This window comes from Struthio camelus, chromosome 3 (assembly GCF_040807025.1).
Source record: "Struthio camelus isolate bStrCam1 chromosome 3, bStrCam1.hap1, whole genome shotgun sequence".
NCBI lineage: Eukaryota > Metazoa > Chordata > Aves > Struthioniformes > Struthionidae > Struthio > Struthio camelus.
In genome coordinates this window covers 22,887,447-22,959,535 of record NC_090944.1, presented here as the reverse complement: position 1 = coordinate 22,959,535, position 72,089 = coordinate 22,887,447, and the positions used below count along the sequence as shown (strand labels likewise).

Genomic DNA, 72,089 nt, shown 5'->3' with positions numbered 1-72,089 from the left:
TCCTCTTGACTAACAAAGTTAGTCAACCTCAGCAACAGACAGTGAACTAACTTTGAATGCCAGAGTACTGTAATTTTGCCCATAATATTGAGTTATAATAGATAATTACAGGTATCAAGATAGGCAGATGTTTCTTCGATTTCTTTTTTCCATTCATTTTTTTCATTTAGTAAGACATCAAAAATGTTAGAAATTAATAGTCATTCATTATATAAAGCAGCAGATGAATGGTAGGTGGAGGAATTAGTTGTTTGGTCCTACTCCCAAGCAAGCATACATACAGTTTCACTTTTCAAATTCTTTCTCATTTTATTTTGATTGCAAAAAAGTGATATCTAATGACATGGAATTTTTTGCTGGTAAATCTTCTTTACAGTTTTTCCTGTTTAATCTCTGAAAGCTGATGTAGCTCATTCCAATTGCCCTCAGCATCAGCTTTACTCTCTTGAAAGAACTTCCTCTCTTTTTAGTTTTTCCTTCATGTTTTGAGTCCTTACCAGAAGTGGTAATCTTCTTAAGGTGTTAGCAGGAGCCACAAAATTTACCAAAAATCAGACTAGTGTCTAACTAAGTACACTCTGCAAAGGACCACCCAAGAGACCTAGATTTGTTACAGATACGGTATGTTCCTTAATATGATTTTTTAGAATTAGCAAGGAAACAGACTTTGGGTTGTTGATTAGCCAGGTGAGGAAAGGGTTAAGCAGCTCACTTCATCTAATGTAAATAATACAGTCTTTTAGCTGTTTTGGAGCAAAGACATTCAGATCAACCTGTTTATTGCAGCTGGTCTGTTTATCACTGTTATTTCACTTCATGAAGCCATCCTTGCATTGGATCCAATGCTTTGCGTTGGAGAATTTGCCTTGGTTAAGTTATGCCCAGCTTTTGCCGGGCATAACTTTTGCCCTCTCTTAGAGGGAAGCCGTGCAAGAGCCACGAGGTGCCACTGCGCTTTTCTGCTATAAACTTCCTCCCTGTCGCGCAGCTTGGTGAACTGGAGCCGAGATTACCACAACATGCCGTCTATGCTGAGTCGCGGAGGTATGTGAGTAGTTACCCCATGATGATGCTGAGGCGGGCAGACTATTCTCCAGGAAAATGTCCCAGCTTTCACTTGCCCTGCAGTGAAAGTCCTAAAATCAGGTGTGCCTGGAGAGGAAGTGTGAGCTTCAGTTTCACTGTTTATTTCTCTTTTTGGGGGGAAGTGAAACCCCAGAATGAGGATGAGCCTGGAAACTCTGAAGCATTTCAGTTGTTTCAGCGCAGGTTGGGAGTTGCCGCTGTAGCGTCTATTGAAAAAACAGTGATTTGCATCACATGAACAGGATGAGACACAGTGACACTTGAGCTAAGTCACCACTGCTTCCCAGCGCAGTTCAAGGTGATGACTAGTCGCAGAGTAGCTGGCATCCCGCTACAGGAAAGATTGCTTTCTTCACTGTCTCGTACAGTAGCGATTAATCTGCCAGATCAATCTTTCCTTTCCTGGAGTTGAAATCTGTGACTGACAGAAGATCATATTTGGAGGCTCCACAGTTCTGAAATTGGCTTATTCTGGAAATCTGCCAGTGTCACAGCTTGGCCAAGTATAGGGATCGGAATTGCACTTGGCTATTCAGTCAGTCTTACCAACTGTTGCATCACTGCTGCGTGATGTTACAAGCTTTTGAGTTGGAGGGACTCCTCTTTAGTTTCGTTTTAGGATTGTTTCCATTAATTTCCACATACCTAAAAATTGAAAAATATATATATTTTGAAAGTTCATTTCACTTTGAAAACAAATTGACACAACTTCTCTGTTTCTTTGTCCCTCTTTGCAGAGGAAACTAGGGAAATAAGTAATGTGAACGCATGCAAGTAGCAGAGTAGGATCAACATGGGAAGATTAGATGACGGCAGTTATTCATTCATGTCTTCTGAGGCAGAAATAAAACCATTTCATGTTCATTTCCTCCCCAAATGTCCACCCTTTCCTAAGATTAACAGAAAAGATTCCTGCAGTACATGAGTTTATTTTAAGATCTTGAACAACTTAGAGATCTAACAACATCTTTTTCCATGTGTATAAATAAACCCACCTGTTGCAGTGTCATGTATATGTGATCATTAAAATAGATGCAAGTAAAAAATAGTTGTATACTACATTTCAATCTAAAAATGATTCTATGAACAAAGGACAGATAAGAGACACAGACTTGTCTGTTTTTCAAAAAGATAAAAGGGATTCTCCAGTCTGAGGTGGATTTTCCGGTGTCAAAAATCTATTACCCTCTTCATCATTTTAAAAGTCGTTGAAAGTTGGAAAAAATAGAAACTTTCCCTGGCCAGGTTATTGAAGATCACAGACAATGTTGTGTCACTGAGCATAGTAAGGGTTGCCAAAGTGCTGCCAGGGATGGGTCAACTGTGACTCAGCTTCACGAATTCATGTGTACCCTTTTACTGTTGCATCTGAAACTATCACATTTCTGCAGAAGTTAATGGAATGCTCTTTCCCCATTTTGCAATAGGAATCTGAGACACAAGCTGAAAAAGCACAAAGAAATTACATGAAAAAGTAGGGAAGACACCATGTCTGTCACAAACTGTTTGCAGTCTGATCCTAAGTAGGCATTGACCTAGACCATTGTACTGTGGAGCAGCTGTATTCCAGATAAGAAAGAGATCTGAGACCAAACTTCCTGCAAATTGTTCCCAATGAACTGAAAAAACATATTGCAAAGGTGGTTATTTTTAAAGTGGTATTTTTTCTTCTTTGTTTGGTGGTCATATTGCATTTTCAGCACCTAGAAATCCTCCCCTTATGACAGTGTCTCAATGAAACGTTGCTACTGACGTAGCAATTATCTCCTCACCCTGTAGCTTTCAAGTTATGACTTAATGTTGAGAAAACTGTGGGCTAAATGAGTGAAATAACTTCAGTACCTCCAAAGGATGTGGTTAGAATAGTCTGTAGGGGCGGGAAGAGAGTTTTCCCTTGCAGTCAGTAGAGAGGCAATAATGGAGTGGCTTTTCAATTGCTTCTGCGTTTGCAGCTCAGGGCTTTTAGCCTCTGTTTGCTGCACCTACACACGATCTGGTACATTCTTTGAAAAAGGATATAGCGACCTTTCAGTTCAAGGAGTCCTTTCAAAGAAAGTTTCAGTCACCCAGGGGCCCAACAATCTGTAGAGGCTGGTTTATCTATCCCAGAGATATGGTATTGCATTGCATGTGGCTCTGCTGCACTGGGACCACCCTATGACCATGCTGGAGAAATAGGATTTGCTTTTCATTAATTCTGTTGCTATAAAAAATTCCTGTAGGATATTCTGTAGCTAGAGCACTGAATCATTTCTGAAACTTCCTATTCAAATATTTATTTTATATGGCAATGGTATTAGTAATGTGCAAGTTTTATGCACTGCTATTTCCTCCCACACCCTCTGAAAACTAACAAGAGCCAGCCTGTCAAAATAAGCATGTGAATTATAGATCAGCTATAACATGCTTCAAATAGCCAGTGTTCCTGCCTAGGTGATACCATATAACTCTACTTTCCCTGTGCTTGTAAAATTGCACAGCCTGCAATTCACTAAAAGAGCCTACAAACCAAAGTCTGGATTTATCCCACCTCATTGTAGACACCTAAATCAGGTGACTAAGAATGGAGAATTTTCTCCTATGGTAGACAGAAAGAGACAAAAAAATTCATGTTAGCCCACCTTGGATTTGACTTGTCCTTAAAGAAGTACTTTTCCTCTCTGTTGACTACTAATGGAGCCCAAGGTGACTGATTTCAACTTAGGTGCCTCAGTTACATGCTTAAAGTTCAGAGAGAGAGGAGAAGGAAACAAGGTTGTCTATGAAGGTCCGAAAAGCTTGCAAAAAGGCTGTGTTCTCTCTTCCAGCCTGGTCCCTTCTCATGGATTGCAGCCCTATGATGCTGGAAAGGTTGGCTCTGGCATTACCCTGGGGTGCCAGCTGCTCCCAGTACTGAACACCTAGTGTGTATATACTCCTGTAGCCCACTTTCATAATGATCAGGAAATGGGAGAAATGGCTTTGCAGGGTTTGCTCATATGGGATAATAAAAATGAATACTGACTTGGAGGAGCTGCAGAGAGACCGTATGCTGCTGAATAACTGGGTAATAAAATGGCAGAGGAAATCCAATGCTGACAAACGCAAAGCGGTTCACTTGGGGGAAAAAGATAACCTTAACTGCATAACCCAGCAAAGGGCTCTACTCTGCTCACAATCACTCAGGGGACAGACCTTGGAGTTATGACAGACAGCCATAGTCACAAACTAACAAATAGCTGAGCAATTATTAGTGGCCAGAAAAGCAAATCAATATTAACAACTATCAAAAAGAAATAGAGAACATACCGGACACCATGGATGCCACTGTGCACATCCATGATGCTGCTGTATCTGGAGGATGGCCTGGCATTCTGGCTTCCCATCCCAAAGGTTATAAGAGAAGTAGAAAAAGAACAGCAAAATGAGATATTCTGTAAAAGGAATTGCTAAATAGAATGAGATTCTTCAGCTGGGAAAACAGATGGGATATAATACAGGGTCTATAAAATTATGAATGACATAGAGAAACTAAGTACAGAATTACTGCTTGCTGTCTTCTCTAATACAGTATCAAGGGGATATCAAATGAAATTAGGAGGCTTGAATGACATAGGTTCAAACAAAGAGTTACTTTTTCATATATGCAATTGAGTTATGGAAAGCTTGGCCACAGGATGCTGTGGTTGCTAAAAGTGTATGAAAGCTCAAAAAAAATCAGAAGATTTCGCAGAAGAAAAATCCATTGATGGACATCAAATACAATGGCACCACCACTGGTTCAGATCATCAGGAGAGGGGCCTGAGAGACTGCTACAAGGGAGAACCATTACATGCTTGTACAGTTCTGAAACCCTTCTATGGGGTATTTGCTATTGTCCAGTGTCAGAGGCAAGATCCCGGGCTTTATGGTGGACCTTTGGTCTGTCTTTATATGGTCATTCTTACATCTTAACATGCCTAAAAAACATCTCTCCTTAAAGACGATAAAAGGTCATTCTAAGATTCTATGCCTTTCTATCTGATCGCTGTCATCACTCAGGCAAGGGGAGAGTAAAAAAATGCTCTTGGAAATCCAAAGAGGAAACATTTTTACAAACAGAGAGACACATATCAGTGCCTGCAGAGCTACTCTTTATGCTCCACGTGACCTGAATGAGATCTCTGCTACCTACAACCAGAGCGCAGATGTAGAACAATGAAACATGAAGAACAATGAAATGACCTGATTTTTTCTTTTTTATTTCCCAAAGTTATGGCAGATCTGGTGCTTATCGTTTGAAAGCTAGGACACACCTGGGCAGTTGCAATGCATAGCACTGAGCCAGAAACATGACAAACCTTAGTTTTGTAAAGTTCTCTTAGTTTTACCTTTTGATGAAATCCAGGCCAGCACTCATGGAAAATTCTCTGTTTTAGTGCTTTCATGGACTTCAGTCTTCAGTGTCAGCAGCTTGGTAAGCACTGATAATATAGCATGAAGCAAGACTTTGTTCCAGACAACCCAGAATAGGTTCATTTAGCCAGCCCTACCTCTGGGTGTAGTGTGACCTTCCAGATTAGCCTTTTAAAAGCCTTTCACTATATATGGCACTTTCAGTCTTGGCAAGATAAATTTGAAGGGAGAGCAAAGGGATGTCTCATGATGCAAGTACTAAAGCATTCTTGGATTTTCAAGAAAAAATACACAAAACAACTTCCTGACTCAAAAAGAGCTGTATCTGGCATGGGAAACTTCTGCATTAGACCTCATCCTGACAGCGAATATTAATCATAAAATTTAAAGCTTGCTTAGGTAGAAGTGATAATGACTTGGTTTTATGTTTTATGTGCTTTTTAAATGCATCTTACATGTTCTACGTGTAAGCAGGATAAAGCCCCAACCAGTAAAATTTATACTTAATGCTGTTAAAGATCCAGTTCCACAAAGCTGAAAACAATTAAGAGATGTATCAGCCAGCGTGGAAAATAAAATTTAAACCAATAAAAATGTGGATGATAATTTGGAGCAACTCAGAAAAACATCACTAGATCTTCAAAAAGCCACAATTAAGAAAGAAACTCACACTGGTTGTTAAAAACAACTAACCTTTCTGAGGAAGGACTGGAAGAAAGCTAATATTTTGCCACTACTTCAACAGACAAAGTGGGACAACCATGTAATTATAGGCTTGTCAGCTTGACGTATATTCCAGGCAAAGTGATGGAGTTGCTGATAGGAAAGTCAATTAATAAAGTATTAAAATAGTGTTATTTAATTAATGACAATCAGCACAGATTAATAGAAGAAAGATCTTATCAAATTAATATGCTATTTTTATGGGACTACAAATTCAATTGACAAAAGCACTTGTATACTTTGACTTCAGAGGCATTTGACGTATAGTATTGCAAGAGTTTCAGACAGAAATCAGAACTAAGCACATACATGCATGGCCAACCCAATTGTTTTAAAGATGGCTAACACGGGGGGATTATCAAAGACTGGGTTCTGCAGGGACTGATTATCAGCCCTGTGCTTTTTCATAAAGTTATCAGCAATGCAAGAGAAAGCTGTGCCGTTGCTATTAATATTTCCCAACGATTCAAATAGCGGAAATGGGCAGTTTTTGATCAAGGCCTTTCAGGCATTGCTTGAGGAGAAGGTGCCAAAGAAGCAACAGCCATTTCATGTGCAACCCAATGAACAGTGTTATCTGTTTAGGTACAAAAATCTCAGGCCTTACCTGCAGGAGAAGGGTTCTCTTGGGGAAGTTGAGGTTGAAAAACGAGCCGGGGGTCCTTGCAGAGAACTAGCTGACCCTGAGCTCCCTCTGAAATAGGGTTGCCAAAAAGGCTAATGCAATCCTTTTCTATGTACTGAGGACAGTATTAAGGGGGAGTAAAGAGGCTGTATTACTTCTGTGTTTGGCATTCGTAAAGCTACTGGAATAATGTCAGTTCTGATGTCAGCAACTCAATAAGGACGCTGGCAAATTGGAGGTAGTTCAGAAAAGAGCCACAAGAGTATGAATGAAAAAAGATGTAAAGTGGAGTGACTCCACAGGGTAAGCCTATTTAGATTAAATGTAGCAAAGTAAAGGCTGAGGAATAACTTGATTATGGTTTGTAAGTCCATTCATGTGGAACAGACATTGTCTAACAGGGGACTTCTCACTCTAGTAGACAAATATGCAAGGAAATCAGTGGCAGGCTGAAGGCAAATAATTTTTCTTACTTTAAGGACAAGTAACTACTGGATCCATTTACCAAGCACTGCAAGAGAGAGAGATGGAACTTGGATGTCTTTTCTAAGAGTCCTGCTCTGGTTCAAACAGGAATTAATTCAAGGTAACCTAACGTCTGTGCTGAAAAGTCAAAAACAGTCACAGGATGTCTTGTGGCCTTAATCTGTGAAGGCAGCAGTGCAAACTATATCAGCTTATATTTTTAAGCAAATAAAATAAAGATGTTTCTGAGTAAAGTAAGAGAGACAGATTTAGCTAATGGTAGTTTCCTGCGTACATTCGAGTGCTTTGTGACTGATGTGGGTGCAAGGGGGTTCATTCTAGCTTTTGGAAACCTGCACATTTTTGAGTGCTAGGGAAGAAGCTGGCAATGAAAGGCTGCAATGAGGTTTTGGAGAATATCTCCTAGATGCCTATCCAGTTGTCAGGATTCAATTTCACATTCACCTCCGCCAGCTTCATGTTGGTGGGTGGAACTGAGGTAGCAAAACCTGGCTTAAGAGATGTCTGGCTCAGGCTGTACAATTGTCCGGAAAATAACATCCCAAGGGGACTTATTCCTACGATGCAAAATGGCCAGTCACAGCTCACTAAAAGAAAAGTTGCCTTACTGGCAGCTAGGAGCTCTTTTGAGTCTGTCTGATCCAAAAAGGTTAGGAATAACTACTGATAAAATTTCATAGCATATTTGCATATAAAGAAGGTTTCCCTCGAATGTGCTAGCATAGCATTTCTCTTTCTCATCTTACATGCATGGGTGTGCTGCACTCGCTTGGCCAATTACAAAAGAAATAACCCTCATCTTTTTTCTTCTCCTACCAATAACAGTATGACTTAAAGGAAGCAAATATAAAAAGCATGCCACTGTTACATCTGACCAGAGAGGGAGCTCTTCAGGTAATTTCACACAGCTAAAAGAGGGAGTTGGAAGCCCTCCAGAAAACAGAGGCCATTCAGAAGAGAATTCCATCACATACGATTGGTTTCAGCTAGTAAGGGATAACATTGATATGCATATATCTAACACAATTGCTTTTTTGCTTGTAGAAATAGTGCCATCTGCTAATAATCAGAGCTAGTGGTAAGAGAGGAATGTAAGATCTGACCGGCATAGCCAAAAGCCTGCAGCCTAGCCTGATTTGGAGGGCAGGGCTGTGATCTGGAAGGCTGATTTCCTTGTGCTAAGGCTATCTGGGACCCATGAGCAATGAATCCAGCGCAGAGGTGGAGATGTCTAAACTGCTAGGAATGGGGACTTACTGTGGTCAGAGCCACAACTAAAACTTGGGCATATAATGATATTATTTTGGAAAGTCTAATACTTTATGGGGATCAGGAACCAGAGACAAAGATCATCAATTCTCGAACCAAAGAATGGTCTGCCTCCTAGGCAGAACACTTTCCCCTCCACACTGAGATTTATCCTACAGACAACTAAGATACTTCTTACCTTCCAGATGGATAAACACATGAAGACAAACCTCGTGACACTTCAGCAAACAGCTTCTCTTCTTTAAATTTCTGTACAACATAAAAAGAAGGCAGCTTGCAGAGATGTTGGAGCTGCTTCTCTTTACTTCATTTAACTGACTTCAGAACATAAACTACTTCGGGGAGTCTTTTTTTTTTTTATTGCACTGTAGTCAGTTGTAAATCTTGCACTGATTTATACAATAACACCTTTTTTGTTGTTCAACTGAAGAATGGAACTAAGGTATGATTCTGACTACAGCTACAACACACAGGTATTTATCCTTACACTGTCATACCCTTATTGTACATGCATGTAAACTGCCCCCCCACAGTCCATGCAGATGGGTACATTTTTGTCAAGTTAGCTCTTGACATTAGCTCATTTAATCAAAAATGGACTCACATATCAAAAGATAAAACTGCATCTCTTTTTAAAGAACAGATGCTTGTACTCCGTGTCTTTGAATTTTCTTTTTCTGGTGTGTGGAGGAAAGATTAGTCCCTTTACTGTCCCATGATTTATCATTTTGCATATACTTCCTTTCTAACATTCTAGAGTTCTAGTGTAACTGATTACAAAAAACGATTACAAAAAATAGAAAAGCATTTCCAAGTTGGCATGGGGAGCCAGCCTTGACAACTTGTGGGGAGGTACTTGCAAGCACATTCTGAGTTAGCTACTTTGATTAATTTTGCTGGAATGAGACTGTCTTCTCAATATGACAGTTCTCAACACTTAGTAGTTGTTTAATGTTCCCAATAGGCTCAGCAGTGCACTTTGTAAATCAGCAAAAAGTAAAATGAAGGTCTTTATTTTACCACTTCAAAAATTATTATCCTTTTTGTTCTGGCTTGTGTTTGTATGCTGATAATATATGCTCTGTAAAGGGACAAGGAGCAGACTGACCTGGAAAAGGAAGTCTTTTTTATGTAGCACTGTCTTTGATCACTCACAAGACTTGTGCTCTGATCTCAGCTCATTGACATCAATGGAAGAAAGACTGCTATTGGCTTAGGAGGAGTGGGGTTGGCTCATGTTCGCATAGAGTCCATATACGCAAAAGCAGATGCTAAAAGATAAAACATATTAAAAGTCAGAGTTGCAGAAAAGATACTTCCCTTGCTTTTCCACAAGCTTAGCTTTATAATGCAATCAGATGTTTCTTTGCTATTTTTTTCCTTGTCCCTGACACAGGAAATTCCAATTTCTACATCTATTGTGCTGTTTACCTAAAGATAAACCTGGCATACAGAAAAAAAAAAGGAGAGCTTGGTGAATATTTTCTCTAATGTGAAAATGGAAGGACTCCTGCATAGATGCTCCTGGGATGCTGAAGACAGGAAAAGGGAAAATAAGACTGTAGGGAACCCCCTCCCAGCTGGATTTCCCGTAGGAAGAGCCATTCCAGAGAGGGAAGCTCAGCACTTTCATAATCGTCACAGTCATCAAACAAGTGAATAATAGCAGAGTCCATTTAAAAGATAAAGAAATTTCTAATGGACTCTCTCTGGGTGACAGTTTCCAGACAAAGTAGATCAGCACAACGAAATCCAGACACGTGAAGTCAGTATATGGCCCTAAAAGGACTCCTCCTCAGCTCACTTGAGGGAAAGAAGGACAATCTTCATTCTGACTTATTGAAAGCACATCATCTTCAGAAGTATTAGTAGATCATGATAGTTTCATCATAGGCCATTCAATTGGTTAGTTCTTTGGCACTGTTGTTTCAGAAGCCATGTTTGATATTCAACATTCAGAATGCTTTTGTCACTGAACTGAATGAGAATATGTAACGAAACAATACTTGACGCTACCAAGAGAGTTCCTTTAAGACAAGAGTCTTCAAGTGCTGTGAGGCTAACATTTAGGCGTAGACCAGCCCACTGCACCTTTTAAACCTAGAGGTTCTGGCCAGTGCATTCGTCCTCTAACTAGCCAAGCACCTCTTCTCAGCTGGTTATGCCTCCTACATAAACATCACAGCTATGCAATGCAGGCAGCAGTTAGAGAAAGCTTTACTGCTGAGTTGGTCTTCAGAGTTTGATCTGATTCCTCTTCGTATCTCACAGGTTATATGCTGACCTTACTCTAAAATTTCAGCTGACTGACACAGACTTGCACCAGCAAAAATAGACACAGGATTACGTACACCTAATGTCTCGATGAGGCATATAAAGATTTATTCATTCAAGCTTATTCCTTTAACATTGGACTGAAATGGTATCGTTTTTTTCATTGACATGTGTGAGAGCAGAAGCAATGTTTATGAAGGGTTAGGTTTGGGGAAAGATGCCACAGAAACAGAAGGTACAATTATTAAAATATACTGGAAGAGCCAAATTCATCCCATAGATAGATACATGTGTCACTCCTAGTTACATTAGTTGGATCCCTCCATACCTCCTAGGTAGAATTATGTCCAAAAACTTAAATTATCTTTGTGATTTTTCTTTCCAAAACTGAATATTTATCCTCCTGCCAACATGTAGATGTGAACTGAGAGTAAATCCCATTCCACCCTGAATATCTTCTTCAGATTCTATTAAAAATGAGGAATTGCCAGCTAAAGGCTTAGATTGAAGTAGATTTGTCACCCCTTTCTCTTTTTGTGTTGGACTTGGAGGCCCTTTATAGCCTTTTCAGAGTTTCTAGGTACTGTGGCTCCAGCTAATCCTGGGTGACTCAGAAAGTTAAACAGAACATACTGGTCCAGAGAGCAGAGGCTGGTGCAAGAGCCTGGGTCTCTCATGCTTTGTCATAGTCAGAAGGAGTATGCAGGAGGAGAGGGAGGGAGAAATTGTGTAAAAAGCCATCTACTAAGAAAAGAATGTTTGATTTGGATCACAGGATGTGAGACTGGAGAATGTATTGCATAACTTTATGGCTTGTCCTTATTTGCAATGATTCAGTATCCGGCACTGCTCATCCCATTTCTAAAAATGGTATTGAAGCATTAGAGGGTATTCAGAGGTGATGGGAATAGCTGAGGAATGGGAGGAAAGCACCTTTCCATTTTACGGCTGACAGCAAAGACTGGGTCTGCAGGTCACCGTACAGGTTGCTGCCGATCTTTGGTTCATCCTTCCCTATTACCTAATGGATATTCACTGAGCCCAAATCCCAGTAGTCTCTGTTGCCAGAGGCTCATCTGCTCCATGCTGAGCTTAACCAAAGGTCAAGACAATCCTTCCTTAGTGATATTTTTCTTAGAATTGTATTCTGCGCATGTACGCTCCTAGCACGGAGGAGGAGCAAAGAAGTGGGTGCAGTGTTGCTGGGGGACGGTAATAGCCCTTGCCACACCAGTTCTGAGGATGCCCCTGCTGAGATCAACCCTTGATGGAGGAATCCCTGCAGCATCTTTGGGACCCCGTTCAGAGGCATTCTCTCTACCTCAAAGAGGGTGCCTCCAGGACAGTCTTCTTTATCAGGTTCATTTCATTAGCAGGTTAAGGACTCCTTTCTCCTCATCCCTGAAAAATAAGCCTCATCCAAACCTACAGTCCTGAACTTCAAAAATTTGTTGCACCCCCCAAAATAACCCACCTCCCCTTCCTGCTCCTCCCCTGTACTGAGCTGGGAAAAGGGGAGCCAGGACATGGCCAGGCCTTTGGCATTGCCCTGCCCTGCAGAAGGCTTCCCCGCTTGGGCAGGCTGCAGCTGCATGGGACAGAGCCCTGCTCTCCTCACCTCCTTATTCTCTCGGCATTTTTTTGTTTTGCTTTGCTTTGCTCTAAAGGGCTCCAAAACTGACGCCCAGTCAAGGGAGCAAAGGCCAAGACAAGGAAATTGCTCATTAAACTATCCATCCCAATTCCTGCTACTAAAAGAAGAGAGGGTGTGTGAAGAAAACTAAACAGACCCCATTGATGCTGGGCAGGGACAGGCAGATTCATGGTTTTCTCTGTGCAGGGCAAAAGGGTTTATCCTTTCCTTCTTCCCACAGCACCATTTAAAGTTTGAGATAGATTAAGGGTGGCCTGGAGTTGGGAGAACCCCCCCCCCACACACACACACCTGATTGCACCGGAAAGCAACTGCTGCTGCTCCCGTAAATACGCAGAGACCCACGTTGCCCGGAAAAACGGATTTCTTCACTGAGGTGAAAAAAAAAAAAAGAAAAGAAAAAAAAAAGAAAAGGCACATCCTCCCTGAACTCTCATGCCAGCACATGTAACGCACCCAGCATCCGTGCCTGGGGCGGGGGTGGGGGGTGGACTCTTGTTTTGGGATTTTTATTTTATTTTGTACGGAGATCTATTAAAAAGAAGCCACAAATCACCCACCCCTAACCGCTAGCTCCCCCCCCACCCCCCCCCCCCTCGCTCCAAGCGGCCAACCCCTCGAGAAGCAGGAGCTGCCGGCGCTCAGGTGAGGTGCGGGGTGGGGAGCGCCCCGCTGGTGCCCGGGTGCCCGCGCACCCGCCGGGGGCGGCCGAGAGCCGCCTCACCTTGTTTACCCCGAGCGCGGCGGCGGCGGCGGCGGCGGCGGCGGCCGGGGCGGGGCCGGGCGGGGCGGGGCGGCGGGGCCGGGCCGGGCCGGGCCGGGCCGGGCCGGGCCGGGCCGGGAGGCGGCGGCGGCGCCGGGGCAGTCAGCCTGCGCGCTGGGCACCGTGCGGGCGTGCGGCGGCCGGCACTGGGCAGGGAGGCACGGGAGGCAGCCAGCGTCCCCGCCACGTAAGTAGCTATTAATACACGCTGGGGGAGACGATGCCTTGCTGAAGGGGAGCGCCGCGGCCATCCCTTTACTTCCTCCCTGTCCTACCCCCGGGAGGGGGGGAAAAAAAATCTGCTCCCTGCAATTTTTTTTTTTTTTAAGTGATTGCAGTTTATTTCCCTTCCGCTGCCTTTCGCTTCTTGCACCGCGAGACCCTGCCTAAGAAACCATCTCCCCCCTTGTCGCAGTATTTGTTTTTTTTTTTTTTTTTTTTCTCTTTGTGTGTGAACTGTATTAAAACGCCGGGAAGGAAACAAAAAGACCCCAAACAAAAATCCCGCCGTGCAATGGCAGTGCGAAGCACTGATCTTTCCTTGTCCTTGGCTGCACTTTTTGTTTGACTGAAGCAGCCGCGGCAACAGCAACAATTTCTTTTCGCCTGCGCGGGTTGGTGTCCACGCTGATTGGCATTTTAACATTATTTTTGTGCCTGCGTGTGTGTGTGCGTGCGTGCCTGTGGTTGTTGCCGCTTTGCCCCTTGGGGCGAAGGCCGCGCGGGGCGAGCCGCGGCTTTTCCGCAAGCGCTTCGCGGCCGCGCCGTGTGCTCTTTTGTCGGCTCTGCCGCTGAGCGCTCCGAGTTAAATGCTCCCTCGTTATTTCGTGGGGCATTTTCGGGTAGCCGTCGCTCCCAGCGGCAAGGCTCACACGCCATCTACAGCCCGGCCGCGGCAGCGCCGCTTTGCCTTGCCGTAGGAGAGGGAGAAAGGACGATCCCCCTCCTGTGCGCAGCGCGTTACCTAACCTTTTGTTTTTGCTCGCGTTGCGCGCCCCGCGGGAGCGGCGGGCGCCGAGGCCCGGCCGCGCCGCTCCGCTCCGCTCCGCGCCCCGCCGCGCGCCGCTCCCCGCCGCCGCTGCGCGCCCGGCCGCCGCTCCGGCCCTGGAGGAGACAAAAGGAGCCGGGGCTGAAAGCTCTCTCCCTGTGCCCAGGACGCGGCGCTGAGGCTGGTCCGGCGGCCGCCGCCGCTCGCCGTTCCGCTGCTGCGCTCCCGCCCGCGCCGCCCCCGAGCAGCCACACAAAGGCAGCCGCAGCTGGACGGCCGGGGACTGCTCTGACCCCAGGGGTTAGGCGCGGCGTTTCGGTTGGTCTTCTCCATACTCATGAACATACAAAGGTCAACCCCTATCACGATAGCACGATATGGGAGACCTCGGAATAAAACCCAGGATTTTGAAGAGCTCTCGTCCATACGGTCCATCGAGCCAAGCCAGAGTTTTAGCCCGAATCTAGGCTCTCCGAGCCCGCCGGAGACTCCGAACTTGTCGCATTGCGTTTCTTGCATCGGGAAATACTTATTGTTGGAGCCTCTCGAGGGAGACCACGTTTTCCGAGCCGTACATCTGCACAGTGCCGAGGAGCTGGTTTGCAAGGTAAAACGTCTCCTCGTTGTTATTATCTCGTATTAGCGTGCTGTAGCCTATTGATTTCCCGTGTCTTACAGGAGGGCTGAGTACGACCGTGTAGTTCAATTATTAAACAGTTTTAAAACAAAAGGCAGCGAGAAGGAAATTAAAGGCGCATCCTGTAACTTTTCCCTCTCTCCAGACAATGGCCACGTTATAAGGGTGGCCTGGAGCCAGTTCTGCCTCTCACCCAAGGGATATTGTTCTGGAAAGAACCGTCCTTTAACTGGGTCTTTAACGTGAGTTTAGATCATGAGGGAACCTCATCTTCCCCACTCTCACTTTTCAAAATGGAGTAGGGAATCCCCTGCTAATTTTAAGGTGTTGGGACCCGCTGGCTTCCTTTATTTTCCTGCCCCTTGTTCTTTGTGAGTTGGGGGAGCTGATGGAGAAGGGGGAGGCTGCAGTCAGCTTTGTCTTAAAAGTGATTTAAAAAATCCACAAAGAATTAATCAGCCTGAGCGCTCTCACCGTGGAGGTTGTTTGCAAACAGCATCCTCCCCCATTGCACAATTGAGCAAGACTAAAACCTGCACACCTACGTTTTTTAGAAGAGCAGACAAAATAGCTATCCCACTCTCTGTAGCCTGCCTGCTTTTCAGGGCCTCCTCGTTTGCTCCTACTATTCAAAGGTGAGCTGTGGGAAGAAGAAACCCACATGTGTGCCCCCCCTGTCGAGGAATATTTTTCTCCTTTTGGGCTGGGGGAGTATTCTCCTTTGTTCCTAATTCGCAGTTCTCATTGTCTGTAGTGGGCTAGACTTACGCCCAGCAAACTGAAGCAGTGCCCAGTAGTAGTTTTTATAACGACGTAGCAGATCGCAACCTTGCAACACACGCTTCAGTGTTTGTATTGTTCTCAAAATATGGCATTGTGCCATTTAGCTATCTTGGATAAATTTCTGGTGTTGAACTTACTGTCTGCAAACTGAAAAGCAGACATGTTATAATATTCACATTCCAGGGGTTAATGATAGTACTGCTGACTATTTCATATTTCTGTACTTAATTCATAAGAAGTTATGGACTAGCATGTAGCTGGGGAAGTGAAAATAATTCTTCCCATTTGCTATTTATAAAGATCTGAGTTCAGAGGGCGATTTAAATATACTCTCTGATTGAGTTATAAAAGCTGATGTTAAGGCAGCCTAGGACTTTGTGTGATTATTTAGGGGGAAAAAAAAAAGAGCTCCTGACTTTGCAAAGGACTGATATTGCATGCTGAAGTGAATGCTTTGTTACTAAACTGAAACAGAACATGAGAATTTCTAGAATGAAAGCCCCGCTCAATTGCGGTAGTACAGTGCTGCACTCTAGGACATTGGCATCTTTTCATGAAACAAACAGATCCCACAAAGCTACTGCTCTGCATGAAATTGTAGGTAAACTTGCATAGCAAGTAGAAACTTGGGGGCTATGCTCTTTGTTTCCCCTTTGATTTGCAGGTTTAGGGTACTGTTTTGATAACAGTATGAGCAGCATAAGTGCAGCGCACAAAGAGTGGACTTCTATTTTTTTTTTCCTTCCCTTTAAGCTGTATGTTTTTAAACTGATCCTGATGTTTGAATTATATCAGTTTTTCCATATGCATGAGGCACTGCTTCTAGCTGGGCTTCAAAAATACAATCTTAGCTTGAATTGCTGGTTTCTGAACATGCAGTTGTCAGTCCTAAACTCATCTTAATTTAATGCATGCTTTAAAAAGCCTGCAGTATCATGACTACTATTTGTCAAGTAGCCTTCCGGCTAAGAGACCTGCTATCTGGTATCTTATTGAAGATGCTCTTAGAGATTGCTTGCACAAACATTGGTTTGGATAACAGACACATGCTGATGATTCTCAAGATTCATTTGGCTGCACCCACTGCCTGTACAGATGCTGTTATTTGCTTCAAGGCTCTGTGGCATCCAAACAATGGTAACATCTCACTTCCAATTCCTAGCAAGAACTAAATCAAACTGCAGCTTATTGGACATTTGCTGAATTGAGGCCAGGGACCTTAAACGCTGGGGCACAAAGAAAGCCTTTATAAATGGTGTTTGAAACTGTAGCAATATGATAGTACTTCCCATCTCCCCCCTTTTAAACCTAGTTCCTGATACATATCAGACCTACTTGCTTAACAGTCTGAAAAGCACAGAATGTAACTAATTTATATCAGCATAATCTAGTTAAAATTCTGGAAAGGCTTTTTTCGGATAAGGGTTTGAGCTACGGGAATGTTCCTTCTGAAGATTTATTTTATAGCAGCCACTCTGTCGAAGAGCCATTCACTTACAATGTAGTAGTTATGAGTTTTGAGATCCAAATGTCAATGAATTTTCCTCTGGAATGAATTACACGCTAGGGATTGCAGCAACACCCCCTCCCCACCCCAGCTCTGCTTCTGTGGTTCACCATGTCACCAGAAGGCCTCAGTGCTAATCTACCCCTTGCAAAATGTGTTGGATCTATTTGGCAGTGTGCCTCTAAGGTTGTTTTTGCCTGTGCTGGAGTACAGCAGCACAGGTAGGGGGTAGGGAGGAAAGAGGGGTGAAAGGGACGGGGCAGGGGGAGGGGGGGGAAATGGATGCCACAATCTGTTGGATTTTGGATCCTTTTCTGGGAAAGGAGTTTGTTAGGATTGTGTTCTGAAGCACAAAATGACTCAGGTTTTGGAGCGTCAGGTAAATTTTCATTGAACTGTATCATGCACTTTCAGTTTTGAAAGCTTTTTAAAGCTTCAGAAAAAGCAAGGGAGGTTGCTTCTTGGAGATGATACAAATATCCAGTACTAGAGTGCAAGTACTAGTATACAAAAGATTAAAAGAAAATGCAGTTTAAGCCATCTGATTTAAGATCTATACCAGTTCTTCATTTTTATGTTAATTGTTTACTAGAATGAGGCATGGCTACCTTAAATTCCTTTTACTAAAGCAGCAATACACCCAAGAGTATGTTACATATTAATAGAATTTTGATGCTAGTGGAAATGCTAATCTCTTGCTTTGTAGTATGTCTGGAGCAGGTATAATTAAAGTAAAAATCACTCCTATCAATACTTTGCTTATATTCTCTTTCAGCACACTGACTTCTGTTATTCTCAATGAAGTCTTTCTTCCTCGAATGTGGGCATTTCTCAATTGACTCAAATACTGATTCATTCGTCATCAGAAGATTATAGTAACTTTTTATATTTGGGTTTCCCAGCAGTCTTTTTAATTCTTACAGCTCATTCATAAGATCAGTGATAACATACTTACTATTAAAGGGACACTTGGCTTTTAATGGAGCACTTGATTGAAACGCAGAGAGTTCGGAGTGGTTTTGTTTTTGCCTTTTGAAGGATGTTAGCCAGTGCTCCAGCAGGCAGGGATATTTCCCCAGTTGTCCTTCTGATCTCATAAATAGCCATTGTAAACCGAGACTTTGAAAGTGAAACCAACTTTACTGTTTGTCAAAGATGAGAGAAATGCAGGAAGTAAATATGAATGGTGACAAAGTACATTTTAAACCTGAAAGTACTTAAAGTTTTAATGAGTTAATAACAGAGAGAGAGAGATTTGTGGGTCAGAGCACATTTAATTTGACAGATTCTCTCAACAGAAAGCTACTGGCCGTATTCTCTGTGAGTTTATTTGGATTTCCTTAAAATAGATGAGAAACAAGTTTCCTTCTGAGGGCCAGCATCCGCTTCTGTGCGTCACTGGCCTTTTGATCTTAATTCGGGTTACATTCTACATTTGATCAGCTATTAGCTACTGAAAATACAAGTTAGTAAAGTATTAGCTACAAGTCTTGAAGACTAGCCTTCCCTGCTTCAGTTATGCGTATCTTGCGTGGGGTTGTAGAGTCTGTTTTGTCTTGTCTTTAGTGCCTGAACTTTTGACATCCTGTTTGCTTCAGCACAGCTTCAGAAACAGCATAAAGCATGCTTAGAAATGGTTAAGTTAACAAAATTAGGTGTATCACATCTTGGATGTCCCTCATGTTGCTAACCTTGGCTTTACTGTCACTCTTCCTGCAGGTGTTTGATATTGGCTGCTACCAGGAGTTATTAGCACCATGTTTTTGTCTGCCTGCGCATAAAAATATCAACCAAATTACTGAAATAATTCTTGGGGAGACAAAAGCATATGTGTTCTTTGAAAGGAGCTATGGGGACATGCATTCGTTTGTTCGTACCTGCAAGAAGCTCAAAGAGGAGGAGGCAGCCAAACTCTTCTATCAAATAGCTTCTGCTGTTGCACACTGCCATGATGGTGGACTGGTACTGCGAGATCTCAAGCTGCGAAAGTTTATTTTCAAGGATGAAGAAAGGTAAGAGTCTCCCTTACTTTACAGGTGGGGATGTCAGATTCAGGTTTACAGCCTGCTGTGTTCCTCCCTGTCACCATACTGCTCCCTGCGAGTTTGTGGTACACAGGGCGTTTCACTTTCCTTGTCCTCCTCTGCACCTGGATCATGGGGTGGATGTGCTGTTTTATCTTCTGGCTTAGGCTTTGGAGTAACGTAAGTATAGAGCACAGTTTGTATCTGTGCCTGGGCTCTGCATCTTCGTGCAAAGGAGCCTAATGAGGGTTCCTGATGAGGCGGTGTCTCCTGGAGGAGAGACCGCCTCTGCATAGGTTTCTGGTGCAAGAGGTCTGTTAACATAAATACAGCTGATGTTTAAAGGCAGGAGCTGGAAGGGTCTGAGGTCTGAAGGTTGCTTCTGGGTTCAGTGGCCAGTAATCACAGTAAGGCTAGAAACTGCACTGCTAGGTGGGTAGCCTGTTTTTAGTATCAGCGAGCTGTTGTGCTTGGGGAAATACCCTTATTTTTTTCCCCTTTCCTCCCCAGACATGCACCTCTTTCAGTCATTGGCAGCAAACGATTTGGGGGGGACAGGGAAAGGAGTAAGTCTGGATGCTCTTTGTGAACTGTTGAGGTGCTGTTCCTGATGCTGAGCCATAACTAAACTGCTGAAGCAATGGAAACTTTGCATCTCTTTCCTTGTGGTTACCGGTTGTCATTTATTATATTACACCATACATTCACTTGCAACTTCCATGTACAGCACCAGAGTAATGAACACTGCCAGAGTGATGTCAGGCTTCCACAGAGGGATTAAATGGGAAGATGACCTTCAGAAAAACAACTGAAACGGGGCACAGCCTGCCTTTTTGCTTCTTCGTGGCTTGGTAGAGGATGGGGAGCTATTTTTTTCCCCTTTTAGTTCAAGCCTATAAATTGTCTGAAAGGTCGTTTAAACTGCTGCAGGGTGAAATTGATGTTCTGGAGAGCTTCCTTTAAAAATAAGCAATGCGTTTTAATTCATTTTTGAGGCTGCTTGGGGAAGCTATAAGCAACAGCAGAGACGCATCAGTTGTCTAGAGGCTCAGTAGGTCCATGAGAGTACAAGAATTGTATTCGTATCCCTGAGCATGCGAAAAACCAGTACACAATTTGGTCATTAAAGGGACATTTCTGACCTTAAAATAAAAATGACAACCATCTGTCTAGTTTGAAATGTTGTCTATTTAAATTTTGTTCAAAGTTCAGTTTTGCAAAATGAACCTTCTCCTTTCAATCTCCTTTCAAACTGTAAAATAAAAGACGATCTTTTCACTTCTTACTTCAGTTCAGACAATTCTCTGCAAGGCGAATAGCTATTTCCTATTTTTCTACCACAGTCCCAAATATATGACTGTCCTTTCCTCTTCTTCAAATGAAAAAGCCCAAACTGAAACTAACTGAATGTCCATTCAGAGAGAAATGAAAAACAGAAATACGTAAGCTGAACTTTCACAACTTTTACTCTGAGTTTAATAACCAAACACCATTATAGCACCTTTGGTGTGGATGACGAGGAAACTTGTACAAAATAGTTGAGGGAAAGATTGCTTTCTATTGTAGCTGATAAATGTCCTAATTGCTACACGTCAAAACCCATTTCTCATGGAATAGATGTAAACTTTGGTGGTCTTATTTGAAGGGCACGACTTGAAAAAACACTAGGGATCTTTCTGCTCTAAGTCGGTGGGAGTTAAGAGCACTGTCATGAGAAGAGATGTAGGCCCGCACTGGATACTTTTGAACTCCCACCCAGTTGCATACTAAGAGCTGAGTGCATCACGAGGCCAAAAGCGTTTAGCCACCCAAGAAGAGTAGTAGGTACCATAATAGCACTGTTTACTTTTATGAATGTTTTTAATATTAACTGTAGTCTGCAAAATCACACAGTTACTCACTTTTGAACAGTGCTTCTAATTATAAAGTGCTGCACCTTAAAGGTCAGATATGATTTGCTGGTTATTTTTAAGATAGTCATAATGCGGTTTTCTTCTGGAACTAATGTTGATCTGTAAGGAGGAAGGTATTGTAATTTCTCTGATAAGTAAATGGCAATGCACTTGAGGTGAACCAGCACAAGATGGAAGTGGAAGAACCAAGCAGCGACTGTCTCTCTTTGCATGCTCTGCTCATCAGACTGTAATCAGTCATCACTTTCAATCTGCTGCTGCGTTTATGCTGCAAACCCTCTCTGGTTCCTCTGGGTTCATGGAGGTGTTTGTATGTTGCTCTGAGCTCCCGCCGCTCACCGGGCTGCTAGTGCTGAGCAAGCTGCGCTTCCGAAACCGGCAGTCTGTGGGAGCACCTGTGATCTGGATCTTGCAAGCTGTATTGCTCTTTGATACCTGTAATGAGCCAAGGAGGAAGAAAAGAGGTGAAAATGGTGTTTTGAGAAATGTATGTGAACTCCACTGCTGTTTGCCTCCTGTTCTTCAGTGGAGCTCTTTTCCAGGAGTTCTTTTCATAACTTCCTTCAATTCTGGGGTATTTTTGCAGTTCACCTTTACTACACATTGCTTTGAAACTTTCTCTTTTTGATGACTACCCGAGTTTTATCTTGCTAGCAGAAAAGACTGGAAATCTATCATGTGGGTAACACACAATGGAAAACTTTTTTTTTTTCTTTTTATTTGTCAGTTCTTAGTTGAGAGCTGCAAGACGGACTGCAGGAGCCAGAGAGCATGTAAAAGAGATATGAAAGCAGCATTTTTTTTTTTTTTTTTAAATCAAAGTATATCTTAGTTCATATTCCTTCCTTTGACCCTAGTGATATCTTGGTAGGCTGTTATTGAGTCATGGCTCCTGGAATTTTAGACGTGTACATACACTATGGAAGCTCTTTTTTACCTTGTTATTGTTACTAAACTACAGCTGGAATTTATAAAGATTCAAGATCTTGATCTAACAGTTTCGTGAGTGCTCTTTGCTTCTACTAATGTCACTGCTAAGAATGCATGTGATTTTGAATGTTGCAAATGGCAGTGCCTTCATTCCAGTGCCTTCATCTGTAATGAACCAGGAAGTAAGAAGATGATTTAAAAAAAAAAAAAAATTGGAGGCTGGTGGTGCTGAGCGCTTCATAGGGGTCTTCATTTTACTAATGTCATTCTCTTAATCTGCTAAATCAAAGCTATACTGTGGTGGTGTGTTACGTCTTACTATTGCACATATGCAAACATATCAGTGCTTAAAATGAAATCAGCTCCTAATCCAAAATTCCTCAGTGTGGAAACAAAACAAAATAATCCATCTGTGCTTTAAGGTACTTTAGCTTCTTTTAATCCAGAACTGCAGAAATTTTGGAGATAATGTAAATTGCATTCCATGAAATGTGTGCAGTTGCCAAACACCTTAGGTTTCTAATAATTTTCCTTTCCTTTTGTTTTACCTAGTGTTGGATAGTTATATTTTCGAGGGGTTTTGTTGGTGGTTTTTTTCCATTCTTAAACCACAGGTGAAATAGCTAGTGCTTTAGTAGTGAAATTTCAAAGTTAAGCTTCTTAAACCTGCACCTGATCCTGATGCAGCACAACTTCTAAGATGTTAAAGCATAGCAGGAAACGTCTTGTGAGACTGGGTTGGCAAGCAGCACCGCCAGTAAATGAGAGCAGTGACTCTCAGACTACTAAGAATATGGAAAACAACACTTAATTGCCATGTTGGGGCTCACTAGACTTTTTAAGGGACCTATAAGATTCTTGCATACTTAAAAGATGGATCCTTGAACTTCTAAATAAAATGGAATCCAAAACACTGGAGATAGCTAGGATAAAACACGAGCTTTTGCATGTTTTCTGTATCATTGCACATCACTTTTTTTTTTTTTGGCCTAGATATTAAGCCAGGTCAATATTGCTGTTCATGTTTGTGGGGCTCTTGGTTTTGATTATTTTTACTGTGTTCATGTCATATGGTATTTACAGTTTTCCTTGTACAATATGTCCTCATAACAGGCCCTTGGGCAGAGCAACTGTGCCCTTCGCCTAGCTGGTGTCCCATAACGATGTTGCAGAATGGGCAGGGCTTTTGGGGTTGTGCTAAAAATAGCACTACACAGTGTTACTAATAAAGCAATTCATCAGTCTGATATACAGCAGATGCTTTGAGAAAGAGCCACCTCCAAGATCTCAGAACTAAATCAAGCATTTCTGTGTTGCTTATTCCAATGGCTTTTCTTAATACAAGAACATTTCTGCTGTCAGGGAATTATTAATTTATTTAGTGCATTTTTAAGCCTTTAATTATATTAAAATATTGGCTGTCGTAGTATTTGAAGCTTAAAGACCTTGTACATTCTTCATACTTGTTGAGGGGAAAATTAAAATAATTTTGATACCTTAGATATTGTAATTCCCCCTTATTCTTTGAGTAAATATGAGAAATAGTAGGCAAGTGGGAGTCAATAACAATAATTTGACACTTTTTGCTCTGCACCAGGGGAATGCAGCTAGTGCAATGCACTAATTTAGAAAGCCTGTGTTAGCATGACATATTTATTTGATGCTCTTCAAATTTTTTCCTTTCTTTTTTTTCCTCTAGAATTTCTCATCTTTGAGTGGATGATGCTTTAAAGTGACCTAGTTCTGTTGTTTGCAATCCTGATAATACAAACCTGATCCCACAAAAAACACAGCACGTATATACCAACCTCATTCCGAGTAGACATTTTCTCTTCTAGTTAGTAGCAGGTTTTCTCCCCTATGTATTTGTCAAATTGTATAACAGTCAGCTGACTTTTCCCATGGTGTTAGAGCTTGCTATTTTACTTAAAATTCAATAGAGAACAGATAAGTTAATGCTTTCCCTGTTGCCCAAATCCTAGAAAGAGTCCTAAAAGTGAAAGGAAGTTAAATAAGACAGGACCGCTCTTAAAATACCAAAAGATGAACAAACAAAGCCAGTCATCTGATCTGTCATTCCCTGTGACCCTGAATGGAAAGGAAAGATGCCACAGCATCTAATAGCATAACTTTAATAGTGGACAGTCTAAGCATAGATTAGATTTCAACCCAGACATTATTACTATTATTTTGTATCTTACTAGAATATAGGAAGGAAGGGGAGTTTCTTTCCAGGCAGCAAACCTCTTATGTCAAACTTCAGATAGAAAATGAAACAGTTACGCAACTGTTTTCCGCAGAAAGGTTCATGCTCCCTTTTGCCTTCATGTGGTTTTGGCCGCTAAGCCTGCTTTTTGATTACAGCGTTCCAGGGAGTAATGCATTTTGGTTATTACGGATGCAGTCCCCTTCCCAGTGGAGCGCAGGAGGCTATCTGCAGATGCGGAGCATCAGGCCATCCCTGTGAAGCGCTTAAATCCCCTCCTGAGGGCGTATGCAGTCATGGAGGTTAAATGCTGTGCCTAAGGTCATAAAAGAAAGGAAAAGCTGGGGGAAGAGGTTTGCTGTTGGTGAGCTGGCCTCGGGAGCTCCAAACAGACGTGGAGTCAGGTCTGGGCCCTTCAGGAAGACCATGAGTGGGAAGAGCCTTTGCCTTAGCGCCGTTTGAGGGTATCTGAAGTTTCCAGTAGGTTCTGCCCGTGGACCCTGCTGCCTTTTGGCATTTGGCGCATAGTTCGAGGCTTTACAGTGAGCTGCTGTTGCTGCAGGTTGTCTCCTGCCAGCTTCCCTGGGCCAGGCATTCACCCACTGACCTCCCTTGCAGCATGCAGACGTGGTTTATGTGGGCAAATGCCCGAACGAACGCTGCACTTCTGACGACTGCTCAGCACTTTGTTTGAATTGGAGCTGGTCATGTTCTTGCAGTCGCTGGCTTTCTGGCAGGCTCTTTTTGTGGTGGTTGTCACGTTTTTCTCTCCCTGTGGACTGCACGCTCGCTCTCTGGACTCTTGTATGACTTTTGGAAAGGTGCCTCTGAATGCTGTGTGTTACGTGTTGGCTGTATTGCCAGGTGTGACTGGCATATTTGGATACCTGTCATGAGATGCCTATCACGGTTTTGGTCCCTAAGAAGATGAGTACTCTGCAGTGCCTGGAAGTAGATGTCTCAAAAGACATCTTACGTGCCAGGAGTTCAACAGCTGGTCGTTTTGAAGACTTGAAAACTTCCTTCTCTAGAGTCAGTGCAAAAATATTCCGTATTTATTTTTGAGCTGAGACTGAGGAAGCCTCCTTAATTCTGAGCTGGGACCAGGAGCAGGGGAAAGCAAACCCAGCTAGCAGGAGTAGCACTTGCAATGGACTGTCATGGTGAACTTCTCTTTCTATTACCTTTTCTTTTAATTGTCCTCATTATCACACTGTGAGATTACTTCAGGCTTGGGAGGGGAAGGAAAGGAGGAGAGTCTGTAAACAAGAGCCAACCTGGAGCATGCTTAGTCTTAAGCACCTACTTTTTAGTTGATGTTTGTTGCTTGCAGACAGGTTATAGGCGTCTAAGCCAAAGGTTTCCAAATTGAGTTGAGAAATAAGGGGACTCCTTTATCTTAGAGGTGCTGAGCAGTCACCACAGGCTGCTTGCTTAGCAGTCATACCTAGCACCAGACTTGGAAAATGTAGGGCTTTGAGGGTTTTTTTTTTTTTTCCCCCCCTGTTGTATGCAAGTATGTTAACCAAATGAGATGTTAGCCTCCTTTCGCTGCGGAGCTTTACTATGCATCACGGGGGGGGGGGGGGGGGGGGGGGGAAGACCTGGAGGGCGTGGTGAACATTGCCTATAGTTGACAGCAGAGCCTTTTAAAACTGTGACTTTTAATGTGAATGTAGAAAGACAAAAGTGAGATGAAGTAGCAGTTGTGAGCCTGGAGCTTATCAAGTAATGGACTTCTCACAGTGTTGTAACTGAGGCCTCAGTGAAAGGGTCTTCAGTGGATTTGATAGTCCTTGCCCTCCCCCCACACCACATGCACACCCATTATTTTGGAGCATGTAATGTCCTTAAGCAATAAGGGCATGGAGGAAATTAAGTACGTGGCATACAGGATGGGCTGTTCCCAGCAATCCTGTTCAAATGTTGTGAGGCTGAGGTCTTTGGGGTCCCAGCCCTACCTGGAGGTGTATGAAGTGTATTTTTTTTCTTGGTGTGTTTTTTAGTGGTAATCTGTAGAAAAGTGCCAACTCAAGCCAAGTTAAAGGCCCTAAGCTTCTGGATCATGCCGGGGGAGGGGGCAGGGAAGGCATGAGGGCACTGGCAGGATCCCTTCTGAGGAAGGGTGGGGATATATAATTTTTACAGGCTTCCTCATTCCACGGAAGTAACAGTGAGGGAATCTTCCCTTAGGAGCAAGGTTCATCCTGTGAACCTTTGCTGCCTGCAAGTCCCAGTTGCCTTTTGAAACATATCCTTGAGCCTGTTTTATTATGCAAGAGGCTGTTTGTCTGACAGCCTTTGTGCAGGTTTTTTCGCTGAAGTTGCGTAGGCTGTGGTGCGGTGAACTCCCAGGCTATGTGCTGTTACGCACTGGAAGGGATCTTACAGTGAAAGGAGCAGGATTTAAATTGATGGCACAACATTTCCCCTCTGATCTTCTGTGCCTCCCTGCCCCCGAAGGAGATAGGGGAGTTCTTAGTTCAGGATGATCCTTTGCACCAAGCTACAAATCATCTGTGCGGTATTTCCTTAGCAGACTTACCCATTTCACGGGCTCTGTGAAGGCAGCATACTTCTGCATTATTTAGGAGAGGTTCCCATAGTTAAAATAATCAATTAGCAAAAGAGGATCGTTTCCAGTGCTGAGCTTCCCTTTTGTGTTTTTTCCTTCCTCATGAGTCTGATGGCGTAATTGCGTTTGTGCTTGTCTCGCCTTTATGAGGGGTGCTAGTGACTGACCTTGATTAAATGACCTGTAAGTTATTAGCCACACAGGAGCAATCCCTGATCTCTTGGGTAGTAACAGTTCCTGCTGATGGCTTGAGTGCTTCCACCTAGGGAATGACTATCGTGTCCTCCGTCAGCATGATGCTGAAATATGAGATAACACTGCTTGGGTGCCTTCATATTTATGTGTGGCCTAACTTAGAGGGGAATACTGTGAGGCGCTCTTCCCTCCAGAAGTTGCCATTTTATATTTGCCTGCAGTCATGTCAATAAAATGGCAATTTGGATGACAATGAAAGTTATTTTCTGGTCTCTGGAGATACGGGGCTGCAATATAAAATCTGTACATCTGGATCATCCTGTTTTGACACTGCCCAGGTGAGCAGCGTACCTGTCGTGCCTGATACAGGATGGTGCCTTTCATCTTGTGGGGCAGCTCCTATGGCCCCCGTCGGAGGGAGGATGCTGGACTGGGATTGCTGGTCCAGTTCGCAGTTAAAGCAGTCCTAAAACGGTAACAGTTGCTCAGCTGTAGTTCAGGTGTTGTTTTTTGTACAGATGGCTTTGGGGACAGACACAAAGCAACTGCTCTAATTCAAGCCTGGACTCCTTTACTGCTGACTGTTTATTCAGTGCAGTGGAGATATTTTCCTCAGAAACACTTGGAGCTTCAGTTAGTATTTCTGCTTTAAATGTTCCTTCTTCTTCTTTTTTTTTTTTTTTTTTTTTTTTTTCCCTTTTCCTGCCTCATGGTAGGAATGAGCTTAGTGCGCTCTGAGTAATTCCACTGATTCAGGCATGGAAATTGTGTTTGCTTTTGGAGAATAAGAGTGGAGCTGGAGTGTGGATGCAGGGTTCCTGGGGCCCTGCCTTCTGTGGTAAAAGGCAGTGTAGTAATTTGCTGGTAACCTCTAAGCTCGGCAGGGAGGAATAATGTGAATCACTCTGGAAAAAAATGTAGGGTGTGCAAGAAAGCTGTCCGTCAGAAACGGGTGCTGCTAACTCAGGAGGTTACATTGAAGAATCTTCTAGAAGACATTTAATTGATTAGGTTTTGTTACATTGCTGAAGAGCAAAGTCTGAATGCAGTCAAGTAATGAATGGCATATTGATAAGAAATTCAGAGTCGTATTGTTTTTCATGGGTTTCCCTGACGGTTTCTATGGGGACAAAGACGCATTTCCCGTCTGAGTGCTGCTGCTGCCCTCTGATTGCACTTCTGTGGTTTCATTCACCAGTAATGGGAAAGCATTCACAGGCAGAATAGCTTCCCCTTTTTAAATAGCCATGATTCAGGGTTGTAGGGTTTTTTTTAATGCATTAGACTAATGCAGTGTTTTATCAATGATCTGATAGATGCATAATGCTCTTTTTCCAAGTGCTTATTCAGTGTCTGCATTAAAACTTGAAATTATGTACTGTAATTACGTAAGCCTTGACAAAAGTCTTTGTTGTGCTGCAGTATGTGTACAAAGTGATTCTCATCCGGCTTTGGCAGTAGCTTACGTTTGAACTTTAGGGATTAATTTTGTTGCAACCATTTGAATGGTAGAACTGAAATGCTGATGCTTTTGGAAAAGTTTTTTCTCTTGTGGGGGTCCTTCAGTTGACCAGTGTGAGTACATTTATGTAGAGAATCAGAGGTTTTTTTCGAAATGTGACTTTAAAAAAAAAAAAAGATTTCTTGTTTGTCCTTTTTCTGCTCTGTGATGGGAAGCATTTCAAAGCTGATCGTGATTTCACGTTTCAGTGTTTGGTTTTGAGTCTGTCCCTTGCCTGCCAAGTGTCGACTTTAGGGTTGTCTGTTTACTCTGCAATCGGGTGCACTTCCCACCCTTTGCTGCAGAGGTTCTGTATTTTCAGAAATTACTTGCAATTTTGAAGGTCTGTTTGTTGATGGTGGTTTTGGGAAGCTTTTTTTATTTTTAATTTTTTTCCCTTGGCAATTAAACTTCCGAGCTTCCTCCAAGGGAAGGGGGGGGGGGGTAGAGATTGCTTTTCTTCCAGGGTGTCTGCGTGTGTTTAGGCCTCCTTCTTTCCTGTCCTCTCTCCCTCTCACCACCACCAAAAACAAACAAACAAACAACAAAGAAAACAAAGTCCTCCCCAGAGCTACTGAAAACAGAGCTCTTTTAAGCAATGCTTGAAATGTGGAGGAAAAGGCGGCCAGCCGGAGCTGGAAGCCAGGGATAGCTGTTTCTTGCAGATGGGGAGCTGTGCACAGGGAAACAGCAGCTCCTGAGCCAGGCTGCTCCTTTCGACCTGCCTGAAAAACAGTGCAAAAGAAAAATAAATAAAATAATGGCAGAGATGTACAGTTTACACTGGCATATTACACTGAAGACAGTGTTCAAGGGGAGGATTGTAATCTCTATATGAAAGTGAGGTATTTAAAGACATCTGTCACTTAGGAGAAGGTAGACTGGAATGAGCTTCCCCCATCCCAGGTGCTGGATCTGCCGAAGACAACAGGGCAGACTGAATGAGGGCCTTTGTTCGCCAGAGCTGCTGGGCACTTCTGCCTGTCGGCTCTGCCGAAAGAGGGTGAGCGGCTGTGCGATAGGACCGGTTTCCTCGCTCCTTCTCATCACTGAAAACCTGCGCTGTCACCTTCTGCAAACCAGCGCAATGTCCAAAAAGAAAATCGGAGCGTCTGAGATGCTTGTGGTGGTACAAAGACGAAAGGAAGGTCGTAACGTGGGGGCTGCGTAGCTGGCAGGCGCCTGCTTAGGAGAGGGGGAATGCGTCCGCTTTGAGTGGCGTGCCCAGCAACCACCCCTGCGCTGGAGCCAGGGCCCTGCAGCAAAGGGGCCGTGTCTTTGCTTTTATCTTATACAGAAAGGTGTTGAGGTTTTGAGGGCTGGAGACAAGGGAGAAGGAAGGCTGAAGGTTGCGTTTTTTGTTTCATTTGGGACCTTTTGTTTCTGCAAACCCTGTCAGCTCAGCAGGATGAAAAACCTGGTTGAGTGGTTGCTTCATTTTGCCGCAGCTTATGAAGGAGCAGGCAGCGAATGGCCAGCTGTTGTTCCATTTACTCGCTTAAACAAAACCCGCTGTAGCATGTGCAGGGCTGCAGTCTGCAGCACCCTGCGTGGAGGTCAGGGTTGGAGTGAGGTGTTGGTATGCTGCTTCTGTTTTATTATATATTGAAAAAGATGAGTACTGAGCATTTTTATTTCTGACAAGAGCAGGCTTTGCAGTCTGCTCTTTTCAGTTTTGTGCCACGTGGGTTATAGAAAATAAGAGATTTGGGCATTTAAAATTTTTTCTTCAATATAAAAGCTTCTCGGTGAACTGTTTCTCCCTTTAAATTCTGTGGCAGCTCTTGGAAATGTAAAAAAAAAAAAAAAAAACAAAAAAGGATAGGAGCGTAAACAGCACTTCCCTGGGCTGTTGACACGCCGATGGTAAGAGAGCATGTGGGGGTGAATTCCCTCCTGTAAGTTGTTTATAAATAGCATACTCTTCCCCATTCCTGGTGTGCGTGTTCCACTTCTGTTAGCTAGCACGAGGGAGTCGATGCCTTCCTGTCTGGCAGTTTAGTGACTTAATGCATGTTTGAGTAGCTGGCCTCACCGGTTTATTGCTACGCATACTTCTCTATGGAAAAACTGAGGTGGGCGATGCAAATGGAACCGCAGCTCATGTCTCTGCCTTCCCTTTCCTTTCCTCCTCGCTGTTCTCGGCCCTGCGCAGTGATTTCTCGGTGAGCACTTCTTGCTGCTCTCTCTGTACCGTGCAGGCACGGGGAGGAGGCTGCCCTGAGCATCCTGGAAGGGCTCTCCCCGCTCTGTCTCTCTATTCGGGCTGTGAGCTGCGGACAGAAGGAAATTGCTGTGATCTTTGTAGCTGTAGCTAGTTTCTCCTTGCAGCCAGCTTCCTGTGTGAGGTATTGCTGCTGTAAAGTATTGCTTGAGTGCTAACGAGTGGTTGCCCATCGCCAGGAGAAGTGCCGTGCCGTTAGGCTGGCAATGGGTAATTAATCAGGAAGCAGGTGTGTTGCACAAACCGCATCAGCATCTGCATGGGAGGAGAAAACACTGCCCTATTTAATGAGAGAATGAGCTGCCTTGACACAGGGCAGTTGGGAGCCAGGTATTCTGAATTCTGTATTTATGACTTCCTGATTTGAGGCATGTTGCCAAAGAGGCTTTCACCTCTGCTAGTAAACGTCTCTAGCTGTTGAAAAGGTCCAAGTGTCATTATGAGAGTTTATGGCACAGTTGCCTCTGGAGTACTCCACGGAGTAAAATGCTCTTCTGTTGGTTCAAAGAAGATAGCACTGCGCTGCACTGGAACCAAGTCTGAAGCCAAAGCCGGTCCAGCTGTCTCTTGCAACTCAAGCCCAAGCAATGTTGCCTTCAGTAAACATTTAAGAAACAGGGCTCTCCTTGTCTGTTCTGATGCCTGTTAAATGATGTGATTTAGTTGAGAGCCATGAGTTTTGCTTTCTGGGGTGAAATTCATTCCCTCTCTATGAAAGTACCAGTATCAGAATATGGCCCTGACATGGGGCTAAGAGTGATCGTGCAGTCCAATGAGGTGGTGAGACCAGGACAATAATGCTCAAAGTTGAGTTATGGTCCCTGAGCTGTTTGCCTGGAAAGTGCACTGCTGCTAGGTCACTCTTCCATCCAGATGCACTGCACAAATTCTGTTGCACTGTACTGATTCTGCTCTTAAAGCCAGCCATTCCTGGCAAATAGCCTAAGGGATAATTGGTAATCCTTTCGGATGCCTTTAGAAGGGACAGATTTTAAAATATTAGTTACAGGTGCTTGCAGTCAGAATTAAAAGGAAAGAAAGGTTGTGTTAATACAGTGCTATGACAAGCAACTTTGGCGTCTTCATTTTTTTCTCTCACTCCTGTGTGCTGTATGTAAGTGAAGAAATTCTGTTGCAAAGATAATTACTGCAGTGCAATGAGAAGTTCACAGTGCTTTTTAGGCAAAAAGAGTTTGCAATCTAGAATAAAACATTCCTGTCAGTACACTGCAAGCCCCAGGAGGACTTGTGCAGACTCCCAAAAAATGGTTATTTGCCCTCTGCAGGTTAAAATACTGACATAACCCACATAATATGAAATTCTGGTACTGAAAGAAGAAGGATCAGTGCCACAATTATCCTGAAGTCTAAAGTTCCTAAGTTGTAGGGTGGATACTGAAGAAGGTGTTAAACAGTACCTAGCCAAAAAAACAACAACAAAAAACCAAATATGTTTGAAATATTGTCCAAATTAGAATGCTAGAATTGCCTGGAAATTGAAAGAGAAATGTACTGAAATTTGCAGGTTTTTTTTTTTTTTTTCCATTTGCAACACCAAGGAATATGGCAATTACTCTTACTTTCTTTTAAGATCTTACTAGTGAGCTTACTGGACATAACTGTAATTGAAATCTGGCAGCTTTATGTATGGCAATACGCGTGCTTATTCTCTACATGTCCATCTTAATGTCTCTAACTGGCAATCTCAGTTGTTTATAGCTTAAGTACCGTGAGTGTGAATTTAAACTGAGGTAGTTCTGCAGCTGTTGAATTTCATAGAGTATTATTATTATAATCATGTAACTGTAGTGGCTTGGAATTTGTGTTTTAATGTTCACTTACCCTGTTTGTTTGTATTTTCTTTTGCCCACAGGACTAGAGTGAAATTGGAAAGCCTAGAAGATGCTTATATTTTAAGAGGAAATGATGACTCTCTTTCTGATAAGCATGGATGCCCAGCCTACGTGAGTCCAGAGATCTTGAACACAAATGGCAGCTACTCTGGCAAAGCAGCGGACGTATGGAGTCTAGGTGTCATGCTTTATACCATGCTAGTTGGACGCTATCCTTTCCATGACATTGAGCCTAGTTCCCTCTTCAGCAAGATCCGTCGTGGGCAATTTAACATTCCAGAAACTCTATCCCCCAAGGCAAAATGCCTCATACGTAGCATACTGCGTCGGGAGCCATCGGAAAGGCTGACTTCACAGGAAATTCTGGACCATCCATGGTTTTCTACAGATTTTAATGTATCGAATTCAGGATATGGTGCTAAGGAAGTATCAGATCAGCTGGTGCCTGATGTCAACATGGAAGAAGACTTGGACCCATTCTTTAACTGAGCACAAAGACTGGTGTTCAGAAGGTACACGACCTGGAGATGGACACATGAAGGAGCCCTTCCTGACCGTGTTAAATCACATCCTGCATCAGCCTAGCTTGGTAGCAAAAGACACTTGGAGATCCTTGGATTGAGAAGGAATCTCCACAAGGAGCTAATATAACAAATGTAGCATGGGGACAGATTGGGGTGGGGGGTGGGGGGGGAGCTTGCTATCAGGTTAGATTGATTTGGAGGGAAAAAGGCAGCATGGAGCAATTGTAGCTTCTCACCTTTTCGGAGCCAAGGAGACTGCACATGCCAATTCTGGTGCAGCTGTATCACTCCTGTTTCTGTTCCATTAAAAATAGTTGTAACTCACAACAAATAGAAACTTTTTTGCCTCAACTCACATCTTGGCATCGCACTGTTAGATATTTAACTTCAGCCATTATTCAGGGAAAGTACAATTGGCTAACATTTTTTTTTTAATCGGATGTCTAATAATTAATGGGATTAATTTAAGAAAAAATTAGGTGCACAAAGACGGACATGAAAAGTGGGTGCTAAAAACAAACAAAATTTCAGTTCATGTCTCTTGATAGCTATTTTCAACTCATTTCTTCTAAATAAACTACTTAATATTCTTGTCAGGAAATGACATTTTAATGCTTTGTTCCCTTAAGGGGAAGTAACTGTCATTTAACAAGCTGTTCTGTTTTGTGTCAAATGGTTTGTTGCAGGAAGCTATTATAACTCGAACTTCCAGATGCATTACTGCTATAATAGAAAAAAGAAGAAAATTATATAATTTTTTTTAAAGATATGAGATACTGGCTTCCATATCTGCCATGCTGCACGTATATAACTAGAGAGGGCAGAAAGCCCTGGTCTTTATCTGAGAACCGATCTCTTCTTTAACTGACTTGCCCACATGTAAATAGAGGGCTCTTTATTATTGAAGAAGAGTATTGTGTTTTGGAGGTTTTTTTGTTTTTTTTTTTTTCCTTTGAATTCCTCTCAACTTGGGAAAAGAATTGTTTGGGTTTGATTTTTGTTTATGTCCAGAATGAGAAGTAAGAGGGTATTAATAAGCTGAACATTTATATTAGATATTCCTCTTGAAACATACACAGTAATATGCACCTTTTGTATTGTCAAGACTTATTCTATTTATTGAAGAAAATGTCACAGTAGTGATGTATTAAGCCAGTACTTCAATTACGGGTTGACTTGGGATGACATGTTACATGCTGTAGTTAACACACTTCTTTTCTGTTCAGGTATTTCTGTCCCTAAATAACTTTTTATTTAGCTTTTTTTTCTAGATAGCTTTTATTTGATTTAGACTGGCAAATGTTTTTATTACTGCTTTTATATTGCTGTATGATATTGAAATCTCTTGGCATAAATATTTGTGTTTCCAGTACCTCAGTTGTTCTGATATTACTGCCTGTATACGTTTTGTGAAGTGGTCATGTTTTTTGGGTAGGTACATGTGGACTCTGTAGTATGTAAATGTTACTTGAATTTGTGCTTAATTATAGTATGTGGCATGTGCGTACAGCTACTTGGCATTTGACGTATGGATGCTATTTGCCTGCCCTGCAGGAAAGTTATGGTCCCACTCTCAAGAGGATGTTTCACAGTTCTTTATCAAGAGACAAAGCTAGCTGCAGCTGACCTGCCTTGGTTCTATTTTGGTAACTAAGAATATAAAGGAGTAAAGTTTTTACACTCTGAAGATGGTGCTGTGTCAAGAAGGACTTTTTTTTTTTTTTTTTTTTTTTAATAAGTACCTTATAGGAGGAAAGATTGGTGATGTGCATGGTGGGGTTTTACTGCCTCTGGTGCTTTGTCATGTATTTGGTTTAATGTTTTTGTCCTAATCTCTTCAATAAATAAAATTGTGCATATTTAACTAAGTTTCAATTGTGAACAATATTCTTTTGAAGGTCTGAGGTGCCGTTTAAGAACACTCAGCTGGTATCTTCTGTACGATTGAGAAGCTAGACCTGTGAGCTAAGAAGGCTTAGGAGGTATATTTACAAGGTCATGCTGTAAGCCTGTTCATCTAAAATTTTACAATCTTCTGCGAATGAAACTGACTTTTATTTTCTTTTGACCTGTTGGTGCCACTTGTCAAGCATATTTTCCTTTTTAATGGAGTGTGTTCAAATGCAGTGGGAACTCTGCCTTTCAACTCTTGATGATGGGAGGCTCTTCTGTTGATGGAAAGTTATAGAAAAACGAAGTAAGCTAGTATGTTCATTATTCAAAGTCCCAGAGAGATGTGAATCTTGCATTTATCCCTCGATTCCAGAAAAGATGGATCTGAAATAGCAGCTCCTAATTTATTGTCTTTTATTTAAGGCCAGAGTCCGCTACTGTCATTCGTCTTGAATAACAATTAATAGATCCACCTAGAGAGATCACCCAGAAGGGAGTGTGGAATAATAAGGTGCTCTGTCAGCGTGACAGTGAAGTGAAGATGGATGGACCCTGATCCAGTTAAAAAAAAAAAAAAAAAAAAAAAGACCATTTGAGTGGGGCTTTAATTTGAACCAGGATGTAATCTATTTTTGTCAGTTCTGTGGCATGAAAAAGCTACCGGTAGCCAATGATCACACCTAAACAAACAATCCCCCTCACCCCATCACTTCAAAATAACAAAATATTGCACCAAAGATGCTACCACTGGGTTTTTACTACCAGGCTGGCTAATGCTGTACTACGTGGTTTCATGCTAGGTTAATACTTGGCATGCATTCAGTATTTTTGTTGGTAGGTTGAGAATTAAAATTCTTACTTATAAGATGAACTGGAATTGTCATTAATATGTAAAAACACTTCAAGATTCATTTTTAAATGATCTGTGAGCCTGCAGCCAAAGTTTAAATTACTTGAAACTCTTTCAAATCAAACTCCCACAATAAATGTGCTTTATAGAGGAAAGCAGATTGTAATCAGTCATAGAGAGAAGGGGAGGGAGGAGCGCCGAGAGGATTTCCCTCTCCCCCACTGAAACTTATGTGAACGGCTTCTGTTCTGTTTGGGTGGAAGTAGTTAGACCTTATTTTACAGCAACCTGCATGCTTGCTTTTTCACTGCCAGTAATTATATGAAAAATGTGGCTGACTAATGATTGCTCGTTTGCAGTGAATTTTATATTCAAGGCAAAAGCTTCCTTGGTGTGACTGTGGAGGAATCCTTTGGCAACTGAAGTGAGCTGCTTTATAAAGTACTGAAAGGGTTTTCCGAGCTTCCTAGTTGCTCAAGTGAAGCCTGAAAAGGGTGGGGGATCTGTGATTCAGGCAGCTCTTTTCTGGCTCTTTCTAATTACTGCTTTATGAGCGCTGTTAGCGGAGTACTTGTAGGGAAACCCATGCTGTGGAAACTCCTCAGCAGCTTGGTTGATGCTGCTCAGCCCTCACTTTGGGTAGCAACTGCAGTCAGATTTAGGATCCTGCTGGGCGGAGATGATCAGCTGGGTTCGGTTGGCTCACGGTTTTGCTGAATGGGCTGACGTTCTCCTAATGAATTTAGGATGGAAAGCTGCATCCATTAATGAAACCACTTAGTACAACGTGACCTATGACAGGCTTTTGGAGGGGAAAACTGCTCCTCCCAATCCTCCCTCTCTCCTCTACCCTCTCGCCCCAAATGAAAAAACAGCATTTCATTATTTCATTATTTATGGTGATATTTATTTTTTTTCAGAGCAGTACTACTTGTGATTTCAAGCTGCAGGCTCTTCTTCAGGAGAGCACAAACAAGTTACAATTATTCCTTTGGTACCATGATGTCATATAACCTGATCCCTTGCTGAGGTGCGAATGTTTTATGGAAATAAACAAGTCAATTAAAAATATATCCTCTTAGACAAGAAAAAACCTTAGTACAACCTGTGTTTCCAAAAAAGAAACAAAAAAACCAACCCAACCCCCCAAAACACCAAACCACACTTTCCTGGCAAGCAGAAAGGAAGGGTATGAAATGCGATGCCAAGGAAAAATTATTGGGAAGCGGAAAAAAGTAATACTCCTCATCCTGAAATGATTATGCTGAAATTTGGAAATGTATGAGTGAGCTCTATGACTAATAACATAATGAATACCAAAAGAATTAGTAATGATCAGTTCTTTATTCTTTTAGTTTTCTCTAAGGTTTCTATGAAAAACTTGCTAATTTAATAACTGACAGTATAGCTAACAACTTAACTAACTTGTAACTTTCCTGCTCTTTCGCTAGAAGCAAATGTTGACAATTGGTAACATAATGAGACAAATTGAAATCAAAGTGTAGGTAGAGCAGGGAACAAATGACCTGTAATACGGTGTAATTCCACTGGAACATGACAAACGACTGAGGAGAGTTTATTTCAAAAAAAATAAAAAAAATAATGGGTTAATTCTGACTTTGACTTTTGCCTTTCCCAAAGCCCTTGTTAGTTACATTCTCAGTACCAATTTCCATATCTCTGTTTCTGCTTTTTTTCTGACTTCTAAATTAAGCCAATGTAGCCTGTTTGCTTGAAATTTTGACCCACCTGAAATGAGATATTTTTTTTTCCCCAGGGAATTCTATAAACTTGTGAAACTAGGGCCATATTTGGCTTGCAAAAGTTTTAAGTATATTGGCTAGTGTATGTGAAAATGAGGAAAACTGTATTTAGAGTGATAGTGGTGTAAATCCTTAGAAATTCATTTGATATTATTTGTGTGGATGTAAATTGAGTCTGGAAATCATTTCTTAAGGGTCTAAATAAGCCTGACCTGTGTGCTGAGAGGTGTCATTTGTTCTAGTTATTGTTCGATTTAAATTCATTTAAACTCCTCGGTAAAAGTGGCTCAGCCCAGCCTTAGTACAGGAGCGAATCACGTTGTTCTGACTCTCCTGCCTTCTTAGCACAACATCCATAGCCTGCAGGGAAAAAATAAAATAATCTTGGTGTGGCAGCTTGTGGAAAGTAATAGGTTAGTTGCTGCATTTATTTCTGCTCAAGAGATTAAAGTGTAGTTGCAAAGCTGGTGCTGACATCATTCCAAGCACACAAATACAGCTGACGTCAGTTATACAGTATATTGCAAGGTGTTTATCTTCATCTGATTAGGTTAGCAAAATGCATACTGCAAAGCCAGCACACAAAGAAGGAAACAGTTTATTTGCCTTGTGCTTCTCATTTGTCCTCTGACAGGGCAGTTGGTCCTAGAAAGACTAAAACACTTTGTGCTTAATAAGGGTCTTGTAAGAATCTGTGGAGCTCCCACTGGGCTTGACTTTTTCCCATGTTAATCTCCAAACATCAGTATTAAGGTATAAACTTGGTTTGACTTAGATGCTGGGTAGCCCCTCCTTGCAGGGAAGTCCACATCTGACCTTCTTTCTGGTCTCCACAAATCCGACTGAAGTGACAAGCCGGAAAGGTACCTCATGACATAACAGTTCAAAATGGTGTTTTAGGAACTGTTTATTTAAGTGTTTATTGAGTTTGTTGATTAACTTGTTTATTTAAGTGTGCATGATAGGACAGCAAGGAACCCAGGTGGGAGGCAGCCAGCTGGCTGGTAGCAGTGAGGGGTGCTACAGCCTCAGTGCCTTGTCAGGAGTAAGTGAGCAGTACCAGGTGCTGCTAAAAGGGTTGGAGTTGTGGTTACGTTGTTTTCCCCCGTGCATGCGTTTACCTGAGACGTGGAAGACAGCAACGGAAGAGTCAGGTGTCTAGTTTCTTCTTTCCTGTCAAGAAACCGTTGTGCCTTAACGTACCCTTAAAAAGTCACTTCTGCCTGTAACAACAAATATCTGCAATAAGAAGGCACCTACAAATAGCGGGCTTTGTGGATCATTCCTATTATAGTGTCAAGCTACAATTTTTCAAAGTATGGGGTAGAGGTGGACAAGTGTATGATTTCTGCTCATACTGACTCTAGGAACCCAAGTCAATAACCCACGTGTTGTGCTGTAGGATAGTGGAATTAAACATATGCTTATGTTCTATACTTAAAATTAACAGGAAAATTACAGGGCTTCCTTTGAGTATGTGACTTGGACACTTATGTATGCTTCTAGAGGAAGAATATCATTGCTGCATATGGACCACTAGTCCCAACTATTGACTAGCTGAATGATGCCATTCAATGTTTATTTCAATCTTTTTTTTTTTCCTCCGAGTTGGTTATGTCCGTTGTTTCTCTCGTACCAGTTTACAGTTAAATTTTGATCTAATTCAGTGGACTGGATATCAAGACAAAATTTTGGCATACATTTAAGTCAGAATTAGAATATCATGGGCCTAAATGTTTAAGTTCCGCTTTATGCAGTTACCATTTAATTTTGAAAGTTAAATATCAACCTGCTAGAAAGAAGGGAATTCATGCATACCAGCCACCACAGGACTAATCGAATTGTTGTTACTTCCTATTTTGTTGTATTCTACTCCTTCCTATGTGTAATCACCATAACCACAGATTATCTGTGCTTTCTAAGTGTTTGTAATTGCTAATTAAGAGAGTTAGCTTTCACATTAGAAAGAAATGTGCCTGAACCCTGTGAATAGCTTTTAGAGTAGTTATGAGATGGAATGTGTTTATAGGTAAAAATTGCAGCTCTTCTGGGTATGGAGTTACTTATGGGGCTCCAGCTGCATTAGAGTAAAATGATTTTACCACATACAAACTTTTTATTAGACTATTCTTTCTTTTAAAAATTACATAACATATCTGCTCTCTTTGGTAACTCAAATCAAGGCCAATCAAATCAACATGCTCAAGATGAGCAAGTACATACATATTTTACTATTTGCTACTTTTTACAAACTCTATAATTCAGTCAAATGCACATTTCTCGGAAGAGTGATAGCATGATTGCAACAGAGACTTTATGAGCTGAGAAATAAAAATCATCTTTTTTTTTTTTTTCTTTTCAAAGTGATGAGCAATGTTGACAAATCCATTTTCTTGGTACTGTGTAGAATACCAAATCCTTGCTCTGAGAAGCCGCTAACATGAATAACCAGTGATCTCATGTAACCTCAGGACAGAAGTGAGATTTGTCAGAAAGTTAGCAATGTGCTGTCTTTAATTTAAAAAAGGAACATCAGACAGCATGAAATGCATGATTCAGAGAAATCCACGGACATTCTGCTGTTGACTGAAGTTGGTGAAACTGGAGTAGTCAGAATCTTCTAGTTTCATCCCTGCTGATTGATCCGGCCATGAATATAACCAGAATTTTACTGCAGGATGAAATTTAGCTGGAAGATATTTAGCTGTGTATAGGGAGCCAGCACAATGTCAAGGTTACGTTTATGTCCCTCAGAGTATAGGAAATGAAGAGTGATGGTGCCTTTTCTCTCTCTCTCTCTCTCTCCTTCCCTCCCTCCCTCTCCCCCCCCCCCTTTTTTTCTTTCAAAGTAGTCTGTAAGCATAAGTAAACGTAAAGATAATAGCCCTTACCCCTTATACAGAAGAAATGCTGCAGGACATTCCAGAATGACTCTGCATACTGCCTTGGGCTGCAAAGAGCTAAATTGTATTTTGAGCTCTTCTACTTATTTGCTAGTTGAGCAGAGGGAAGTCTGAGCCTCATTTTTTCCAGGAGTTAAGCTGGGATTGTACAACTGATTTTGCAAAGTGCTTTGAAATCTGTTGATAAAATATTGTGTTATTTAATAAGAATATTGTTCTGTTCCCTCTTTTGCAGCTCTCTTTCAACATCATCATCAATCTTCTGTAGCTGGAATATTTAGACCTATAAATTTTTGGGTTTGGGACAATAGTTCCTGGGTAAGCCATTAAAGACAGTAGAAGCAGCAATCAGATATATGCTATTTTATGCAACCAGTCATAGGCTTTTGATAATCTGTTTTCCTAAACTGCAGAACAAAGAAAGAAATCCCTTGATCATTTTGTTGAAACAGTTTCATTTCCTGACTTTCTCTACCCTGCCAATACATTTTGCTTTTGTTTAAGACAACAGTAATTTTAAGCGACACTTGTTACCTTGGGGTTCGTACTGCCAGGTCACTCAGAGTGCATTCAGAGGCCACCGTGGTGAGCACACCATAAAAAGGAGGGGAAAGATGCATACATTATATACAAAAGCAATCTCAGAAGCATCAGACTTTTCAAAAGGGTAGAAGGCTTCTCATTTCCTTTCTAATGGCATGTGAAATTCAGAGACTCTGAACATTACTATTCCCATCCATAACTAGTATTTCTAACATTGTAGCTGTTGGATGCCAGTTGTCCAAAGTGGAAAAAAGTGCCTAGACCATATATTTCAATATTTCTTCACAGCTTCTTGACACCATCAATTTACCGTGCGCTCCAGTCAGCTGAATCAATAAGAGATATAATCTCTAGAGACCCAGGAAATAACTTCTCTAATGAGGTTAGTAGATAGGCTATAGGCTTCATTGTCTGAGGTGAAATCATCATGTTTTTGCTGCAGTACAAGACTGAAGACTGTGAAATTTAGGGCAATTTCAAAGCTTGTTCCAAGACTGTTTTCACAATAAAGGTTACCCTGTCAGAGCACGGCAGGGGAGGCTGACTGCAGATCTGGAGTCAGTATAGACAAGTGTGAGCTTTGTTCTACCTCTCGTCACTTAAATCAAGTTCCATGCAGAGTGGCAGAGCAATCCAGCGACAACTATATTTACAGAGGGAGGAAGAGTACAAGTTTCATAACGTCTAAGTCTATTCAAGCTGGGAGTTATGGCTTACCCAAGTGGAATTCAGGGGTGGGATTTATCTGGCTAAATGTTGACGCTTATGTTTCTCTCCACTTACAGTAAAAGGAGTTCAGTACGACTGGCTCAGATACAGATGTCTAAAGTTAGAAGAGATTAATTCTCCCCGAATTTCAGGGCCCCAATTCATTTGAACACATGTTAATGAGATTCCTTTTGAGATGTCCTAGGTGCCCAAGACATCTGCACAAGGCTTTCAGATATTACACAGGCCCTTTGGAAGAAGGACCCCTTGTGAAGAGGCAGCTGAAGATCTGGTGAGGTGCCGTCGGGCATCTCAGGTGGCACTAGGTGATGTGGGCACCTGTGTACCCTGTATTCAACAGGTGACCTTAACTCCTGAAGATCTAAATACCACAAAGCTATTCTCTCATTAGCTTAAGAGTTTCCTCACCCCTGTAAATATGTAAAAAACATATATTGTTTGGGTAGGAGAATGCTCTCCTTCCCCGTCAGAAACGGCCACTGTGAAACAAGATTGCAAATGTTCTTGGCCCCAAACAGTTTTAGGCCAAAGGAAGCCTGATCCTTGTGTAATATACGAGTAAGCACTCAGATAGGCATGGGGGTGCATGGGCTGTTTTAAAATTTTTATGTGAAGCAGTCACTGGACAAAAAATAGAAATAAACTCAAAAGTGGAGAGAGCATAAATCGTCATAATAAAAAGCACGAATGATGAATGCTAAGGCATCAAAAGATATTGGGAAATTAAATAAAAGATGAAGAGCAAAATGCATTTATTTACTTTTTATAGCTTGCCATTATTTTATTTTCCTCTTGTTACACCTCAGTGTAGCGTGTACACCTAGTGAAATCAAAAATTACTACCTGCTAAGTAGAGAAATTAAATGCTTTAGAAAAAGTGTTTCCTATTTCTTTCCTCTAGTGTCCGCCAGAGGATGTGTTCTCTGGCTGCAGAAGTTACTGGTGTAACTCATATAGCTCACAAGGACCCAGTGATCCTTTCTGTTGCATACATGGCACTTCAGCCTGTTTGCTCGCAGACTTTCCCCCCATAACTGCCTACAACAACAAAACATTTTTTATTTGATAGAGAAATTTGCATGTTATTAGAGCAGAGGATTCAAATTCAGCACAGCACAATAAACATGCCACTTGCAAATCGCTTTGGTTTTAGACAGCAGGAAAAAGAGCTCTTAGCGTTTGCTAATACTTCTTCAGACAAGTGTGTTAAACAATGTTAATGTTTTTCTTTTCTTAAAAGCCAAGCTATGGTACGAGGCAGCCTGGTGTTCAGCAGTTGCTCACTGAGTAAAAATCCTATGGCAACCAATAAATGGAAGCCAAAAAATGTTGCAATATTATTTTAGAGGACTCATCTGCTTATTTTTACAGTTAGCCTTGCATAACCTTCTGTATTTTTGGACTCTGCCTTATGTAGAATATTTCTTAAAGTTTCCATTTATTTCAATTGTGCGCTGCACATTAGGAACACTCACTTATAAATGACTCACAAATACTTTCTCTTTATGATGTTATTCTGCCCTTCTATAACCCATGTATATATTGTCTTTACATAGTATTTACTTAGTGTTACAGTTTTGCTGTAGATCTAACACCAATTTTTCAGGCTGCAAAGCAAACATGAAAATAGTATTATTACGGTGGCTTGAAATGCATCTGCTCTCTGGAATTTAAACATGTGGACACAAAAAATGAGGAGTGGAGCTCCCAGCTGACAATCAGAGCTAGGTTTGCAGCGTAAGCCATCCCATATTTATCACAAGAGGGTGTGGGGTCTGGGCTGGGGCTTTTTTCTTGTTTTTTTCTTTCAGTGTTGTTGGGGGAAATGCATGTTCACGAACAGTGAAGAAAAGTCTAATGGTAGATTTAAAATGGCATATAAAAATTCCATTTCATATCAGTACAGCTCAGGCGTTTGATATACACCCACCCCTGTATTACACAGGCACTATTAACTATTGTCATCATCAGAGTATCAAAGGTTACATCTGCGGATTCGGCCTTGATACTGACACGATGTCTGAGCAATGACATATTTCATTCTCTCCCCTCACAAAAATAACAACAAAATCTGACAGTCTGTTCATCTTTAGCCAGCACTGTTGCAGTACATAAACTGCTTCAAGCCAGCTCTCCATAGATTGGCTGGTTCATGTCTGATGTTGCAATCCCATCACCCATGACGAGTTACACGTTTAAGTGTTGCAAAATTGTATTCTGAATAAATAAAAGGCTTGGAAGTTTGTTTTTTGTTTTGTTTCTTTTTCTTTCTTTCTTCAACAAAGAGAATTTCACGTAAAACTGGAGACGGATGAGTTTGCACGCCTGCATGTGTGCGCTGGGCTGTGCATGCACGTGCATGAATGAACAATCTGGAGTTAGAGAGGGGGTGGGGAATGCACAGCTTTACTTATCACATATCTCTGCACCAAGCTGTATAAGAGGCCGGAGATGGAAATAGTGACCTTTTCCCCAGTTGCTTCAGAGTATCACAGCTTATTTCTTCAGAAAGAAGTGCCATTAAGAGCTGGGGAAAGGTTTGGCCCTTCTGTGGCCATCATTGTTTGTCAAAGGAGCGGACGGGATGTGCCAAGGTGCTTTCCTTTCCCACTTCCAGTATACCCTTGCCTAAGCAAATGCACAAGTTTTCTAATTAAAAATTGGTGTTACTTTGTGCATATGTAACCCTGAACAGGGACCTGATTAGTTCAGCCCTTTGATTCCATAAATACCTTGGGTGGGATTCAGTGTCCTCAGCTTTAGTTTTCTGCAAGAACCATGTCTTGGTTCCTGTTACCGTTGGTGGTTGCTTGTCAGCACAGCCTGTGGAGTCTACAGAGTGAAAAATCTCATCCTAAAGTAGATATAGATATTTGAGTACCCTAGATCCACTGACTGGGAACTCACTTTTTATTTTTAACAAGAGCCTAGACGTTCAGCGCAAATATAGTTGCAGTGTAGACACCTGGAATTAGGAGTGCTGTATCCACTTCTAGCCTGACACAGAGTCTAGGAAAATCAACATAATTAATAATTTCCATTCCTACTGGTTTATGTGGGCCTTGAACAAGGACCTTAAGCACTGGAAATACAGGAAGTATATAGAGACATTATTATACACACACACACACACACACACACACACACACACACATTCTCATACAGTAATACAAGTTATAACTATTCATTTGCTAATCCTATTAAAATGAGTACATAGATTGAAAGTTATTTGGGACGAGGATATGGTTTTTTGCTCTATTTTTGTTTACACCAGCATAATGAAATCTGGATGCACTTAGGACGAGGGATTCTTCTGACTATTGGAGTAAAACTGATATATGAGAATGGTTGAATAGTTTTAGCATCAAGCATAATACGTCCTGTCTAATGAGACCAGTAGTCCCCTATTCTTCAGAAACGCATCTGCTCTGTTCTAATTTTGTTTTGTGCACAGGGAATAAATTTTATTGTGAACTTTAGCTGTAACTGACTTAATATCGCAAAACCCATTTCTCACAGAACGTAAGCAGGTTTTAACCCAGCTTTTGAAAGGAAAACAAAATATAATAATCTACTTCAGCAACTGTACTCAGAAGATAATCTATTAAGGGTAAATGAAAACAATGGAATAATTTTCTTTTTATGGCCTTTCTCTGAAGAAAGGTCACATAAAAATCTCATAAGCTGAGGTCTTGTTTGTCATTTTAGATGTTCCCAGTATGCCTTAAAAATATCAGTGCAAGAGGTAGGAACCAATATATTTTCTGAAGGTCTTTTAAAGCAATAGCATTTCAGTCATACACAATGCTGTACTACAGTACATATTGTATTACTATACTTATGAGCAAACAATCATCTTCAGAGTTATGAGAAAAAAGAGAAATAAAAAGAGATTTTTGAGAAGTTCAGATTTACCAGCTTGATAAATACAGTTCATTGGTTTATACAACTGAGCAAGGTATGATAGTGACAACAGCGATCCTTTCTGACACAACCTGATACTTTGTGAAGTTCTGTTGGGTTTATTGCTGTACTTTACTTTGTTAATGTAGTCATTTATCCTCACTTCTGACTGGTGGTGGAAATACTGTCAGGAATAAAGCTTTTGTCATTATATTCATGGTCACAAATGGATTCCTGAGCTTTCCTCAGCATGGCTGCAACGTAACTTGCTTGTGCTGTCTTAAGGTTCTGCCCAAACAGATTCATGTCTGAGGTGTGGATCCAGTTTCACATATGTGTCTCCTGCTGGTTACAGTCAACGTGCAAAGCCCCTGCAGGTGGTCTCAAAGAGTCTTTTCAGCTGCAGCCAGCTCTGGGAGAGCCAGGTGGACCTCAGCCTGGAGCTGGTCTCCACGGCTGCACCACGACTGTGGCAAGCCAGCGTGTGCAGGGATGCTCAGTTTAGGAGGGCCCCGAGAGGCAGTGCTGCAGTGCGGCTTAATTTTGTTATGTGCTCAGCTCAAGCTTTAAATAGGTCCATGTGAAAATTTTCATAAGGAGAATGCATGTCACCCTCTCGCTTATAAACCATATGGTGTTTCTTGCAAAAGGAAATGATATTGTAAAGGGATTTTGTTGCATATTGCTTGCATTTAGCACTTTCTGGTGGCTAATGCAATACAGATTTACTGATCTACTAATTATGGTAGGTTGATTATAATAGACAGAGGAGTTGCTTAGGCTTCTAAGATTTCTTTCTCTTCATATTTCTACTATGAATGAACACCCTTCATGAAAGGGTTGATAAGAATTAAGGTGGGAAGAGCAGAAGTAACTTTACTAACAATATATATTTTTTATTGTAAATTAAAATGTGAAATTAGATGAAAAGGCATGCGAAGCACGCTTTCTCCTCCTCTCTCACAGCTGGATATGTGCCACTGTTCCAGTTTTTTGTTGTTACTGTGTCACTTTTCCCACCTCCCACAGCAATGCACAACTCCTAGGCAGCAGTGAACACTTACAAGAGTTTCACAGATACATGCATGACATCTTTCCAGCTTGTATTGCAGTGCTCTCTCCTCTTATCTTTCATCAAAAGTTTAATAGTTTTATTTATTTTTTCTTAAGACTTTAGTTTCTGTATTTTTTTTTTGTCTTGGGTTTAAAATTTACATTTCTATGTCTTATGATTCTACAGAAAAGCTAAAATGACAGAAAAAGCACAAAATATCCTCGTGTGTATAATTTTTTAAAGGTTCACAATTTTCAAACAGCCTGTATCTGTTTGGAGTCCTTTCCACTCCTCATCTGTGCCCTGAAGAGGAAGTACCACCACCTCCTGTTTCCTCTCCCCCAACATGTTTGAGGACTCGCACACAAACTGAGCATAGAAGGTAATTTTTAATTTTTTGTAATGGCCTCAGTTTAGTCAAGCCTTTGTGCTATACTACACTCAGTATGTACAGTTTCTATGACAATCAATCAAACTTGAATGTGCTCAAGCAGAATTTCCTTTAGATTTTGTAAGATTTTGCCTTTTGAAATCAGCATAAATAATAGTGTTCCGGTCAACAGTTTGTCCAGCAGACAGCAAGTCACTTGACTTTGCTTTAGTGTGTCTCAATCTGTGAAACAATAAGGCTTTTCTTTTCTCAAGTAGTACTGGCGTGCATGCAGTAAGAATAAACTCACTCTAGCAGTTTTGCTTTGTTTTTGTTTGTTTGTTTTGTTTTTGGTTTTGTTTTGTTCTCTATAGCAAGTAATAGTTTGTAAATAAAAGGTATTAAAGCATGCTTAGTAGCAACTTGTGAACTAGGCAGGTAAGAGAGTTGACCTAAACAACTCAGCCTCAATCTAATAAGATCAAAATTTATCAGGGAATTTTTGTTTGTTTTTGAAGTTTACTGTTTCACAGCTGTTTATTTCTAAGAACAGCCGAAAAACAGGAAAAATGTTGTATGAAAGGGAATTCTTATGACATTTTATGACCTGTGCATAAGCCAGAAAGCTTGCAAGAAAGACTATTTTTGTCTTTCCTGGCCAATATGTAAATTGAAAACTGGTTAAATACAAACTTTTTAATGTGATCATCTGAATATTGCTGAACTACAAATCACCATCAGGAAAGGAGTTAAATATGAAGATGTAAAAGTCCAAGATATGTTTCAGCTGACATTATCTTCTTATATCTTGATTTTCTCAGTCTTATTTCTTCTTCAGGATACTCTGGATTAGATGCTATACTGGAACACAGCTTAAAACAGAAACTATCTTTGACACAAAGCTTCCTTCTTAAACCAAGATTAGGGTATCTATCTCAAGTATTCCAGATTTAAATCACGCCAAATGCTCTACTTTTAGGAGCATTCTCTGTGACTTACTCTTTTGTATGTCTTATATATAGTAATATAGCACTTTAAAAAATCAGCTTGCTAATATAAGCCATATGCAGATGTTCTTCCTCTTCTCCCTAGTTGATTCTAACTGGTTAGATATTTTCTGAGAACTAAAGACTATTTTGTTTCAACATCATAAGTGAATATTCCCACGTATTGACTAATATTGCAAAAAAATAAAGCTGAATCTGTCTTCTAGGCTTTACCAGGACTTCTGAAATGTTCTGTGGTTGAAATCTTGAAACTTCTGATATGAATGAGAGCCTGCTTGTTGTCCTCATCGGGGCCAGAATTTCATTTTAGATGCTCTAAAAGACCTTTATTTCTGATTGCTAAATAAAGTAAAAGGAAAATAAAAACATGAAAACTATTTGTTGTCCATCAAAAGGAATGACCATCTGCTCTCTCAGAACTTGGGTCCCTGTTGATCAAAGTAATTGGACTGAATATTTTGAGCTTTTCAGGGAAAATAAAAACCAAGATAGTGGTAATAACTGGCTTATTTTCTTTTTTTTTACGTGGGTTGCCATATCTTGTTCCTTTTGAATATACTAGTATGCATACGGGTAGGTATGTGTTTTAGTCCTCAGGATCCCATTCTTTTTAGTGTCAGTGAATCCTGAGATGAGATACTTCATATTCGGTATAAGATTTGCTTTCATTTACTTCTGTTCCACACTCTTAATAACACCCATTTGGCAGAAACGGAATGTTTGCAAACTAGGACCTCTGGTCTGGAGGTTCTATATCTGTGCAGAGGGTTTTTCTTTTTTTTTTTTTTTTTTTTCCCGGTAGAAGAATGGATGGAAGAATGGTCCTATTTTCTTATCTGTCATTTCTGAAGGGAGATTAAATAATAGCCATGGCTCTATATTATGTCCTTCCTTTCTATCTTGTTTTTTTAGTCATCTTTTTCTGGTTCCTGTTATACTTAGTTCCTGAACTCTCAGCACAATAAATGGTGTTGTTCATTGGGAGAATGAGTTGTATAGATGCCAAGTCATCAACAATCAATCGGGCAACTGCCTGAAGCCTTTTCTGTTTTCTTCATGGGACGTGAATAAGTCTTACATGTATAAGTAGACCCGTGAACAGCACTGCTGAACTGAGTGAAAAAAGGGTTACATGACAATGTCTTGTCAACCTAGAACTGAAGTTCTAGCTGTCACTAGCTGACAGTATGAATTCACTTGCTTCTGGCAACATGTACACCCCCATATGCCATTTTTACTTTTTAAAAAGGGGGACAGAAGAAATCAAAATGAGAAGTCAAAAATTGTTATTCAAGTAATTTCAAAGCAAAGAATGATGTTACGGCAGTACCAGGTAGAAGCACTTAAAACATTTTAAAATTGTTATTCAAAAAGTGAAGTTGGATCTGTCTAGTGCTATTAATGTCTCATTGAATGTTGACTTCTTCTGGAAGCATATATCAGTGCAGAGAAATCTTTCTCAGATCCTGATACAGCAAACCCAAGACTATGAAAGACAGACAGGAGAAAATTGACAATTTTCACATTGTGTAAAGATGAGGAAGAAAGCGAAAAAGTAAGACCTAGTAATTAAAGAACAGTCTAATAAAAGGCAATATTATGCTTTATACCATAGCAGGAGCAAGCATTATTATTCATTAGTCCAATAATAATACCTAGAAAAACTAGCAATAAATTTTGTTTACAGTATTTTTTAAGCAAAAAACTCAAAATCAAGCTAAAGAACAGGTAAAAACACTTTGGAACTGCTTGAAGTTGAAGTTTTAGACAAAGATTATATCCTCTGTAATGCAACAAGATCACAGCAGGGAAATTATCAGCATCAAGTAGCTGGCATCTGGGAATTTTCATGCACTGACTGCAGAATTTACTTTTGTGAAGGTTCATCTGCCTCTAGACACACTGCCTTACATAGCTGTCATTACACAGGCTGCCTCCCCATGTTCTTTGACATGATGTGTTCCCTTTTTCCTGCATCATATGGGACGGGTGCCTCTTGGCTTCAGTTTCCCTTTCTGGAGCCATTCAGCAACAACTACATTTATCACCCAGGGTGGGATTCAGTTGCCTAAACATAGGTGTCTGGCACTATATGGAACAACATGGGCTAGCCTGCCCAGGCTCCGGCTGCTGGTTGAGAAAGTGCAGGTCTTCTGTAAGGTCTGTGCCATGTCCGTTACATCTGTATGTCCTGCGCATCTCAAATATCACAAGATATCTATGTTTGGAGGACTGAATTGGGTATCTACAGTCTAGGTGTCTACATGTGAGCTAGGAATCTAGACTACTATTGCATTTAACAGAGTCTGAAGAGCTGTTCCTCTCATCCTGGATACCTCCGTGAGGTCGGATGAACTGCAGCATATACACCATCAACTTCTTCATCTTTCTTGACTACAGTGGGAGCTTAGACACTTAGTTCCTCTGTAGGTGCTTATATTGTAGATACCAAAAGTAGGTGAATTGAATCCTGGAATGCTTCTCCATCCCTCCGTGCTTTCTCTCTGCCTTTCTGATGTAAAGTCAGAACTCCTCATCTCCTTTTTGTGACCCATTTACATTAGGGACATTGTAAGAGGTCTGCGGGGTAACTGAAACTATGTGAACTTAGAACAGAGAGGTTTCTTCCCAGAAGTTGACTCAACATTTCCTCATCTTGTCATCTTGTTATTTAGCTTGGTATGTTCTCAAGAATATATTTCCTCTTCTAGCAGCTGGAACTGGTAGCTACTTCTCATAGATGGGATTCTTTTTCCCATTGCATCCTCTTTCAAGGTGACTTTTAATAACATATAATATGATATGAACAACTATTTTCACTTATTTTAGTACATTGTAAAATATTTCTGCCTTTTTAAATTAAAAAGAGGAATATTATCAGGAAAACCTTACTCTTTTTTTCCATGGTGGAAGCTGTGAATTATTTATACCAGTAGCTTGATTATATTAAAAAGCACAGTCCCAAGCCTGCAGTACAGTACTGGCTCCATTCCTTGCCTAAGAACAGGCGTGTTTATATTTTTCCTCAGTAAATATGTGATAATTAAATGCAAATAGACCATATTTTTCAAACGAATTCCCAACCCTGGAAACTTGGATGATGATAATCTTGCCTAATAAATGCACAACGGCAAGTGAAATCAAAGTTTACTGAAGCAGAACATTCTTAGCAGTCAGTAGCAGTCTGTACTTAGTACAAAAAAAATATAATATTGGATTCATATAGACACCTCACTGAAAAATGGATAGCCCTAAGCTAATTTATAATCATATTATATACCTAAGTACTAATTGAAAACACTATGCACTCTTTATGGAATGTTCTCAGCTAATCCATTCCTGTAAATTATTAGTATATATTGAAGACGTGCCTAAGGCTGTCATCAGTTTTCCTGCATGTTCCCCACCGTGTATGTTATTCCTGTTTCCAGGTCAGCTCTTCAGCCTTTTCCCTTCCTCTTGTGAGCGCAAGCAGTTTCCTTCCCATATATTTCCTTTCTGAAAAAAAGATGTTCCTCCTCTCATATACCTTGGTTGGCAGCACCTGGGGTTCTCCTGCTGCCCTATGACCTCAGGTCTTAAGTTGTTTGTCCATTCAGGGTAATGGATGGGCTTCACCTCACCTTACTAGTTGTATCCCAGGGACTAGCTCTGCTTTCTGATGGAAGGAGTGTCGTCTTCTCCCTCCCAATCTGCTGGAGTAGAAGAAGTAGGAATAAAGAGTCCCAGAAAGAGAGCATTAAAGATGGAACCGTTTCCATTCCAGCCTGCTGTGAGAAACTGAAACCTCCTCTCCAACCCTCCCCACTCCCTCCTCCATTCTCCCAGCGTGCTTCGCTGCTAGCTGTTTTCTACCTCTGGAAATAAATTAACTTACAACATATGCTTGAGAAGAGCCTTAAAATATGGGGTTTGTTTTTGTCATAGTGTTAGGATGCTGGCAAGAAGCCAAGTATCTTCTTTGTATTACCTGGCTGGCCGCTATCCCTAGATCCAATAACTCAGCTTTCCTTACTTTATTCATGTAGCTACACCCTCAAGACCATATTCCTGAGACATTTGGAGAGAGGCCTAAAAATATCTTTCCTTCTTTCTCCATGACTTCCTGTAATTTTTTTTTTTTTTTTTTTTGTTCTCCTTTCACGTTACTGGTTAGAGGAAGAGGCTGCACTTCTGCATTTCGTTCACTCTTAAAGACCTTATGAATGGAGAAGAATATTGTAAGGTCAATAGAAGCACATATTTAAGATCTGATGGCTATTCCTTGCGTAGCTCTAGCCTTTTCATATTAATGTTTTCTTGCCTGAACCTGGAGAAAGAGAGCAGTTGTGGGGGAGGAAAAGGCAGTTTCCTGGAAGAAGGAGTAGCTGACAGGATGTTGCTTTTGTTGGACAAGATCTGTCCTGTTGACAACAGGGAGGACCAAATAAGACCGAGAGTTAGCTACCAACCAAGCAGCAGGCTGCCAATCAGAGCTAGGAGGCCAAACTTTCATTTTTCCTGCCAAGAAAAGGCATTAAATAGGGACTGAAGTATGATTCCAATTTCATTCCAATTTAATGCAGACAGCAGAAAAACACAGTGACTCACAATACATTTTTGCCCCTACAGTAAGTGAAATTTCCTCTCGGAAATCTGCATCTTGCTTCGGTACAGAGGTAGAGTCATGGTGATTTGGTCCTAAGAGGTACACAACACACCAATTGGGTTTTCATTCTGTGAAAGGCCCAAAAAAGAACGTGTTGGAAGCCTAAGAGAAAGGCTGCAAATTAGACGAATATTCTTTTTTCCTTAAAAGGCACAGGAATAAGTGCTTCTTATCAAAATATTAAAGGGCAATAGCTAATCCTGTTCCCACAGCTATAAATCTTATAGCAAACAGCCTCTGCCCCAAATCGGCCACCTCCCTACCTCTGTGTCTGTAGTTCCCTCCAAGGAGTGTGGTGAAGGGCAGAAGATTAGGGGGGGGGAGGAGGGGGGCCTGAATGACGGACTACCACAAACAAGGCTGTAAAAGTGAAGTTCCCATGTAAACTACAAGCTAACTTCATAGTTACTGCCACAGTAAAACAATGATAAGTAGGGGAGATTTCTCCTTTTTCTGTCCTCCTCTCGTTATGACCTTAATGCTCGGTCAGCTACTCACTCAGTTATCCAGGCCCGGATGACCCCCAAAATGTTGGCCAATATTTTGACTGGTGGCATGATTTGCTCTTTCTCTGCCTCCGAAGGTGACTAGGAGATATGAATGACAATTTAATTTCAGGTTTGAGATGCAAGTCTGAGGTTTTCACTTTACGCAATGCTTTCTGAAATGTCCTGAAAAGAACTGAAAAGTTAGGCTGAAGTCCAGGAAAGGAAATGAATGACAGAAACTCTACAAAATCTCTCCTGACATCTGTTAATATGGTCTTGTGCTTAGCCTATGAGCACTGCCTTGCAGAGCTGGCAGGGCAAATAACCTCCTGCTGACAGGGGTATCTCGTGGCTCTGCCCTGGCTCACCGTGTACCAAACCCTTGGCCACGGTCTGTGATGCCTGGGTCCTGCCCCAAGACCAGGCTGAGGAAGCATATCCAGCACTTTGCGTCCCGTTCTCTAACGCTGACTTTCTCTCTGCTTTGGCACTCAGTGGCCCAAACTGGCACGCGTTCAGGTAATATTGGCTCATCCCTTTTCTTAGGCATTTAGTGCCTTGTTTAAAGTCAGCTAAATGCAAAGGAAAGATTTTAACTGACGTCAGGAAGTTTTGATCGAGCCCTAGGGGAAGAGCTGGGCTGAAGGACATCAAGTACAATTTAGTGCTTTTTTCCAAATTATTATTTATTTATGAATATATTTATTGACTTCTTTGATGTTTTAATCATTGTGGAAGTACCCCTAGCAACCTGATGGATCCCTATTAACAAGTATTTAAATAAAAAAGGGACAGTCTATTTTTCAGCAGTCTGAGCACCTGCAATTCACATTAAGTTCAGTTGGAATTCTGTGTGCTCAGCAAATTAAACCTTCAGTAAACAAGGTTATAACAGCATCGACTTTAAGATGAAATCATAAATGCATGAAAACAGAATGAAGCCTAAAGTTATTTGCAGCTATATTCAATCTGTTATGCCTCTTGGCCCTGGAATACAAGGTTGGAGAAGATCTCAGCTTCAGTGAGTTAGCTCTCCTCCGCAGCAATACCACCTGAAAAGATAAGAGCTGATACTTTGCTTATATTAGAAAATCAACCCAAAATTTTCCTGTAAAAGGAGTATTAACATTTTTATTATGATACCAAAGCCAAATTCAACTTAGAGCTGAATCGATCTGATCTGCTGAGTCCTGTAGGCCACTGCTTTCTCACTGATATGTGGGGACTGCTGTGTCTCAGTTTCTGATGGACAGAATCCAGAGGGCATGATTTTACACAGTCTCAATGAATGTTACTTTTCATTTTGCTTCTGTAATATGCCATTTCCCAGAAATTCCATTGATGGTGTTTATCATCCAACTTCCATGCATTTGTAGCAAAATTACGATACAAATATGAGCAGATATACTTAAATAATTTTGAGCAAAGTGCCTTGGATACAGTGAATAACTTGATACACTGCTGGATAAGCTGATCATTAACGATGGCTCTGGCCTTGTTTCTAGATCAGAGTACAGTAACCTGCCTTGGAAATCCTGGGAGCTGTGGCAGATCACCAATGAATACGCAAACCAAGGAAAATCAGAGAGCTTAGAGTGGGCCAGAGAGGAAACAAAGACTGTTTTCTGTCTTCTGGAGGAAGATATTACTGATTCAAGAGATTATACAACCCAGGAATGGGATTTTGACTCCTGCACTAGGAAATTCCCCTATACAGGAAAAGGCTACATCCGTCCTTGGATTTATAAAAAGCTGTAAGAAAATCCCATTGTGGTGCCTGCCTTTCTTGTCTTGTACAGAGAGTACCAGCGAGTAAGTAGAATTACTCCAGTGTACTGACTGAGGTCTCTGTCCTTTTGCGGGGATCACAGAGGTGTATGATAAGAGATAGGGATAGAAAGCAACTGCTTTGGAGCCCTCTGCTCTTTTGTTTCCTACACAAACACACCATCATCTTTCTGCTTTGCTAAGACGCTTCCTACAGCGATTGACTTTGGGGCAAAGAGGGAATGAAAATGCCTGGACCTGCCCAGGTATCAAGAACGATAAAGCTGGAGAGCCTTCAGTGAAGTAAGAAAGGTAAAGGTGTGATGGAGGGCTTATGTCTGTGCACGCGCACACACGCACACACACACAGACACATGCGCACACACACACACACACACACACACACACACACACACACGGACAGTACGCCATGTAGAGGGGTAGAGTTCAAAACTGTGTCAGTTTGTACAAGTTGACAACGCGAATGTTACTTGGAGATGGGGACAAGGGTAGGTAAAATATTGACTGGCCTGTGACAACACAGCTTAATCAGGCTCGAGGTGAAGCCCTTCCCTCTCCCCTCTGAGCGGGGACCTGGGGGACATTTACACTCCTCCCTGAATGAGAGGCAGTTCCTCCTACATTGGAAGCAATCAGTTTGTTTACCCAAGGCCTGGAGAACTTGCTATCATATCTCTTTCTAAGGGAATTTTTCTGACTCATGAAAATAGGAAATAGCGTTTTTGAGATCTTAGACTCTTTAGCTTGGTTTTCTGCACTACAGAGCTTGAGGTGATTATCTACTTGGAACAGGGAAAAGCAAATGTTGCAGAGTCTGCCTGGTCTTCCACCGAAGAAAGGAAGACAATGACCACACATGATGCTGGATAAATTAGGCACTGACATGTCCCTAGATATCTCACTGGCTTTGGTGCTACAAAGATGTATTTATTATTTACAAGTTCCATTATTTGCACAATGCTTGACCGAGGCCTTTGTAGCCAGGTTTGCATCCTTTTTTTTTTCCTTCCTCCCACTGAATGGTAGTTTATTTTGTTACAGCTCATTTGCATACCTCGTGTGAAATGAATGTCATTGGTTGGTTGGTTGTCTTTATGTGAGAGTTGGACGGGGATCACAAGTCTGTACACAAATCCTGCAGAGCAGATTCTGTTACCCAAGATGGAGACTCCCCAGAAAGAGATACTGATAAAAGTTTCATATCATAAACCGTTAGTTAGGGTTGTTTCTAAATAAACTGTCATTTTTGAGGGATCCCCATGTAACTGAACAGTTATTTTGAATATTAGTGTGCAAGTTAATTTTATTGTACAGGCAAATTCCTTAGGTCTGTATTTGAAAAAATTTTTGAAATACTCCAAAATAAAATCTTGTAGCAGTTAATAGGGATAAAATAAATATTAGAATATTGGGAGTGATATAAGCAGTTTGGGGACTACCTTTGCCTGCCACAGATTTTCAGAAATAAGTTTCTCCATTTTTAGAAGCCATAAATATTATGTCTGTCTGAGAAGACACCTTCTTTCACTAGGTTCTTTTTTCTCCATCCAGTCCAGGTCCTAAATTGGCTTGTCAGTGGTGGTACGATAAACTCTTTTTGTGGTTGATGTGCTGAATGAGATGTGTCGCAGGAGTGTTTTCATCCTTGTTATTGGGAAACCTTTAGCTTGTACAAGCAAGCACAAGCAAGGCCAGTTACAGGCTCTCCTGTTAAAAGCTTCAACTGTAATCTGAAGGAATACGCCATGAATTAGATTTTTAAATCTCCACCTTCAATCATCCTTTCTACTTAGAGCCTGGCAAGTGTCTTGCCAGTGACCAAGGACTGCCTGTATCTGAATTAAAGATGCTGGACTCTATTACATACACAGGACTTTGAGTTCTGATTATTGTCAAATGAAATTCCTGTAGCATAAAAACATGTCGTCTAGGAGCTACGCTGAATCAAGATGACTCATGAGAATAATCTGGGCCACTTCACGGATAGCTCAGCCAAGCCTTTTCAGCTCAATTTGAAGTCAAGATCAGAAACACAAACATAGTTAGCCAGCTCATTTTTTACATAATCCACATGGAGAACACTACAGTAGTCTTATGTAAATCAGTAGTGTCCTCATCTGCAATTAATATACAGTGAAGATTATTGCCTTCTGAAGAAAATATTTTGAGTAACTAGAGAATTCAAAGCTTACTGAGAGTGTTCAAGAAACTTGGAAACAAACTCATAGCAGTAGATGGACATGATAAAGGTGTGTAAAGTGACATATAACATTGGGATAAGAGGAAATACTTTTTCACCCAGCTTGTAGTTGTTCTGTGGAAGTCATTGCTACAGAGCACTAAGGATAAGAATGCAATTAGATTCAAAAAGGGATTGGAAAGATATAATGATAAGATTAATTAAAATTCTGGATCTATTTCATAAAGTTTTGTTGCAGAGATAGTAAACTTTGTTCTTCCCCCTGGAGGGACTATGTTTTTGCAGAAGGCCAAGAACCCTTGGGAGGGAAACAGCCCTTAGGTAGTCTGCAACGCACAAATGACACTCCTAAGGAAGAAACAAAGGTGCCATTATAGTATTAATACAGTCAGTAAGGTGCTGGGTGGTCTGTGTGTATGAAAGACTGACACAATAATGACTTAGATTAATACTCAGACATGGAGTCATGGATGCCAGATGGTCACCAGCTGGGAGACAAGTCTCTTCATTTCTGAATTGTACATCCCTTGTAAAACATCTTTATCAGCCTCTGTAAAATTTATTTTAACAGTCTGCTGTGTTGGCTAAATTTAACAGTATACTAAGTATGGCAATTATTGATACTGAGGTAAATCTAGCTAAGTCACAACTGGAAAGGTTTTCAAGGCCAACTATTATAATATGTTTACTTAAACTAAGAGGCTACCGTAGAGTGTATGCAAAGATCACATGGAGAAAAACTCTCCAGTATTCCACATTCAACATTCAGAGATATGATGCAAGTCTAGGCAGCATTCTGGAGTTGATAATGTTTTATCGGGGGTTACTCTGTCCTTTCTTATCATAGAAGGAAACAGCTAATATTTCCCTAACTACTTAAATGTACAGCTCAGTAGCTAACAAGTTAGGAAAAACAAAGTAATCAGGAATTGGGTGGTGCAGTCCCAAAAGTAAAATAAAGCCTACAGTGGAATATTAATAAGCCGTGTGATGGAAATACTAAAGGTTAGAAATGCTTTTTCAAATGGGGGAAAATAACTTAGTGCAACTTGCATAGTTGCCAGAAGAGAGTTGAAATTGCATTTGCTGTGGAAGGTCAGGAACAGTCAGACGATATCACCTGACGAGGTTAGCTAGATTCAGTACCAGCACAGATGGGCTCAGCTTCCTGGGGATTTGCTCTGTCCAAGAGTAGTTTTGACCCAGAGGACCTAGTACAGAGATATAAAAGGTGCTGATCAAAAGAATGCTAGCCTATATCTGAGGTAATAGACACCAGTACAGCCTTCTTCTATTTATGAGCTATTCCCTTCAGGCGATGAAGTGGTGGCTCTGGAGAGGTCAGCTTGCCTCTCCAGTTAAAAACTGGTTGTAGCGGTTATTATGAGGGAAAGTTGGAGATGAAGGCAGTGGAAATAGGTGACTGATGGGTCTTTTTTCTGAGATCTGCATGAGGAGTGAAGTCTTGTTAAATGTATCAGTTTCCGCAAGAAGAGAGTTCAGTTGTTGTCACCCTTTTTCTCTCCCTTTTAGGTCTGTGAAACAACAATTTCACACTTTCTGTGAAACCGTCCACTCTCTCTGTCCTTCCTTCAGCCTTGTAGTAAGATGTCCAGCGTTTCTGACCTCAAGGGAAGCTCTGTGACCAGTGTGACTCAGTTAATTTTGTTCTGGTAACGTATAAGAGCAACGATGTTTGCTAGGCTCAAAGAACTGAATACTTCTCCATCCCTGGAGGTCTTTCACAAGGCTCATCCCATGACCTCCTGTGTTGGGCTTGCTGAAATTTAGGAACATTTTATCCTATTTGCTGGTTGTTTTGGGTGGAACTTCAGCTTTACCAAAGTAATATATTTTTTTAATTTCATCAGAAAACTGTGGAAAAAATATTAGGTAATCTCTAAATAATTCTACCTCTTCCTTTGCATTTTCCATGTACAGTAGGGTGGTTGTAATTCATAAAATGAGGTACCTGAATAGAGACCTTCCATACCGGCTTAGTATGTTGAAATCTAGATTAAGTTGTGAATGAATCAAATCTGACTGCAGTTATTTGTCCATATTGCAGTATGGTCCCAGCTCATAAAAAGAGTGTTAGTAGGATAGAAGAGTTATTGTGTAGCAGTACAGAAATACATTGGTAAAACTGTGTGAAGAACCTAATATCTGCTTTCACTAGCAGGATAGTCTTCAATCACATTTGTTATCAGGAAGCTAGAGAGCTTTGTGTCTCAAGGGTAAAATGTATGTACTAACAAAGCACAGACAGATAAAATGCTTTGGACTCATCATGTCTTTGGAATAATTACTTTTCAACAATGACCACCAAGTGATTACCAGACTAGAGTGTCTTTTACCCATTATGGATCTGAGTTACAACTTCCATCTCCTCCCCTTTAAGGGACCACCGCAGAAGGGAGTCATGCATGAGCACGGACTTACACAGATTGGATTAGCAGTGTGAAGTACTGCAGTTTTCTTCTATACAAGACTGGCTTGCTTTAAAATCTATTTTTTTACTTCCAGACAAAAAGTTATCTCCCTGAACTATGTTAAAAAAAAAAAAAAAAATTAGGTTCTTTCCAAAGTGGTTGTTTTCTGACCTTCCCTTCCACCCCCTTCCTGTATCTGTAGAGAATATGGCATCTGTTTTGCATCTTCTTGTTTATAGAAATATTATTTTTGACAGAAACTTGAATGTCTAGCACTTGGATGTTGACTTAGATTGGCATAGATGACATAGAGGTTGTTTATCAGAACACCTGTTTCATCAAAATTAAACTGATACAATTTCTTTCTTCAACAGTGGCCGGAGCCTTTGTGGTGCTAACTCTAATTAACACCAGTTGGAGTGGCCAGTGGCCAATGACTCACTAAATTGCATCCTAATGTGCTCTAAACTCAACTGAAGAGGGATCTGCTTCTTCCTCCCACTCTATCTCAGGCCCCCAGTGGACCTTCAGTTAATTTGACATAATAGGGAAAAAATGTACAGTTGCTAAATGTATCTTTTGCCCACCCTTTTTTGTTCCTTCCAGTCAGGGAGGGAAAATTTTAGGAACATATAGAGTTGAGGGAACAGCAAGTGTTGGAGTTAGCAATCCCAGTTCTGGTGACAGAAGTATAAAAGTCCATTAGCAGCACTGGCATAAACTTGGGCCTCCTGTTATGGCTTGTGCAGTTTTAGCAAGGTACAGCTAGTACTTAAATCTTCCTCAAGCAATCAGATGTCTTCCTCTGTGCATGCTGCTCTGGGAGAGATATTCACCTCATGTGTTTTGCCTAACGCTGGTTAAAGGAATGGCATGTAAGTTCATTGCTTTCCCGACTACCCAGTCTCAAATATACTACGCATTACGAGAAATCTTTTAAATCTATTGATAAGTCAGAGCACCTAGGATCCATGCTTTATCACTGAGAAAAGTAACTCGCTAATGACGTCATGGTGAGATTCTCACACTCACTGAAAGCCACTAGCCACTTACTCAACCAAGGAAATCAGAAAGCATCTCTTAAACTTTCTGGCATCAACCTTGACTCAGGATGTAAAAGAACAGTTAAAATAGTGTTGCAACTTGGGCTTCCAAGTTGTTTTTTCTTTGCAGACCAGATTAAAAAGCATATGCTAGACAGATGTTGCACTGAATCTGATAAGTTTGCATATGGTATTGATGATCCTTAGATATCGGAAAATTCTTGGATTTAGGTAAGTATATATGTTCAAGTAAAGTCTTGGAATATTAAGGAAGTGTAATTCAGAACTGACGTAGCATATGTGACTGGAATATTAATATTCTGCTTTAGGGTTCAAATATGTAGGCTATCAACAAAAATTAATTATTTTGTCTCTATCTTTTTAGAAATTTCATTAAGATTCATCAGTTAACCCCTATTTTCTGCAACATTTCCATGACAAAGTCAACAGTTTTAAAAATATCTGCAATTTTTTTAAATTCATTTTAGTGTTAAAATAATTTCTGTTGTTTGCACCTTACAGGGTTTTGGGTCAGGGAGCTAGAGAGTTCAACAGATAGATAATTTAAAAATGTTCTTTTAGAAGCAAATGAGTCCCAGCACCAACACGACACCTATTCTAATGGCCTTCTGGAGGACAGGACAGTAACAATTCCATCTGTAACTATAAAGAAGAACCGTCTGTAGGAAGTCTTTCAGTATACTATCAGAGATCTCTCATGTTACAATGTCTTGCAGTCTGAACAGCATGTGAAAATCCAATGGGGTAGTATAGGAATTAGTTCATGTATGGGTTTGATTAACTTCTAGTATGGAGTTTGCATGAGTTTCACTATGATGTTCCCTCTATTTTTATTTATTACAAAAATATCATAAGAGTTAACACATTTTAGGTTTGTTCTGAAGACATCCCACTCCCCTTTGGTTATGTTAAAGTTGAAAGAATGCCTTGGTCTCAATAAATACTAGACTTTTTCCTCCAATTACTTGTAATAACGGTGAACAAAACCTGAAGTACAGTCTGTGTGCAGAGTATTAAACAGTGCCTGCCTCTTCAAATGGAAGTCATGAAAGTGGCTCTCATTGTCATGATTTGACAGAATACCTAAAACTGAAGTATTTTAAATAATAGCACCCTCATTATACGCATGGAAACAGGAAACCTACGAGGTGCTGGGGATCAGACATCAACCAGATGCTCAGGACCTATGTGTTTCTGAGAAGCTGAACCTAAGCAACTTACCCAAGATCTCTCAGGATGTTTGTAGCAGGATATAGGAGTCTGGAGGCAGCCAGTTGTTCCTCAGAAGTCTTAACAATCTCACTGAACTAAAATCTCAGCTGCCTCCAGCTCCAGGAGAGTAAAGTGCTGTAGCTACAAATCTCTGCTGCTCATCACTCTTTAAGGATATGAAGCAGCTCTGTAATGTGCCTCAGCTGCTAATGGTTAGCTGCAGACTGTCCAGCTGTGGCTGCAGGAATGTGACACGCTAAAGCAGTGGCTGGAGTCCTAAGACTCTTTCCAGTCCCTGACCTGCCTGTCCAGAGTTTCTGCTATAAAGCTGCTGCTGCTGCACATAGGCTGTGCAGTGTATGAAGCATCCTACTTCATTTTAACAAGTGTAAAAAAGCATTGGATGAAAATGGTGAATAATTCACCATAAAAGATGGACCTGCCAAAGCAAGTCTGTGCCTCTGCTCATGGAAAGTCTGCAGGCTGGCTGTAATTTCTAAACATTTATTTATGGCTTTGATTTGCCTGATATTCTCCTGAGAGTTTATTTTTTATACTATAGGAGGTATCACAAAGGATTTGCTTCAAGTTTTGAACTGAAAATCTGAGCTGTGTTGGTTAATCGTGACTGGTCATATATAGTTACATGAGATGGCAGGAGTGTCACTGAAAGCAGGAAAAGATAAATTCTCTCTGGGAGGGGCTGTTGAACTGTGGATATGGAATTTTTTTTTTAATTTTCTAAAAACTGTTTGCTCTGTGGAAAATGTAGCTTTTACCTATTGTATAATGAGGAAAGGACTAGGCTATTGTAAAATCTATTGGCTACATACAGAGTGTAAAAGCAATTTTATGTAGTTATGTTTCCATGAAGTAATTGTATTTATATGGGAAGTCTTATTCTCCCTAATGGACATTTTTGTAGGATACTGAGTTTAACTGCTTTTAAGCCAAGGCTATGATAAGATGCTCTGGGGACTCCTTGCTGTTGTCCCAGGTGTAAGTGCATCTAAGCAAAATTAATTTTTACATTTATGTAAATCCTTGCCAAACATGTTTGGGAATATTTGTTTAGCTTCTCTATATTTCTTATAGGAGGAACTTGCCTCATATGTTACTGCCACTGATTCCTATTTGAGGCCAAATTATTTTTAGTGGAAATAAATCTTTTATGGAACTAAATTTTTTATTAGTCTAAATACAAAATATTTATGTTCCATTACATATTTACAATCCTATTCATGAAAAAATAATGGTCATCCTAAAGCAATATTTCCATGGGAATTATTAAAAAAGACTATTCCACTTCAGCTTTCTTCCCTACAGAGAATGAAACCCTTGTGTATATGCAGGGTAGACAGTAAGCAATAGATATATGCTTGTCATCTTTGAGTCCTGCTTTGAAATTCACATTAGGTCAGACATGATTATAGTGGTGAACTTCTCCTAGAATTCTTCATCAGAAAATTTTTAAGAAAAATAGTTATCACTTGCTATTTTGTGTCTACTGTTATTGTGAAAACGGTGCTAAATTCTGTACCAGAATGATCTTCAAATGTCTGCAGCATTGCTTTAGAGGCTGAGCCAAATATATTTCTGGAGCAACACTGTTGAAATACTGGTCCATGAGCCAAGCAAAGCACATAAGCAAGTGTTCAAGAAGTGCGGGTAATCTTGGGAGTTCAACGGGACAATTTGCACGCGGCAAGTTAAATAGTACTTACTTGGCTGAACAGGGGCCATCCTGTACCTTACTGCACAGCATCTAAGGGCCTGATCCAAAGCCAACTGAAGTTGATAGAAGGACAGTATCTGACTTTAAGAGGTTTTTGAGCCAGTTCATGAATGACTTGCTGTCTAGTGAATCACAGTAAAAGACCTGATGGGTCATGAATGGCGTCCAAAGTCTGCGAGTTGCTCTTCTGTCTCTAGCTCTCCTTTCATCACCAGACAGTGCTCCTTGCCTGTGACTACTCTCAGATCACTCTGTTCACCTTGAACGACTGACTTATCTCACAAATTGAGGCTGGTAGTCTCAGTTTCGTTTTCCACGTAGCACATGTTTCCATGTAGCACACAAAATGGATATCTGGACTGCAGGAAGTTTCTGAGCATGACTTTTTTCTGTTTTGAACAGGAAGCATGTGGGGTAAGCCTTATCTTTGTCATTGCTGTTTATCCTCTTTCAATAAGCTAGTTCCTCAAAGGAGTTTTCTTGGCCAGAACTGGTAATAATATTTTTTTATAATACATCCATGAAATCCTTTGTCAAGCAATTGCTTCCTGTTTTAAATTAGAGATGCAGGGCAGAAAACAAAACAAAAAAACAGAAAAAGATAGATTTGCTTAGGGTGCTGGAGGTGAGAGAAAAGAGGTTGGGCTGAATATGTTCTGTGGCAAGTTTCCCAAATCATTTCTGCATCAGAACTGCTAAACGTTTCTTTTAATTTGTCGTTAGGTCTCCAGTTCTGTTTCTCCTTTATGCACCATTGGGGTACAACATAAAACCGTTATATTGGTATAGTGTAAGGGGACTATATGAATGCATGCATAAGGATGTATTCAGAGCTTCCTGGCAACATGGTTTCAGAGCATTTGCTGCATCTTAACTGGAATTTGGAGTGTATGATTTCCTGAAAATTCACCTAATCACATTGGACCTAGAACCGTATACATACCAATCTCCTGAAAGATTTGCAATAAACTTGCAGTCCTTTCCCTCTAACTAGAGAGAAATGACTCCGAGATGCTTTTGTTCTGAACCTCCTTCAAGTACAGGAAGCTGAGTCATTATTGTTTGGAACTGCAGGACTGTAGGTCGTGTCCCTATGTTCTCAGTGGTATCCATATGATTCTGATTTTTTGTTTCCCGTGGTGTCAGAATGAGAGCAGAAAAGGGGTCAAAATCCTTTTATGATATGACTGGTTTTTTTGCAAATGAGATACACACATGTAGCCTCTATAGCTAATTTAAGCCATGAGATATTCATCATCTTTTGGATTTCCTAGAATATCTTACCTTCCATATGTCTGGGGACACCACAGCTAAGTACTTGCATCCTCCTGTAACAGGTTAATATGCTTTCATAAAAGAACAGCACAGGCTAGAGTCCTCTTTGAAGGAGCAGCAAACAGAATTGAGGAAGAGGTAAAAGGAAGACGGGTGATAATTGCTTTGTTTTGCAGGATAAAACAGTCCTCCAAACCTAATTTTAAGAAATGTCAGTCTTGTAGAAAGTCTGTTTGAATTCTTTTTTAGGTACAATCCCTAAATTACAAACCTGACGACCTGAGGTTATAGGGAACAGGAAGCAATAAGGGATACTGGGATCTAGAAGGCTGTTCAACAAAAAAGCCTCATCTGGGACAGACTTAGGAATCTGGCGTGTGGGCTTTAAGAAGGCTAGGACTGTTCTGGGTTCATGTGATCCCCAGCACTCAGGAAGGACAAGGTGACCATAAATACTACAGGGTTCGCTCAGAAGAGGCCTACAGAGGGTGAGAGAAGGGTACAGGATTCAGGAGTCGCTTGAAACTGGGGAACCTGACTGCATTCAGCTTCATTTAGTGGTCAGAAAATTGCCTCCGTGTATCACAATAGTTGGTAATACAACAGTTGTGAAAGTCTTGTAAGGACACCATTCCCTGGTCCCTACCAACCAGATCCATTAACCCTTTTCAGTCTTTCTTTCCCACAGTTTCTCCGCTGTTGTATTCCTCTCCCACTTAGAAAAGCTTGTATCGTTAGTGGCCAAGACCTCTCTGCTGGTCTGTGAGCCTCTACAGTAGGCACAGCTGGTCAGCCTGATCTGTGATGTGCTGCAACTACCTCAGCATGTACAGTCATGGAGTATGAAGCTATGGCTCAAACTACTCCCATGAAAAGGCAGCCTGTAGCTCTTCCTCATCAAATGACTCAACTCTGTCATTCTTCTGCTAAATTATTCACCAAGTTAGGTTCACATTCCTGTTATATGGTCTAACACAGCATATCCTACTCATCAGGAAAGAGGTTACCTGAGAAAGGTCCCCATAGCAGAAACCTGTGCAGGGCTGAACTGCACTGTGAAAGATGCGTTTTTTGAAAGAAGTTTCCTATGGAGAGAGATCCCCTGTTAAATCTCCCTTCAGGTTCTCCCAGAACCTTGTACTATTTCTTACAGAATTCCCTCTCTTGAGATTTGAGCTTATTAAAATGTTGCCCGAGACACCAGTTACTGGCTCAGTCTTTGCTGTAGGGGCCTTTTGTCTTGCCCCTGCTGAGGCTTTCAAGCAGTATAATTTTCTACCTTTTTAACTCAAAGCCTTCTATCCCTGAGCTATTCTCTTCACCTCCAGCCCTTTTTTCCAGCAAATCCCTAGGCTTTCTACCTGTAGTCATCTAACAGCTGAGTTCTGTATTCTCATCAGGATGGAGCAGTGTGATGAATTTTCTAGCATCTTTGCTGTTCCTTCTGAGCCCTGTTTCCTTAAGGAGTGGAGATGTAATAGAGCAGGAAGGGAGCCAGCCCTGAGCTCCTTTGTCCCTAAAATAGACACATCACCTGTTCTACCTTCACATCATGGAATAAGTAAAGATCAGGGTGAAAAATGCGGTGTTCTCTCATCATTGACTTGCAGTCTTGCTTTCTGTCTTGCAAAAATGGGAGACAGTCTATAGTAAAGATGTGATTTAAGAAAGGTGTGGGCAAAGCACTACAATTAGATGGGAAACATCAGCTGCTCAAATATGCTTTCCTAGGCAGCATTCCTTGAAAAGATCTTGGGATTACAGTGTGTCAGAAAGGAATTGTAAATTAGGAGCTTTAGAGGTGGTTGCCTCTTACTACAAAAGGGGAGACAATCACATTATGTCATGGGGAGTGTAGGCACCACATCCAGTAGCACTCATGCGAGGTTATTTTCCCTCTTAATGTCTTGAAATATCTAAGTACCATACCCTCATGGGAGGGAGCAAGAGATGGAAGAGCTGCAAAGTTTTGGCTTACTTTGGAGAGGTGCATGTTTCTCTCCATTGTCCGTGGAGGAAAGCTGGACTGAGGAATCTCCTGCCTCAGGCAAGCGCCTGAAGGTTTAAGTGGGACTTGTCCAGGCCAGGAGGAGGCAAGAGGAGAGAAGTCACCAGAGCATGGCCTTCTCCTCTAGCTTCTCCTATTCCATGAATTGTGCCTGGGGATTCAGACCTACATCTCCCCCACTGTCTGTTAACATGATTTATGTCTTGGAAACAATTGTGATGCGAGAAAGGTTAGAGCCTTTCAGGGCCATTCAGAGCTCTTTAGAAAAAATAAGTCCTTGCACCTTCAACATTTGTTCTTTGGATTTTCATTCTTAGATTTGTGATTCCCAAACTGAAAATGCACATAACAGAGAAGCTGACAATATTGTAAAGGAGCTATGTTATATGCCCTTAACTAAATGAGAATGATCTTACTGAAAGAAACATTTCATTTTCTACATCTGGCAACAGAAGTTAAGAGGGCCTTCTGACTCAGAACAGATGATATGCAGGCTCTGGGAATGCAAGTGATATGGTTGGAACTCACTAGATGTATATTTGCCTCTTTGGAAGGTGTGCGTTTGTATTTTTTGTCCACTAACTTCATACAAAAAAAGTGTTGGAACTGTCCTGGCTTTTCTTTTGACAAGACCTTTTATGCATATGTACTTTGAGAACTGATAAATTGCTGTGCTTAGAAGATTCTTACATTGTAAAGGTGGAAACTTGGTGCTCAGCTAGACATTTAGGCTGAAGTAAATGTAGTGAATCACAACACCTGTCAGTTCAGGAAGATCTTAGCAATGACCAACAATGCTGTTGTATAAAAATTGTCCCAGTTCTCAGTGTGGACTGTGGTGGGCTTATGTAGTGACAAAGGATGCCAGAGGTTCTGTGCTCTTTTTTTTTTTCTCCCTTCCCTTCCTCAAACAGCGCAAACATTTTATTGTCTCCAATAAAGTCAAAGGTTTTTTTTCTCCAGTTTTTGATTTTGTTCAGAGCTTGCTGCTGCAAACACTTATGCACATTGTTATCCTTACCTTCGTTACTGTGTGTTTTAGAGCAATTCATCAAGAATGTCTTTCTCTCGGTCTGGAATTTGAGACAAATACTTACCTATGTGCATTTCTTCAGAGGCTGAGAAGTTCTAAAAAGACCAGTAGACCTGTATGATAGATAGAGATGCGGCCTTTCAAGGTTGGAGTAATATCACCCACCGGTCAACATGTGTGTCTAGATTATATGATGTATGGAAGTAAAAGATATTTTTTCCCCAGAATGCTGTCTTTCAAACTTCAGGACTGTAAAAAGATCAGTTATAAAAATATTAATAACTGTATGAAGGCTTTTCATTGTACACCAGGTAAAAAGTTAGAGTTCCTGATGACCACCTGCATAAGTATTTTTGAATATTCCATACATGCATGCTACTCCTAACTTTATTTTGAACATATACCATGCACACAAGAATGTGATCATTATAATTAGAAAATTACATTCAAAAAAAATTTTTTTAAATTTTATATAAGAAACCTACCATTGAGGAAGTGACTATATCACTGAGTTTAAAATAGCATCTTGGGGGCATGGGGATGGATCAAATTTCTTCCTGGAGAAAAGGGCTGTAACAGTCACAGTATAATATGCTATTCTTTTCTTATGAGACAAGAGGTGATTAAATGGCTTAAAATATAGCTAGAATGAATATTTACTTGAATAATTCTATACTCAACTGTTTCTGCCAAAGATTTGATCTATTCTGGGGTGCTTTTGTATAAAAATGACTTTTCTGCTTTCTTTAGTACATTTCTACTCTTTTATTTGAAGTTTTACATGTATGGAGCATTCAAATCCCTCCAGTGTTTTTGGAAAATAATGAATATTTAAAACTCTAAAGAAGCTGGGTCATTAAAGAAAAACATGTTACACAGGGATGCGAGCTATGAAAATAAAAATATGTAGCTGATAAGATAAGCGTGATAGTGTAATTCATTACCGGCTCCTTCCAATGAGGGACTTCAGAATGCTAAGAATTTTTGAGCCTTTAGTTTTAATTTTAACTGTAATCCTGTTCTAATAATTTTTTTCATTATTTTTCCATAATGATTTGAAATGCTACTAATCCCTTTACTTCCTTTTACTGAAATCTGTCTATTCTTACCTCAGATGAATGAACCAGCAATGCAAATTGTTGATTTTCATAACTGATAAAGATCAGGAAAATGATAATTCAACGTAACGTACTTTGCAGCAAAAGACTATACTTAGCAACGAAAGTAACATCTTCAGGTGTCTCACTGACATCTCCATGGCCAAGATTTCTTCTCTGGAATTTGTTTTTCAGCTCCAATTCATGGTACAAAAAATTCCCTTTAACATCTGTACTTTGCAGGATTAGCCCCTCTATTTTCCTCGTCATCCTAAAACATACTTTGATACATTTATTGATCACATTTATTTGCGGTTTGACATCAGTCCAAAATATCAGCTAAACCCATATGCAATATTGCTTTTAGTAGACAGCATGAATTTTGCTCAAATTGATAGTTCTTTTCACTTCCTGGATTCAGACAGTTATGCAGAGATGCCTGTTTGTTTTTTTTTTTTTTTCCAAAGATGAACAGACCTATTTTTGTCAAGAAAACATAAAATGAACCTTGATGGTCCTCAAAGCTAGTGGATAAATAAGATGATGTTAAATGTACTATTTTAAAAAATATATATAATTTTTTAAGCCAATCTTGTCACTTTGGGGGAAGGAGGTCAGGGAAAAGAATGGGCTGATTCATGAGCTGAGTCCTGTGTTAATAGCCTGAAGAAAGCATATTATAATCTCAGCAGGAACACCTGTACTGTTGTGTTAGCTCCTTCGCATTTCCACAGTCTATCTGCTGCCTTCCATGCTGAAGTGAAGTACCTGGTCCTTCAAGCATGTACTGGGAAAGAGTTTTGTCAAAGGTTAAACTCGTCCTTTACAGGCAGTATGAGCGCAAATAGCATGGGTCATATACTGTTCAAGCTCAAGCTCACTGTTGGGCCTTATTATGAAAAATGGCATAGAAAGAGGTCTTAAATCCCACACATACTGTTTGGGGGAAGAATGTTAGGTTTAGCTATAAAGGCCTTTTTCCTAGGAGCTCTTGTGAGCAAGCTGGATCGCCTCTGAGCAGGTAAAAGGACCAGAATGGACACAGAAATCTGCTCCTTTGAAACAGCACTGTAACCAGAACTAGTTTAGCCAACCAAAGTGTTTTAATCCTTTGTAAAATTATTAAAGGGATTGGACAAGAACATGAAAATTAAAAGCAATGTTGTCTAGTTGAAAATACAAGGTAATCTAATCTTTTTAGACAAGATATATAAATTCCAGTACTTTAGCTATCATATTGGATGTGTAATTATTGGCATCAGACCATTGCACAATTAGATTAGGACTTTGCTCCCTGCCTTTTTCAAAATATTTGGTGACGAAGCTAAAGACAATTCATCTGTGACCGCCTTCTCTTATAAGGAAGCCATACAAATCAACTTTAGCTTTGTGATTAAATGGCTAGACGGGAAACGGATGAAGATAGCTGGTCTTATGCACATTCCCTTATTTCTTGGATCTCGATTTACTTCATTAATGCAAGCATATTTAGAGCACTATGATTTTCCTTCTGGTTTTTCATAGCTGCAATAAACACCTAACTGAATAGCAGGTTTCCCACTGTTCTGGCCACTATGGTTGACAGCCTTTTTTGCACCTCTTCTCAATATATCCATGATATCTAGGCTGTAGAGCACCTGATCTGTTCAATTAAGCATCCTTCTGGACTGAGGTGAGGGTGAAGAGGAGAAGAGAAGTTAATTCGGAGTCAGCACAGCCAAACCTTCCTCAGCAGAGCCTTGTGATCCCAGCACTTCGGTGTGCTGATGTCCCTGAATGCTGCATGATTCACAGGGGACAGCTGCTGCCCGGTAGAAGTTCGAGGAAACTCTGAACAGCACAGAGGATCCCAAAGCTTACCAGAGAGCTCAGTACTTTACTTTCCATCTTCTCTCCATAACTATATATTAGAAGTTGAGGAACTTGTGCAACATAGTACTGCTAATAAACTCTTGGTAGAGCTGCCTTTAGGCTTAGCTTTAAATTTGACAGTTTTATTTCTGTGCTGCTGCCTTGCCGCCATCTGCTGTGTTTGTATTCAGTTGTCAACGGAGATGTGTGCATGTGCACACTGCGATCCTCTTGGCTTTGTGCAGCAGTTTGCATGCTAAGGTAGGTGGAATAGTACTGCAATTCATACAGCCCTTGTTTATTGTCCCAGTGGGTGGCACCTCATTGTTTGAAATTTAACTAAAGTAAAATCCTGATATCGCACAAAGAGCTGTTTGCTCAGTCCTTTGGGTATACGCTGTAGACATTTACTCCTTATTGTAAGTAATGGTAGTCTGTTTAAAAAGGAAATAGGACACTAAGACATCTCAGCTGCGATCAGTAAGACCCAGAGAAACTCTCTGTTCCTGCTTGCTGGATGACCTTTGGCAAATCAAGCTGACCGTTTTATAGCCTAAGTTTTTCTGTCTATAAAATAGACAGTGAAACCTAGCCCTCTTTTCTACTCTAAGGTGTTAAAATATTTTATATAAGAGCTTGATATTATTTAATATTATGAACTACAACTTGCGAAAATACACTTAGCAGCAGAGTCGACTGCTCACCCCTAAAAGGAAAGAAGGTGTTCAGAAACTGTGGGGCTGAAAGGGAGCGAGAAGATGAGGGACTTGAGGAGGTAGGGGTAAAAGCCTTTAGGAAAGGGGAAGAAAGAAGAGTTAGCTGGATCCTCCGGTGAAAGAAACCATAAAGCTTTTACTTATTCTGACCTCTGCTTGAGCAAAGAGAGCTCTCTCCTGCCCCTATCCCCTTCTCTCTTTCCACGCTACTCACGCCTGCATGTGCAGGCTGTCATCACTTAAGATTAAAAGGGGGGAACGGACTATGTAATATCTGACCTGGTAGCAGCAAGTGTTTGGATGTCTGAAGAGTGCCAGCAGGCAGCCGGGCTAGGTGATGGCGAGGACAGAGACAGTGGACGCCCTCTCCCCGTTTTGAGCAGCTTGTGACAATCAGTGACCTAGAAAAGGA

The 72,089-nt window shown here is 41.0% G+C and overlaps 1 protein-coding gene across 1 annotated transcript; it reads left to right on the top strand.

Moving 5' to 3' along the window:
• The first annotated feature begins 13,341 nt into the window (after window positions 1–13,341).
• On the top strand, window positions 13,342–34,983 carry TRIB2 (tribbles pseudokinase 2). The gene is made up of 4 exons (XM_068937163.1): window positions 13,342–13,442; window positions 14,410–14,850; window positions 18,890–19,182; window positions 32,612–34,983. Exons 2-4 carry the CDS (start codon window positions 14,581–14,583, stop codon window positions 33,078–33,080), a joined length of 1,032 nt encoding a protein of 343 aa, XP_068793264.1. The 5' UTR covers window positions 13,342–13,442; window positions 14,410–14,580; the 3' UTR covers window positions 33,081–34,983.
• The last annotated feature ends 37,106 nt before the right edge of the window (window positions 34,984–72,089 follow it).

Coding starts and splice junctions, on each gene's coding strand:
- TRIB2 (XM_068937163.1), top strand. CDS start 14,581: ATGAACATACAAAGGTCAACCCCTATCACGATAGCACGATATGGGAGA. Junction 14,851..18,889: donor CCGAGGAGCTGGTTTGCAAG/GTAAAACGTCTC, acceptor CTCTTCCTGCAG/GTGTTTGATATTGGCTGCTA. Junction 19,183..32,611: donor ATTTTCAAGGATGAAGAAAG/GTAAGAGTCTCC, acceptor TTTTGCCCACAG/GACTAGAGTGAAATTGGAAA.